We start from the raw sequence: 60948 nt of genomic DNA on the forward strand, positions 1-60948 counted from the left end.
GACCCTGGGGCGAGAGCGCCAGGGAGGCTGGGAGTGAAGCCGTCACTCTCTTGAACTTGGTGGCGGTGGACAGGGAAGCTTTCTGTTTGCACCACTTGCTTACCAACAGAGAGAAAACATTATTATTTTTTTTTTCCAGTTTGTGGTTTTTTTCCCTTCTGCTACGCCCAGTAGAAAGCGGAAACTCAGGAATCTAAGGGAATCCAGAGAAATCTGCTGTAGCTCCTTAGTCGCAGCAATGGCCTTGTGCAAATTCTGCCCAGACTTAGTTTAAAAGACAGACATAAGGCCACCGTGATCTAAACTTCTTAGCTCAAAGAGTTACCTGAGTGCCAAGGTCCATCTCAGCGTGGTAACTCCTTGGGCAGATTCCTCCTGATCCTCAAGATGGGTGATCTATTCCAGAGCTAAACAAAATGGCAGATTTCACTTAAATTCAGACCACTGCCAAGGTTTGCCTGGAACTTGCTAAGGTCAGAAAGATCCAGGGTGAGAGCCATCCAACTGAATGGAGACATCTACCGCTACATTTGCAGAAACTACCCCAGGCTAACTTTACAGAGAAAAGCACTTACAGGTTACATTTCATTTCATCCTGAAGTAAACACCTCATAGGACAAATTTGCCCCTGTTGCCCCATATTCACTCCTGCCACTCAAAGGGAAAGCTGCACTTCTCTGTTTAACAGGGAGTGGATTAACCGTACCACTGCAAATCCCAGCCATGAAACCAGTCCTGCTGGCTTGCCCAGCAAACCCAGTCCCAGGGTGCTGGCTTCAGAAAGGGCAGCAGTAAAATCACCCAGAGACTCAGCAGACATTTAACCGGGCACTTCTATCCCAGTGTCATTGAGGGAAGTAGCGCTGGAACTAAGGATTCTCCTCCTGTGCATGGAGAGATGTACTGATAGCCTAGGATTTATAAGAAACTAACAAAAAAGGGCATTTTTTACCTTAATATGCCAAGATTAGTTAACTCCAACTCTTCTGCTAGTGATAATCTTAAATCTTTTTCCCGTACCAAAGTCCTGTAGGCTGCTTTTGTCTAACCTTCTGTCCCTATTCCATTGTACCTATAGGGAAAAGGCAGATACTATCCCTCCGCTACGCGAAGTTCCCCCTTGGGTCTCCAACGTGCAAAATGGGTGCTGTGAAACTCACGCTCTCCAGTTGCTCCGAAGACACCGAGGGGTGCCATTCCCAACACGGCAGGTCCCCTCCACTGCCCACCCTACCTCCCCAGCAAGATCCGGGATTTCAGCACCCACACTGGCTGCCGCCGCCGCTGCCAATTTAAGCCGCTCTCAGACTAAAAGCATTTTTAGCACCAGCTTTATACTCATTGTTTATGGTGAGCATAAGGGGTAGACTCAGATTCTCCCAGGAAGCGACAGTCTCATCACCATTTAGCAGAAGGGGCTACTGACTTTTAATTTTTTTATATTTTAGCTAGGTAATTTGAAATAAGACTCCTAAATCCTCAAGTATGCAGGCTCTTACCCTTATTAATAGCTTTCATAGCCATCTTTACAGCCATCGCCTTCTCCCACCCAACCCGTTGACTCTCACTGGATTTTAAAAGCTCTACTGAATTAACACTTTAGGACAGGGATTACCCTTTTACAATATATACGTCCAAAATCTCCTTCCAAAGAGCCCTAATAGGCACTAATGAGTAATAAATAGTCAATATTAACGAGCGACTAATTACACTCTTCTGGAAGGCTGTTCCCAGATTTTCCCTCATTCAGACACTCTGATCCCACGAGCAGGAAATGTATGCAGTCGGGGCCGGCTCACAAACACTTCCAGATTAAAAAACTGCAACTCCTCATAGTCCAAGTGATTTCTATTCTCAATAAAACCGGGCTTAAAGGCAGAAAAATGTCATCCTGCCTTGTAAAGCAGCTTAGCACATTTACCAAACGCCTCTGGGAGAAGCATCCCGTTTTCACCAGAGCTTTACGTGGCCAATTCAGCTGTAACTGTTCTGGCTACTTTACTACCGACAATTTGACAAGTGGACTCAAACGGGAGATGTTTTGTGATCTCCTTTCACAAACCTGGATGGGGAAAACATTAACTAGAAATTGAAAACCAAGTTCCATTGGCATTTTTCTTTTGGACCTATTTTCCCAGGGAATTTAACTTCATTTTTAGAGGAGTGCTCCAACAGACCTCTGGAAAGATAACACTGGCTTCATTTCCCTTCCCTCCAACCTTAAACAACCAGGATTTATACAGTTATTTTTATTCTTTTCAGATACCACAGCCTTGTCTGTTTATAAAATGTGAGAGGTAGACAGATAATTGTACTATTTCACTAGTAAACAGGGAACTGAATATGAAACCGAGCTCAGAATTGGAAACCTTGTCAGAGTGTTGGTGAATCATTGTATGAAACAAATTGTTCACTTTCTGTTCAGTCCATTAGCTACAAGGATGGAAAGAATTGCTCTCACAACGCATAATGCTGCAATTTCCTATATTCACTTAGCACTTCCCCTTTCCCTTCTGCAAATCAGAGGCATTACCTTTAGGATTTAATTCGCTCCCTCTAACCACGTTTTTCATTCCCAACTCTGACTCTATCGCTCGGTGGAAACGCAACAACTTTTACACAGAATTCACGAATACGGCACTTTTCCTCTCCTTTGGAAATAAGGTAATGGCAGGAAAACACGGAGAATTATAAAGAGGGCCCTGTGCCTACCCAGCTGCAAGCAGCCCCCCTTTTGATTCTCGAGATTTTTGAGAGATCGCATATCAAAACTGAATTCACACGAACCCCATGTCGTTTGTACGCCAGATTTTGCGCTGACATTGGGATGAGAAAAATCAATACTTGCCTTCAGGTGCCACACAGTTGCCCATGCCCTTTCCTTGTGTTTGGGAGTCTGGGGGAGCTGTTAACATTTTTAACAGTCCCCAAGTGCTAGGCTTGCTAAGCAAGCTATTTAAAGGAATTCTGCCTCCGAAATGGGGCAAGGAAGATTGTATTGGTACAACTGGGGGCCACAACTATCCCGGAGGGCTTCACTCCAGCAGGGAGGCTGGGCTCACCGTCCCACGTGTGCTACCACACTGTGCTCATCCTCAAACCTGCACAAGGCCACACGCCTCTGCACGGCAACGTCCGTACAGAAAGAAAAGAAAAGAGTTGAAAGGAGAGCTACGAAATAAAATTCTGGGCACTTTGCAACCTCCCTTCGCTACCTTTCCTGCCTGTATGACAGCGTGTGTTAATTGATCCCGCTGCACAGACACCCACAAAGCCTGAGGAGTTGCTTTGGAAAAGCAAGTCACAGGAGACAAACAGTGGCCATCTGGGGCCACAGGAGCAGGTAGGAGTGGGAGCGCTTCTCTGGCACTCGGGTGGCTTCGTAACTCCTGCCCCCCTCAATTCGCGCGGGCCAAGAATCTTCCCTTGGATGCATGAGCTGTGCTGACCGACACTGGGAGGAAGCAATGACCCCTCTGAAAAGATCAGACCTCGTTGCCTCTGCATCTTCCGCACACTGCATTTTTATTCGGGAGATAACGTTGCAAAAAAGGCTTTTAAAAAACACCTATAAATGAGATAAGGAATGGGACTCGCGTGCCCGACTTATGGCTTTTGCTCTTGCTCCAGCAGACACAGATCTATCACAGAAAACAGTGGCTGGATTGAGACCCCAAGGCAAAATGTCGCCTTTCAGTTCAGCAACTATGACATCTCCTTTGAGCTACTTCTAATTGAACTGACGGGTAGTGGCATTAAAATACCTCTTGGAACATTTGCTGGTTTTGCAGGAGTTGAGATTTTGACTCCCCAGTTCCGATCTGACGTGAAACACCTGCTTTTTCATGACTTTACCTGCAAGTGAGCTATCAGAAACAATCATTAAAAGGGAATTCAACCAAACTGATCCTCCAGACAAATTCTGCTCGAGTGGCAAATCCGCTGTGTGCATAACCTTAAACTCATTTACCATTAACTGGCCTTATCCACATCTCCGAGGTCGGCAATCCACGCCAGGGAGGGATGGTGAGGGAGGGTAGCATTTCAGGTGTACCCACCAGTTGTCAAGCCCTGGGCAATGACAGCATCACATCTTCAGCATTACTCTACTTCCACGTAAAGCAGCAAGACTGGGCAGGGAGTTTGGTGGCAACAGGAAAAGCTTGAGGCAGAAAGGTGCTAAGAACGTCAACCATTCCATAATTAACACACCTCCTTATAATCCTTACAGAAAAATAAAATAGTAACACATTTCAAAAGGTTTTTTTGCAAAAGAAAGAGAAAACAAACCTGATTTAATAGGAAATAAGAGTTATTTTATTTGTGCAGTGCAAGCCTCAAATCACCCACTTTGTCTCCTGTGGGGAAGCTGTTTGGCTCTGGCGTGCTTTATTGCCGCCCTCTTATCAGAACTGTATCCACACTGGAGCTCACGCAGAAGCCAGTGATGTAGGCGTATTTGGGTCGTGTTTGAGGCCACATGCCAGTTTAACACGGACCAAAATCTACCTCCTGCTGCTTTGCAAAGTCAACTTTTTTCCTCCGAAGGTGGAGTGTGGCAACAGCAGTTGCTTCTCCATTATTTTTCCTGTACATTTGAAATTTCTGACTACATTAAAAAAATGTCCACCTGAATATCCATCACCCGCTTGCATTTAAAAATATGCAACTATGTAACCCATTTCACACTTATTCTACCTGAATAGTCCACTCCAGGCCAAGTCCCAAGAAGATGCCAGCACTTACTTTTAGTCTTAACGTCTTATCTGTTGGCAAAGAGATAAGAATTCTTCCTGTAAGCTGTTTTGGGCCTTTTTAAACTAAATATGGTTGCTGCAAAATGTTTTGTATAGGTATCACTGAATTCAGATTATTTTGTGTTTATTACTTTTTCTCTATGACCAGATATAAGATGAAACAGCAGAGGTTTCATGGAGTATTTCAACTGAGGAGGACATTATTTAGCCTCCAAGCTCAGTTAAGTTACAGAAAATTGCCAATAAAGATGCCAAGGACATCTCTACAGCCTTCAGTACGTCAACTAGAGGGACTCATTACGAATAAATATTTGGTTGTATAACCAGAATCTCTCTCTTACCTCCATGTGTCAAAGACACTTTGAAGCCCGGGAGAGGAACCTGTCCCTGTTGTCCTGTTCATCACTGAGAAGGCAAGAATTTGTCTGTGAAACATCTCCAGAGTTGGAGTGATTGATACCATGGAGCAGAGCCTTTATGTAACAGTACCAGAATTACTCCCTTTGCAAATTATTTGGAAATACAATAATGGTTCCTCCTGAGATAGAAGGGAAGCTGCCATGTTTCTAAAAAGGCATAGACTGCCCCGCTGAAACAAGAAGAGAAGTTTCCAGGTTGGGGTGGAAACTTGATTTCCAGAATGGAAGAGCATTGCACTGATCCTTACCTGGCCCTTAATGTGACACCGGGCTGAGCAGCAGGTGTGGTCCCCAAGTTCTGTGGCCAGCTACATCAGGGGCCTGAACCAAAGCTCCCTTCTGGACTACACCAGGGGGTTTCTTTCCCATGGAAACCAGGGGAGTTAGGGAGAATGGGCTGCTCCGTGCCCAGATTTCACTGAGACACAAGGCTGATGGAGCACTCGGGCTCAGGAGCTTGGAAGAGCTTCAGGTTCTCCAGATTGTTCAAGGGAGCAGAGCCTTCCTGACAGCCCAAATGCAGGCACAGATAGGATGAAATATGCATTTCTATTTTGTTTAGAAAGTTGAGCAGCTTTAAACCTTGTTTACAAAAAGGACAAACGCTGGTTGTTCACTATCAGTCTTCTGCCTCTGGGTAGCTGTAACTAGCAGGTAACTCGCAGGCAGAGCTCTCTCAAATGGCCTATGAACTTGAAATAGAGCACCACAGTCAGCATTTAAGGCTACACTCCAACTATGGATCCTATTCATTCCCTAAGGGAAGATGGAAAGATCTACCCTTTAGGGTTAGTCAAAGAGTGAAGGAGGGGGCAGAGGTGCAGGTGACACACGAACGCTCCGCAGTGGTGGCTGTTGACCATTACAGCTCTCGTGAGCCGGCTGGAGCTCTTTCATGGAGGGGCTGGAACTTTTTCCAGGCAGTCGCTGTAAGGGACTTCAAGACATCGTGCAGCCTCTCCCCTGGTCTCAAGAGGGGACGGACTGTGCTAACATCATTCCTGAGGGACAGCAGCCTAATCTGTTCTCTTAAAAAATGATGGAGGCTCTGCTGTCTGCCCAGGCAATCTGCCCCCAACATTTCCCTGTTACATAACTTAATGCTCCTTTCCTGCAATTTAAGTCCATTAGTTCTCGAGGCTGGAGAACAGTTTGTGCCTTCCATTTTGCAGCTATTTCTCTGTGTTTGAAAAAGGTTATCTCATCTCCCCTCGGTCTCCTCTGCTCCAAACGAAGCAATCCCAGCTTCCCAGTTCATCACACAGAAGCCAGGCTGCTGCTGGCTGGTGATAGCTTTCAGTAAGTGCTGACTGGGCTGGATTCCTACCAGCAGCCTGTAGGTGAAAGCCTTCAGCAGCTTTAGCTCTCTGAGCCAGGCTGTCCTTTCAAAGATGGGAAAACTTCATCTGTAATCCATTACGGCACATCGGTAAATATACATTACAGTACAGTACACTTCTGGAATTTTCCCCATCACATTAGGATATCATAACAAGAAGAAAGGAAAAGACATCTTATTTCGTGAAAGTGCACTGAAGGGCTAAACTTAAAACAGGCTCCTAAACAGGTCTCAAAGAGTAGAGAGGGAAAATGCAACATATTGTGTTAACACCTTCCCCACTCCATCCTCTCTACCGAACAAATGAAATGAAATGCATGAACCATGTCTTGGTTTGCAAATGAAACTTGGTATTTGTATTTGCTGCAATGTCTCAGAGTGTTGTTTTTCATTTGAGACTGTGCATGGTAGTAAACACTGCAATGCTTTACATTCATTAAGCTCGGGCCCATTTACTCTGTGCAGGCAAAGCAAGTGCATATATCTCAGACCCATAAAGCATCAGTTCAGAATTACACAGGAAATAAATGAGCCTAAGCCAGAAGTCCAATTTCCAGAGTCCAGCTCACTAAAGCTAAACAACCACCTTGGATAAATATGGCCTATTTTAAATGAAACGTTAGTGCAATTTCATAGCTGTCAATAATTCCCTCATTATGCCTAAATGAGCTTGTCATCCAAGGAGATTGCTGCACGGCTGATCTTAATTTGCTAATAAAAACCACTCAGAAGAATTTCAGCTAAACAGGGACTATTTGATTCATAAAAGTGCAATAGTGCACTTTTTAAAGCATGCCTTCCCAGTCCTGGCTCCTCACTGGCTGAAGCCGCGAGCCAGTTTGCTCTGCAGCCTGTAAAAAGGCAGCTTTGCTATATAAGAACAATGAGCAATTGTCTCTCTAAATCACTATTATTCCTTAGCCCATTATATTTAATTTATTTTTAATCATGTTGTATAATAGAAATAAAATCATTGGATTAAGCATATATCTAGCAGCAGGAGCCCATTATCCTTTGACAATGTTCTGTTTCATTGACATTATATCTTCATTGTAGACAGTTTCCGTGCCATCATTAGTCCTAAAATGATTATTGGATTTCAAGGGTTTCTCCCTAATCCATAATAAGATTTACTTGCTAACAGCACAAAACAAAACAAAGATATGCTTCTATTGTTTTACTACCGTGGAATTCTTATTTTAAGCTATTCAGAAATCGTCAAGAATAAATCCAGATATTATAAGTATTTAAAGTTTTCCTGCCTAATTCTGATTCAAGGGAAAGCCTCAGTAACTTTGTAAGCTTTGGATCTTTGTTACTCGTTGTGGCTTTATTTTACTTAAGCAAGCAGAAATACTTTGTCAGCTCTCGAATTCAGTAAGATCTCCTATTACGCACACAATGATTTTTTCAGACCAGTTAAAGCAAATCTCACTACAGTCCATTTTCACTGGGAAGGGCTACGAGAGGTTCCTCAGATTCCATGCCAAAGTTGCCAGCGATTCCTCTGTGACAAGTGCTAGCTCACAGACTCAGCACTAATACCAGGAAGCTAAAAAGCTCCTCCGGCATGCTGATCCCCATGGGATAATTCAGCAGCTCTTCATTTGTACCAACAGCAGTCACAGTTAAATCTAAAACTAGATTTTTTCCACACCCTATTAACAGCAGCATTAGAATGCAGCAGGGATCATCCAGAGAAAAGAGTGTTTTCTGTTATCTCATAGTTATCTTTGAGGAGGTGGCAGATTTCCCTGTGAAAATTATCCTTATAGATTGCCTCTTATTTAAGGATACGCTGGTACTATCAAGTGGTGCTCTTTTTATGCTGAAATTGCTAGCAATGCTTAAGAGTATCTGCATGACTCTTCCAGCTGGGAGAGCAGCTTCAATAGATACCTACTTTCCATATATGTAGACAAGCTATGACACTTCACCCATACTGACATGATCTGCATAAGCCACGTGGTGTCCATTAAGAAGGGTCCATACAATATAGTCAACTCTCCACTATCTTGGCTAATAGGAGAATAGAATAACCCAGATAAAGGAAAGACATGCATAATTATTGCTTCCAGATAAGAGCCGGCTCAAATATTTCTGCACTGTGCTCCCCAGACAGAGCTTGTACTTCTGTCAGAGCTTTCTAACTTAAGAGTTTATTAACTCAGGCATTACCTGCATCCATCTGGTACAAGCTACGCAGCTTGGGTGTCTCTATGATTTAATCACCCCACACGTAATTTACTAACTGATAATCGTCTTGGCTATAATTAAATAACAGTTTCCATATTCACCCTTTTCTACGCACTGATACTGATACAGTGCAGACCCAGTCGAGCATGGCCATGTCAAGGTTGAATGTGGCATAATAAGGAAAGGCAAATTATGCATGAAATGCAAGAGGAGAACGTTCAAAAGACAAGGTAACGCGGAAGGCACACGATGATGTAGAAGGGCTTTATATTCACATCTAACAACCTAGAATTAACACAAGCCCTTCCTCTCTTATTCCCAGATCGCCCTCGCAGAGGAAGTATCCTCAGGACTGTCAGAAGTAACACATGCATGAACTAGAACTACCTTTCTGCAAGAATTGTCAGAGGGTTTTTTTTATTATGGTGTTGCCATTACTCAGCCACGTTGAACATTTCTCAGTTGTGTGTTCTCATAATTTGTAATCTCCACAGACCCTTTAGTACCGATATACAGCCTTCCTGATCTCAGCATTAGTATATAAATTGTACTGTTCAGTCACAAGAGACACTCAGTTCCGTTACAGATATATGGGCAAAACATTGTCTTCACCACTATAGAAAGAAATACAGATTCTCTTACAAAGAAAATGAAAATGTTGCAAATAACTTTCTGGATTCTTATGGGAGGAAAGGGATTATAAAGAAATAGACTCAGACTTCACGAAATCAGCAACACCATTTCTTATACATGGAAGTGAATCATCTTGTGGAAACCAAACCATTGCTAGGCAAGTTTTTAATGGTGCGCTTGTATATGCCATTGTGTTGAGGAATTGATGATTATATTCTGCCACATTCCATGTTGCATTTACAAATCAGCATTGCCTTGTGTTTGTCAGCACATTACAATTAGACAGAGCTACACAATGATGCACGCCACGGGCCAAGCTGTAAAGGGAAAATGGATGGGTTTGAGAAGTTAGCCGTATCGTGGGATGTTACTAGACTGGCTACAGAAAAAGCAGCTGACAGCAAATCATAGTGCCACACATATCAAATCCCTAAATATCTGTTCATTTTGCTTAAAGCATCACATACAGTGTTTAGATCACTGCGGAGGTCTTGAACAACATTTTCTATGCTCCTGGTATCCTTCAGAATCTCAATGCTTTGCGTATATGGATTGAAATACACAGAGAAGGGACGATTGATTGATTTGGCGAAATCCCTGAAAGAAAAAAGAAAATTAACAACTCTTTTTTCAACCGCTAAAGATGAGAAAATTAGATTTTTGGGTCAAGGGATATAATTTACCTCATCTTTTCTTTAGCTTCTTCAAAACTTTCTGAAACAAAGTAAGCTTCCTGGAAAGTAGTGATAAGGCATTCTTGCAGACAGGTTGTCTTTGGATCGAATGTTTTCACATTGGCTTTGTCAGAGAGAGCATGCTGCAAAACACACCATGGAATCTGTTAAACCATACTTTGATACTGCTGTGTATCTATGCAACTGTTCATATATACAGCTTTTATATTGCTGTTCTCTATGTTTCCCATTAGTTGGTAGCCTCTCTTGTTTTACATACAGTGATTTTTCAGTGTGAATAGAATAAATCATTTATTACTTTAAAAAGCTCTTTTTATAAGAATAATTCTCTATAATAACTCAACATATAGGCATACAGACTTAAATCTTCAGCTGGAAACGGGAAAGTCATCAAATAAACATTCCTGAAAAATTATCTGTACAACTACAAATATGTATGTCCCCAAAATTTCACTTAACCGGCAGAATTGATCATCGTCTTGCTGGGTGCATTGAGTCTGACCAAATCATTCATATAATCTGTGCTTTACATTTTCAGGCCAAAATCATATGCTATTTTCCTGACAGTGAGTTTAAGAGTGAAACAGTATCTCTGAAAATCCATTAAATAATGTCTACTTATTGCGTGCTCATGAAATGCATTACCCTTCTGCCGTGTATACCTGAGCAATAACGCTCCTTATAGCACTGCAAGGAAAAAATAACTAAATAAACAGACACAGATAAGTACAGAGCAGACACCGTGCAAATGAGGCATCAAATGCTGCTACCCAGAGAAGAGATGCCTGATTAGCTTTCCTCTTTACATGACTGGCACAAGCCACCACAAAGGACACAGAAGTTTCAAAACTGAAAACCAGGTACTCAGACATTTTCCAACACAACCTTTTTCTAGCTCCTCTTTCCACTTGAATACTTGCGTTGTCTTTTGGACCTACCTTAACTTTTAGAGCACACATATTTTCAGTCTCTGTGCTCCGTTCAAAAGTACAAGGAAGGAGAGCATTTTTAGGTCAGCTTTCAACCTTTAGTTCCCCAATATCTATCCATAGTGAAGATGGGCATGTAAAGTATAGAGAAATGACAGGGAGGGAGCAGATCCCTGAGGTCCAAAGGTGCTTCTTACTTCTTTACTTTCTTTCTGCAGGGACATTCTTTATAGCAGAGTAAGGTATTAACCTTAAGGTATTCATCACACCTTTTATCTGAGCTTTTGCTTATGCTCATTCCTAAATCCCTGTGAAAGGCTCTGAAAATATCACACTAGCTCTCAACCTGCAGTCTCCAAATAACAGGACATAAAACTGGAACAAGAACCTCTTCCTCCCACCTTCTCTCTCTCCAAAAATAAATACATGAAAAATTAATGCATGGAATCTTAAAATGTCAGGGAATTAACTTTCCTTAGTACATGTATCTTTTCCTTTTCACATGGTTTGCTGTTTCTAGCCAGCCACCAGTTAAACAGCTCTGAAAACAAAAATAAAAAATGCTCTGTCTTAACCAGCATCCTCTTCTAAATGGACTGCAGGAACAGGCTCGCCTTATTTGGCCCCTGTCTATATCCCTGTTGTCACTTTCTCCTTGCAGAGCCATGATGTGGTTGAGTGCCTGTAAATTTAGCCATTTACCTCCTTCTATCAAAATTAATTTGTTTTTCTTGACTGGGAATTATAATAGGCTCCCTGGGAGGTTAACTATAGACAAAAACATCGCCTCTTAAGGTGCCTTTGTACTTCCAGGTGAGACTTGATGCCTCAAATGTCTAAAGCACAAAGATTTAAAACTCTGAGTGGATTGAGTGAAGCCCTGGGCAGGGAATCAAGAGAGCGACACGGGGCATATTTTCTTAGGATCTGAATCAGTAGGTGACCACTTCTGGCTCACAAATTCTTTCCTGTACTGTGACAGCTTCAACAGAAAGAGTGACAGTGTTGTCCCCTCCCCTTCTCTTCTCCTCCACTCACTAACGGCTTCTGCTGGGCCAGGCCTACTCCTTGGGATTAAAGCCATCAGAGGCAAGAAGGGATTCAGCCAGCAGCTCCTACATTGTGAACAGCTGCTCTAACTGCTGAGCCCTAATTTTATAAAAGGAGCGAGTTTAAAGAGAAGCAAAAGCTAATCTTTATCACAGTGGATGTCCTCTGAAAAAGCCTTTCTGGTTATTCTCCTCAGATTATCTATGTTTATCTATCATTTCAGATTCCTACTTTCTGGGATACCAGCTTAGTTTATCCACGATCAGAGCTGCTGCTGCTGCTTCTCAAAGCAACTCAGCAGAGACTGGGATGCGCAGACACCAGGAAACACGCAACCTGGAAGTAGAGGGTAAAGAATTCAGACATGCCTTCAAAGTTAAGTGACAGCTGATCAGTTATTCTTAGGATTGCAGTTTGAGAATTAAATGCCTAATTTCTGATGAATTCCCACAGACACCTATCTCCCTTCTAGGATATGGTCTTTTGTCTCTTGGATCAAGTAGGCATTGTCATGGCTACCAAAGCAATGGGAAACATCTTTGCAAATCTGGATGTTGTTTTCAAATTCTGCAGCCTGGCATCCATAACATCTACTATTGAGTTGATACGCTGACACCAGCAACGCCAGAGATCAGCAACTGAACTGAGCCTGCAGACAAACATTCAGACAGACCACAAACTGTCTCATGTGAACTAGGATGGCCAGGACACCGACTCAAAGCCAAACTAGAGTTTTTTTCAGAAACATTACAGTGCTCTAAAATGTTGGTCCTTGGCACTCTCAACACTATGAAGTACAGAATCTCAACAAAAAACTTTGTCTGGTAAGTCCAAAAGCTTTCAAACTCAAGCCTGTTTTGTTTTTTAGTTTTGTTGTGTTTTTTTTTAATTAATACTATTCACTTATGTTTTGGTTGGACATTCAGTTCTTCAGTAAACTCAAATGAGTAAGTATCCAATATGGATTTCTCCATTAGAAATCTCTTCAGTTACCCACCTCCAATGAGATGTCAAGGTTAACAGCCACAGGGAAAATTGCTCTTGGGCAAACAGAGTATCTTACCATCTTGTGGATTTGTGATAACTGTCTCTAATGGCCCATTCATACAAATTGTACAGCTATTGGTGATTCTCCTTCAGCTTAAGCAACAATAGCTTAGAGTGAAACTTCTCAATGAATCGTCGCTGATTCTCAGGAAAAGCAGCAGTATCAAACAGCTGGACTGCTTAAGAATTAGGCAACTACCCATACTGGAAATAAGCATAACACTAATGAAACGCCTCCACTCCCTGCTATATCAAAGGATAAGAGAGTGACAGAGGTACCTAACCACAGGTCTCTAGGTGCTAGGATGTCTGATGCATCTGTACAGGGATGGAAGATATAATGCAGGACCTAAAGAAGATTTACACGTTTCTGGAGTGGCAGTTGGAGAGCTGGTCAGATATAATGGGGCACAGAATCACAGAATCATAGAATAGTTTGGATTGGAAGGGACCTTTAAAGGTCATCTAGTCCAACCCCCCTGCAACGAGCAGGGACATCTTCAACTGGATCAGGTTGCTCAGAGCACCATCCAACAAGACCTTGAATGTTTCCAGGGATGAGGCATTTACCACCTCTCTGGACAACCTGTTCCAGTGTTTCACAACCCTCATTGTAAAAATTTCTTCATTTATCTAGTCTAAATCTTCCTTCTTTTAGTTTAAAACCATTACCCCTTGTCCTATTGCAACAGGCTCCACTAAAAAGTTTGTCCCCATCTGTCTGGTAAGCACCCTTTAAGTACTGAAAGGCCACAATAAGGTCTTCCTGGAGCCTTCTCTTCTCCAGACTGAATAATCCTAACTCTCTCAGCCTGTCTTCATAGGAGAGGTGCTCCATCCCTCTGATCATTTTTGTGGGCCTCCTCTAGAACCGCGCCAACAGTTCCATGTCTTTCCTGTGCTCAGGGCCTCAGAGCTGGACGCAGTTCTCCAGGTGGGGTCTCACCAGAGTGGAGTAGAGAGGCAGAATCACCTCCCTCAACCTGCTGGCCACGCTTCTCTTGATGCAGCCCAGGGTACGGTTGGCCTTCTGGGCTGCGAGCACACGTTGCCAGCTCATGTCCAGCTTTTCATCCACCAGTACCCCCAAGTCCTTCTCAGCAGAGCTGTTTTCAATCCCTTCATCCCCCAGCCTGTATTGATACTGGGGGTTGTCCCAACCCGGATGCAGGACCCTGTTTCTTGGCCTTATTGAACCTCATGAGGTTCACACAGGCCCACCTCTTGAGCTTGTCCAGGTCCCTCTGAATAGCATCCCGTCCCTCAGGTGTGTCAAGCATACCACTCAGCTTGGTGTCGTCCACAAACTTGCTGAGGATGCTTCTCAGATGGCACCAGGCATTTACACTGAGCAATCATTTCCTAAGTGACCACTATCACTGACACATGAAAAAAGGGCTTGGTCTTGTAATTTCTCCTTTGAGTATAAAAAATGGAGTGTAATAATACAACTTGGAGCTTTTCAGTTTCACAAAAAAAAAAAAAAACAACCCAAAAAGCAAAATCTTCAGCAAGCAAGGGGAAAACTTCAGATGAGCTATAAATACTGCATTGCACAGGAGGGCAGAATAAGAACACAGGTGAGAAGCTGCCGGCGTGCCAGTACTTATTTTATAGCTTTGCTATTCTGTGGGACGATAGAGTCTTGGAAAACCTGCTCTTAAATGTTTTTCTGCTAATCTTTAACATAGGACACTTTCAGATTTGCGACCCTATTTTACCAGAAATTTGTAATGTTATCAGTATAATTTTGTCTATGGGAAAAGAGTCTCTATTTAAAAAAAAGGACTAAAATGAGCATCTGGGATCCAGGAGTTGTTTTCCATCCTCTAAATAAAACAGAACCAAAACTTGTATTTGAATCTTTTTGGTTATAAAGGCTAATGTTGCCTCTACTTAACACAAACTATCATTACAACAAAACATGACTGAATATTGTATTTGACTTAAAAACTCTATACAGAAAGATTTGTAGTCTACCTCTGTTATACATAGAAGCCTATAACAGGGATATAAGACTTGATCTACAGCCAACTGAAGTTGATAGAAGACTCCTTTAATGAAAGAGTTCAAGAGAGCATCATAGAAAGTAAATGGATTAAAGTTTCTGAGGACATTTGGACTGCCTTTTAGAAATAGTTTTAATAATTGAAATGTACATTATTTCTGCCTTATCTCTAAGCCCCAAATATATACTGTGTAATAGCGTTAGCTAGAGTTAACCTGACTATATTAGGCAGAACATTTTATAACTACTTACTGTATTATTTGTTTCCCCCCAGGCTTCATTTTCAATCTTCTCTTTCTCCTTATTTTGTTGTGCTTTTAATTTTTTTTTGGCTTGATGCTTCCATAGCATGTACATCAGGAGTTTCATTTTTCAGAATCCAAAATTCAAAGTCTAAATACTGAGTGGGGAAAAAACACTTGAAGGGAATCCTATATCGATAGGCTGGTGCCCACATTTCTCTAGCTTTTAGAGCTCTTTTTCGCTAAAGCCATTGACCAGATTTGCAGAGTGGAGCACTGTAACACAGAAATAGGGATGACTGAACAAGCCATTCACTCATCTGAAAGGCCCAAATACTGCTGTCCACTTCCACTCTGCAAATAGTGCGACTCATTTATTCCCATAAATTTCTAGAAATTATACATTAAATTGGCCACCATTTTGTTTTCTGTGAACAATGTTGCGTTGGAAAGAGAGCTGATAGGGAAGGGCAGCTGGAGAAAGGGTTTTCTTCTTGCTGACAAAAGCACGTTAATATCAAATGCCTGTAAAGTCAAGGTAAAATAACCAACATTGAAACAAGATCTCCCTTTCTAGTGATAAGGGTAACTAAGCATTTGAACTTCTTCACAGCAGGGACTATAAGCCCACAATAGCTGCTGTCTTAAGAATAGCAGTAGTTATTTCTGAAAGGACTTCTTCACTCTGACTCCTATGAGAAGTATGGGGGTTGCACACACGAGGGTCAGACTTCATGGCCATGCAATCTGAGTCTCCTATTCATCCCCACTCACCACAGAAATAGCCGGAATTGTTCTCTTAATATTCAGAGCAATTGTTGCCATCCATTAGGATGTCAGTTACAATCAGGATATTGATATCATCAGGATCTCACTACAGTCTATTATAGTACCATTACCTTTCAGACACCTTCAGATCAAGGAAGAAATTTTCTCTCCCAATAGGTGCTAAGAGATAAAGGTGGAGGTAAGGGAGGTTGCTTTCCCAGGAAATGTCAGATACTGGCAATGGCTTGATGCAAGGCACCAATGTCATGGGTGCCCAGACATTCTCCATCCTAAGCACCTGCCTGATGTACCTTGTTGACAAGAAGCACAGCCACTGCCAGGTTTCTGGTCTAAAAAGAGCTTCTCCCATGGTCAAATTAGCAGAAAACTTAGGGTTTTTGCATTTTTTTTCCTTACTTTTACCTCTTTTCTACCCTGGAGCACAGTCCCACCAAGACTTTCTGGACATTTTTCACCTTATCTGTTCCTTCATGGATACTATCGCTATTTGTGGTACGGTGCTGTTCTGTGCCTGCAGCACACAAGTGCTTAGTCTCTCAATAACTGAAATGTCTAACTTAAGTCCCTATGCTTGGTATATGCAAGATCTGGTGAAATTTAATAGCTTATGATACACAAGAGGTCAAACCAGATGATCTAATAGTCTCTTCTGGCTTCACATCTATGAAATATATATGTAGTGTAATAGAAAAGTGTACAATATTATTGATTTATGGCAAAATTATTATGAAATATGGCCATACCTTTGAAGCAGATCAATATAGTTCATTAATGTGCACATTATTTAATTTTTACTGTTGCTTTTCAAAAGGATTATTCTTGGCATTTATACTCTGAGATTACTGCTGAGTGAAGAACACCGATTTGGCATCACAAACGTGTGGTAACAAAATATGCACCCTTGACAAGAATAATGTGTTTGTTTATGACAATGATGGCAGAAGATGTATTATGTTTTTGACTGTTCATTTCCTCACTTTTATGCCCTTAGGTTTTGTAAATGATGCGACAGGTATTTTCAGGGTCATCACCTAATGACCATAACTGTTAGTTCAAATAAAAGGCCTGATTCTCTGCAGAAACCTGCACAGAGTTTGGGGCTCAGCACTGAATGTCGTTGGACCAGAGGAAAACAAGTGGGACACGTCCATCCCTTTGCATTTAACCTCTTTTTGCACTGTGGGTACAAAATATTGCCAGTCTGATACAGAATGCTTCTGTGACTGAAGTACACACTGAACTTAGAGCAACTGTAATGCGATCAAAGAAAAAATACTGGAGAAATTAATTTTATTCAACCTTTTTTCTATTAATGAAAGAATAGCAATTTGACTAACGAGCTTCCCCATGAACACTCTCAGCTACAGGTGAAACAAACAGCAAAAAGACTGAGATGCTTCTTTTAAACTGCCAGGTAGCTCACAGAAAGCCAGCCCAGGAGGGTGGGAAGACATTTAAACACAAATAAACAGCAGATATATTGCAAAACAGTTTGTAAATACTATTCTATATATGCTTCCTAAAACCAAATGTTTACCTAAAAAGCTGCCAGGAGTTCATCTGGGTCCCAGAACATGGTACTCTTCCCTCTCCTTCCCCTTCCCTCCCATCTTACCAACAGAGACATGTATTATGTCCCAAAATACTACACTTGTGACAAAATACCTTTTGCTTGTTCCTATGTTTTCTAGGCATAAAAAGAGGCAATAAATGATCCACTACAACTACTCACATCACGCAAGGTTAAACACTTTCACCTTTGTAAGAATAGGGCTCTAGGTACTGTCACATAGGCATGTACTTCAAGTCCAGCATTCAAACAGAAATAAGTTTTGTAATTTATAGTTGCTTCATTACTTCAGTCCTTACAAATCCATTTCACGCTTCAAGTGCCAGCTGATATTTCAAACACAGATTTTAAGTCAATATCACATTTTTAAAGTAAGCTTTTTATCTTGAGAACTTTAACTGTTATTTGCAAGTTATTTGCATCCAACTATTACTTTGTTAAGATTAAAAGAAAGTTGATTCTGCTTTAAGGGCACATACCTTTAATTCGCCAATAGAAGACAGAAGTCCTGCCCCGTAAGCACGTAGCTGTCCTTCTTGCTTGCAAAGGCCAAATTCAATCGTAAAAAAATAGCACTGTAAAATACAGAGATATACAGATACATACAGTGTAGTTGCAAACAGGCACTTCAGCCATTACAGTTGGTACCATATTCACTTGATAGCCCCACTTCTTCAGAATTTCATGTCTTTAATATAAATTCAGATAAAGCATGTTATTACTGCTAAGTACTTTAAATGTCATGTTCTGTAGTAAGGGAGATTTGCACAAAAATGTCAGATTCTGCTTTTTTCTGGGTACCCAAGCAGTTCGCAGGAATGGCCAGTTAGGAACAGACAAGCAAGTTCATTTAGATATCAAAGGCACCAATAGTAATCTGCAGAGATTTTTTGAACTTTCTGAAATATATGAAGTGCCTTAAAATAAAATCCTACAAGGCAGTTGGTCTGCCTGTCTAGGAACCTCTGAAAATGCCTGAGATCTAGTTCAGAGCACTCAGCGGTAAGATCAAGCTGATGCCATTTTAAAGCCTGGCACGTATTTAAGTGCTGTCTTGAGTTAGAATGAACTTACTTATATGTACGTGCTTAAGAGCCTTCTTGAGCCAAGGCCTTAGTCTTCACTAGCTTTTACTCTGTCATAAATGAAGAACCAATACGCCACTTGGCTTCTTAAATTACAGAAAGAAAACTACAGTCAGTCAAATGCGTTCACTTGACCAGTCCATTACAGTTGTTCTTTAGATCTACATTCAATCAAGTAACACATCTGAGCTGTAAAACTGATGAGAAGCTGTGAAAGGGATGTGCTAAATCAGCGTAACAGTACTATATCTAACTTTGCCGCATCCACCCAACAAAGTGATATGTTCGGAAGACCGTAAGAAGTACAGATAGCCAGCCCACTGTACATGCAAAAGAAGACAGTCACTTCTGCTCCTACGGTACTGAGTTTTAGTCTGGTTTTGTTATGACACATCAAGATTGCTTTTTGATGTTCGTTCGAACACATGAGATTAAGTTAGTAACTATGTCCACATATGAAGGTTTTAAGAAGTTGATTTCTAACTTAAACACACACACGTATATAGGTATGTGTGTATGTATCTGTATGCAGTATTTTTGTATATTACATTATGTGCCAATTTCAGTTTTTGTTCAAAGAGACATAACTCCACTGAACCTAACAGATTTATAGGTCTTTGCAGAAAATATTAATTTAGCATAAGAAACAACCCAGTATTTGGTACTAAACCTTAAGTTTTTCTGAATAACTTGAGAAAGGATCCTAACACAACGGGGGGGGTTTTGCCCATTTCCTCCTTAAAACCCCTACTCTTCCAGGCTGAGTATCATACTAAATGCAAAAGAGCAAAAATTAACAGCTCTCTCAAGTTCAACAAATGTTTAGAAATTGAGAAATGATTCATTTCTCTGCCTCTCATAAAAGTTCCTGTAGAGCTAGTGATTTGTGCAGCATGGCACTATGTAGAAGGGTGTAATAAAAAAGAATAAAAACATGAGCCCTCTGTCTGATCCAAACCTGCTAAGTCAGCTGGGAAGAAGGAAAGGTTGTAGTGACTTCAAATGTCTTGAATCAGATTCCACCGCAGCAGTCAAAGGCACAGATAACCACAAGAGGAGGTGAAATCACAACATCGTCAAACAAAAAAAATCAAAGTTCCACCTCTGGCTTTGCCATTGAGTTGAATAAGCCAAGTTAGCATACATTTTTTCATTAGATGCAACGAGGTGATGTTACCACTTAAGAGGAAGGCTAAAACAACCAGTTTCCAAATGAGACATCTCAGGAACAGTCAGATGCACAAAATGACAAAGGCATCACTGCAGGAGCGATGAGTGAAGCTGAGAGACCTACCACCAAGAAGAGTACAAACTTAGCTTCCCTGCCTAAATATTTTGCCAGAAAAACCGTCAGGAGGCTACAGTCCTGGTTCTGTCCCTGCTGCCACTGCCAGCAATGAACCACTCAGCTTCACACTTAAATCCACTAACAGCTTTTAATTCCCCCCCTCCCCCTCAGCTCTCTTAAAAGAACCCATACTGTAGTGGTTCTTAACACCCTTGAACACAAACATCCCAACAGAGACACAGCAGGACTGGGCTCCTGAAAAAACACAGTGATCTCAGTCATTTTCATTCTTAAAACCAACGACGACTAAAAAGGGGGGGGTCTGGTGTTTGCCTGTTATAGATCTGTAAGAGCAGCTATGACTCTGCCCCCATATGTGGGACACCTTTACTGTAGACCTTCCTCAGGCTGAGGAGGACCAAACCGATGTCATGCTGCTTCCAGGAGAATGCCCACTCGGCAATCTATAAGGGCAGTGGAGGGAGGGAAAAGTAACGCTCTCCACTTCCCTGAGGACGTGCAGTCACAGGGAAGGAAGGGGCAGAAGGCTGAGAGCTGACACTGGCAGAGGAGAGAGCAATCCCTGCTGCCCAGAGGTAGGGTGTTCACAAGACAGAGGGAGACCTCGATTTCACTTCCTCCTTGATGGATAGACAGCACACACAGAGCAAGCTTTTTTTTCTTTTTACTTAAGTTGAAAATTTATTATTATTATTATTATTATAAAAGGAAGCCATATTTATAAGCCAACACTTGCTGATGAGAGCCTATCTTCAGTATTGATAAGACTTGCACTCTCAGTATAATGAACTCAAATAAAATGCATACAAAATGACCAGATGATAAAATATGTCTGCCTACTACTAACCAGTGGCATTAAGCTATAGCAATAATAAAAGCCCTTCAAATTAAAAGCTGATTGTTTGATAAATTCACCATATGCAACAACTACAATTTCTGTACTTAAGAGAGCTCTCCTTAGCAAAGAAAATGAGATAGTTCACCCAATGCTGCCATCTTCAGATCATTATTCAGCAACACACAATTCCCCCCCCCCCCCACTCACAGACAGACACGCAGAGGCAGCTCCATGCATTATGAGACTCTGCAGGCTTTGGCAACCCATGCTCTCAAGTCTACCAACATCGAGGCATACCGATAAGGAAGTTAAATATTAACTATATAGACACACTTTTTATAGACCAGACACATAAATACCTACTATATGTCTCTCTTTGTAGGGTAAACTACACTGACTGTGGTACTCTATATTATATACAGCATAACTGCACTGGAGTGGAAATGACTGAACAAAGAAATAGCTGTTGAGATAAATACATTTTTTAAATTCTCACCTGAAGGCTGATTATTTCGTTGTTGTTACACGTGGGCTGGTGAATGCAAGCGCAAATGGAGGCATGCAGGCTCTCGTGTTCTGATTTCAAATTTTGGACCCGCCTCTGGCATAGTCCCAGCCTGCGATTCCTCTACAAGCTACAGCAATATCCTGTCATCTCCCTTTAGTTCCAGTTCCACCTCATCTTTGGGGTGAAGCGTGGCTTTGCTACAACCTATTCTAGGAAGTTGCTTTGAAATAGGAAAGGTCTCTTTCCATGTTGCATAAATTCTCGAAGAGCCTTCCACTAAAATGCCGCTCTGCTAGCCAAATCAGCAAAATAAAATGAAGAGTCAAAGGGCCAAATGAAGGATTTAAAATAATTTTTAAGCCAAGAGACATCGATATAATGATCAAGACTGTGCCAGAAGCACAAAACAGTGTACAATATGATCTTAATTTATTTCACTTATTTAACCAAAATATGGTATATATGAAATACAGTCATGCTCACAAAACACTGTCTACATGGGCTCAAAAATTATTAAATAGATCCATGAAAGAAAATCCTATTAAGGGCTATTAAATACTAATATAGCTGATCTCTTCCTTCAGAGCCCCTGAATCAAAAATCATTAGCAACTAAAGCAGTATACTGGGAAAATATCACCACCGTACGGCTTTAGACCTACACTGTCCTCCAGATGTCTGCCATTTGCCAGTGTCAGAGACAAGACACTGGGGCAGCTACTCTGGCCCAGTATATGTGCGATTGTAAGAGTCAGATCAGTTGTCCTACTATTGACAGGAAAGATCACGCCCCGGCAAACTCCAAGACTGGTCTCCATGGTAAACACAATGTCTGTTCTTTATGTTCGGGTCTATTCTTCAATACAGGTACTGTCCTGCATTATAAACTGGACTACCAAAAAGAGAAAGAAATAAATCAGTGACACCTATGAAAGCTAATAATAAAAAAAAGTCACTCAAGGGTGTTCAGAAATTTTCAAAGGCAGGAAGAAAGGTCTGATACGCTCAACTCTCCTCATCTGACCGGTTTCTAAGGCATTGAAAATTACTCCTCACAGCACATTTTCCATTTGGGAATCTCCCTCCTGGGACCCGTGCAAAGAGCTTGTACAGCGTGTTGGGTGCTAATGTCACAGAGTCAGTACTTCAAAACCTGACTTGTTCATAAAAAGGCCTTTCAAGCCATTCCACTTCGCTTAGTTTTCTTATGGTATAGCTTAGAGACTGGTATTTGTGTTCACTTGGCAATTTTCAGCATGATGTATAACATGAGATTTTATCTGTTCTCTAGAAGCACCTTGTAAAGATGTTGTCAGGATGAGTCCTGAGAACACCAACCATGTCAAGAGCTCATTCACTTGCACTCCCTGTCGCAAGGGGGAAGAAGGAAGGACTGAGTAACTGCATGACTGCAATACTAGCACGTGAGCAGGAATATTCACCACTACAGGAGCTTCTAATGGGATGGAGCGACAGCCCCAAGCTGACACACAGTACCACAAACAATCACTTTATATTTATATATAAAATTAGTTGCAATGAAGACAATACAACTACTAATGTGTGTAAATACTTGCAAGACCAGTGCCAAATAAATAACCTTAAGAAAACATCTTGACCTCTTTTCTACTGCATTTATTATTTCAAAGGATATTTGAATGGACCACTCTTAAAATTCAGATGTGTGTGATATGTTCATAATCTGCAAAGATTAATTCCTTTTTCCTTAGTAGAGCAGGAAATCTTTGATATTTTAGCTCTAAAATTATTCACCTAGAGATTAGCGCTCTCATATAGTTGTAATTATCTTGTAAGAAGATAGTTATACACAACTGACTTTCAAAAATCCCGTTGTTAGAAATTAATCCTAAGAATTAATGAAGTAAAGGTGTGTTCTTTCCCCCTGTAAGAGCTGCTCAAGTTGCAAGCAAATATTGATTCAGAGGTGTCGTCAATTCCATTTGCGCTTTCTTTCTTCATTCAGAGCTGGCGCAAATAGATTTGTGAATAGTCGCTTATTTTTCAGTCTCAGAGATATCAATAGTCACCAAAAAAAAAACCAGCTGGCATCTCACATTTGACTGAATTATTCAAAATTCACAGTCTGTTGAGTAGTATCAAGAATGCTCCACTAAAAGAAAGACAGATGTAACACAGGTAACCCAGGCAACTAGCCAGTACAGCCCAATGTTGGAGTCCAAACATCAAGCAATCCCGGCTATTTGACAGCTATTCATGTGGGAACATTATTGAGTAGAAATGCAGGGAGACTTTTGAACAACAAATAAATCTCATGATGAGCTTGTGAATAGATCAAAAGCAGAAAAGAAGTAAAATTCAATGGCTAAGTCTTTCATTATAGATGATTTGCCTACCTCCAACAAAGGCAGTGACCCTATTCACAACCAACAGCATTTCTAAATAAGAAAACAAAGTTTAATTTTTCAGAGTTACCTCCTTGAAGTATTTTGTTTAGTCTGCCACTTTGAAATGTATTTAGGCTCACTGAAATGAGGCTTCCTTTGGGGATTTCAAAGCTTATATATTTAACAATATTCTCCTTTTCCCCCTCATCTGACTGCTTTGCATTCAGACCTTTCACTAAGGGTGAATGCCTGGAACAATCTCTTTATAAACAGAAGTTTGAGTAAATGTTGAGCCGCTCATTAGAGCACGCGGGGATAGACGCGCACCAGCCTTCCCATTTCTGTTGACACTCACAGTACACAGTATCACTATATGCAAATTCCTCTAAGGAAGAGGCTCGACATGCTCAGAGAAAGCATGCACTATAGTGAGCACAGTGGGGCTTAACCCCTTGTGAATACTTTGAAATTATATGTTTCTTTTTTCAGCAGTATCTGGAGAAAAACTCATAATGGCAATCAAAACTACCATCCTGAGTTTGTGAGGAAGCAGAAAACGTAGCTCAAGCAACACAACGCTACAGTGGTATCAGTAAGGATGTAACTCCGTAACTCCAACACTGGGGAGCACAGCCAAGACAACGCATATGGCAGTTGCCTACCTTGCAGATGCAATCCATAAGATCTAGAGGACATTCCTACTAACATCTTTGTGTCTCTTGAGAGAATGTGTCATTCTTCTGTCCATTCTCAGAGGAAGGAGGCCCTCTTGCTACTCTAAAGAGTGGGCAGAGAGAATGGAGGATGAAGCACCTCTGGGATCTTTCTGCTGCTGCCACTCCAAAAGAAGTTATTTCCCACAGAGCTGGAGCCACTGGATCTCCCACTGCACATTTGAATTACTCCTAAATAATCTGAATTCAGTCTTGCTCTGCACAAAGATGGTGTCTGTCCACCCCTCTCAGTTGAAAACCTTGGAGACCCCTGGAGCTGCAGGATCGGGAACCTCAACACTTAATCAGAAAGTGTTTCTGTGTAAAAGGCCAGTGTTTCCTGGCAAGGCAGCAATTCCCCTCCACCAAAGCTAGTGCTCACAGAGATGATGTGAAAAATCACTCCCACAGAAGCACACTTGCCTCAACCTGCTCAGCTCTCACAGAAAGAACTCCTATTTTCTTCAACATAATTAACTAACAGTGCTGCAGGTTAATATGCAGCTGAGGAGATGAAACTATGAACTGCTGCTTAGATCATTCGTTAAACATAAGGCATCGAAGCCCCAGTGCTTTACCCTTCCTATTTACCCTTCCCTATCATTTGACTCTTATCTTGAACAACTTCTAAAACCTGGGGGTTTAAGGTTTATTAATTTCATACAGAATTATTAGAACAAATGATGTGCAATAATGAGCCATTCCCTTTCCACTTTATTTTACAACATGTAATGTGAATTCATGTTCAGCGGTCCCTGTGGTAGCCAAAGTGAGTATTTGCTCGTTTCTTTTGCAAGCTGTTGCTTCAAATTTCAGACATCTAGAGATTTCACACAGTTAATGTAAGAGGCACAGTCAGGTCTTCCGACATGTTAGCTGGGACTGTTTAACCACAGTCTTCAATCTGTGCTGCCTCATGTGACACACCTGATCTACCATGATCCTTCACAATTCACTGGCTGCAAGCAAAGACTGTCTTTAGGGCTCTGCTGTTCCTGTTTGCCAGATCTTTGTCCTGCTACTCTTTCAAATGAGGAGTTTGTGTTAACAAAACCTATGAAAGCAAGAACAGTCCTGATTTTATACATTACACGGGCAAGGGCTGGCACCCCAGAAGCCCTCCCTTAGCACTGTGGCTTATGCTACAGCTTGGAGAGTATGACCCCTCTAGCAAACAGCCAGGGACTTGAACACTGACAGGTTGGCATGACCCAAGCAAGAGCAGAATCTGAAACAAATACACATACAAGAGATCATTTAGCTGTCCTTCACCTGACAGCATGCCCATTTTATGGGGAGCCATCAACTCTAGGACTGTTGTTCCAATTGTGAACTGCATTGCTTAGAAGAACACCCAGAGAACCGGCAAGAACAACTTCAGACACTTTTCCTCCTCTGGCATCCAGAGCCAGCATCTCTACAAAAGCCTAGCCCAGCCCTCAGGACCCATCTCCCACAGTTACCTGTAGACCTCAGCACTGGCCCAACATAGTTTTACCCTTCTCTAAAAAGACCAACTTCCATTTCTCAGCAAGCACGCTAAGAAGGAGACTCAGAAGAGAAGGCATGAAGTTGCAGCACTCCCTGAAATACCACGAAAATCTCTTCAGGCTGGGCAGGCAGAGTCTGTCCTTTTTAACGTGATGCCACGCTCTAAGGAAACCACATAAGGGGAAAACTGGCACTGGAGCCTCTTCCACTTATCTGGGAGAAGTTTTTGGTAGACTGGTAAGGTAAATCCACAGATTAACAAGAAGCAAAGGTGTAAGAACAAAACACAGTACAGGCAATCCTTATTTTATAAGCAGGGAGTTTAATGAATCACCGCCCTATGCCAGTCCACTGTCAGCATTAATTACCGCGGGTGGCAAGGCCTCTTTAATAACTATCCTTGGCCAGCCAAGAGACAGACCCCCAGCATCCTCCCTGACGGGCATTCCCCTGGGGAAGGCACCAGACGCATGTGGTGCTTCTCATGATGCCACTCCCTGGAGCAGGCTGCGTCCCACCTAACTGCCAGGTCAATTACTGCATATGGCAACTGCACTGCAGGGAGCGATGGAGAAGAGTCACTGAGCCTCCCATGACATTTTAGCTGAGAAGGGTGTAAGGTTCTTCTGTACACAATCAGCAGCAAAAGTCCTAATATATCTGCTAATGAGGGTAAGTCCTATCTTCAGGAAGGGAGGCAGCCTCCTGGAGCTGGAAGGATCTCAGAACTTATGCAAGCCCTGAAATTGTGAGGGCTGAAAGACACTGAAGAGACGGCAACAACTGGCCAGCTAAGTTTTTACATTCTTATTTCAAGGAACAAATGCACTATTTCTTTGCAGTCATATACACTTCAAATTTATTTTTCAGGAGCAAAAAAAGGGTAGAACTAACTTCCAAAAACAACAGCACCCACAGGAATTTTCTAAACATTTAAAAAAGAAAATTAACTTCTTGCATCTCTTTACTGAAAATGGATTTAATAGCTGAGACTTGTTTTCAAACATCACAGTTTCCAACAGCAACACCACATTTAAACTCAATGTTCTTTTAATCACATAAATGCAAAGGGACTCCCAAAAGCTTTTGTGGCTCTTAATGCATTTGCTTAACCTGCCTTGCAAAAAAACGATAGTAGGCATCAACCCAGATTGTAAGTTCTATTCATGTCAAGCTGACAGACAGATCAAAGAGAAGTAGCTCAGGGAATTTTAAATATCTATTAATTTTGCTACTATAAATATATCCAAATGGAAGATGTTTTTCACAGCCCCAAACAAAATCTTTTGCAAGTACAGTTGAGCATCTCCTTGTAGCTCCCTGCTTTTCAGCAGCAAAGGCACGTAAAATGAATCTATCATAACTACAGAGTAGTCAACTGAGTCACCATTGAGTTACCTGCCAGAAGTCTGTGAACACAAAGCAAATCCCATGAACACGTATCCAGTAAGGTGGGAAAAAGTTATACTGAGCAAAGTACCTGTGAGCAGAGAGATCACAGTTCTGCGCTGTACCGAAGTCCAAGGAATTCACAGTGGTTGTGGTCTAGGAGTGACTTACCAAACGTGAAGATCACTCTGAAATCATAACTAGTGATCAGGGTCCCTCTGATATGCAAGTTTTCTGGGCACGAATAGGTCCTAAATTCATTGCTGATGTATAATATGGATCTGCTCATAAGCTAGTATGTTTATTCAAAGTTGAAAAATTAATCCTATAAAGGTGTTTACATTCTAGAAACGTATGTCTGGTTAAACTATAATTTTAGCCACTTTTATATAGTCAAACTGTTGTAATGGTAACAATTACAGGAAAATCCTTTAGAAAAAGAACAGTATGTTTTATGGGGAAAAAAGAATAATCTGAGAGTACCCACTCTTTCCAGCACGTCTTGAAAAAGCTCAAATTGTTTTATCTAGCACTACTAGTAGTCACTATCTTTGTCAATGCCACAATGATGATCTATAGAATGTTCTCTATAAGGTACAGAAAATACAAAACTTACAGATGCTAACTGAAAAAAGGTTATCTTGTCAAAACTAATGCTTTGTCTGCTGCAAAAGCAAAATCCCAAACCTAACAAACAGCTTGAGGAAGTGGAGGGGTTGTTCAAAGCATGCCTGAAACAGCACCATCACACTGATGTTCTATTGACCTTGCACTGCGACAGCTTCAGCCACAGCTGGAATCAAACCAAAAGAACCAAAATTAACAGATACGAGGCCCTTCAACAGGGCTCTCAGGTTTCCAAAATTGTCAATAAAGAAAAAAAAACTTTATACAATAACCTAAGGCTGCCAGCCAGCTCTAAGAAGTAGCTAACAGCATTTGTTACATACTACACCACGTGAGTTTGGTTTGGACAGAGAAAGAGCCACAACTGCAAAATCACGTGTCTGGCAGAGTCAATTCTTTCCCTGCAGAAACCCATATTCCTAAACAACAGGTTTTGGCAAGTAAATGATTAACAATAATTTTACAGCAACAACTCCTACTTTCATTTACATGTGTACAACCCTATTGAGTTTTAGGAGACCGTATACATGGAAATTAAGGTAGTATTTAGCCCACAGGCCTAAACTCATTGAAAGCAATGGCAAGCCTCCCCTTGGCCTGCTGTGGTGTCAGACTTGGACCTATAAATATATAATTAAGCTATACTTACAAAATCATTATGGTAGATCACCCAAAAATATCTCAATTAAAAATTTATGGGACCATATTCCATCCAGCACTTTGATGCCATCTGATAGAAAGATGACAACAGGCACGAGAACCACTTCCAAAGCTGCAGCATTAAGCAATTAAGCCCTAGGCATAGTTAGCTCTTTATGGATACCAGCCATATTTCATCTTACTTCCATACTTTTATCTGTGCATACAAAGAAAATACCCAGGAACATGATGGATGAGAGAATTAGACTGAACACATGCTGTACATTCAGTTCTCGAGCCAGTATTTAAAACAATCCAGATTAGTGCATAGTTGTGAATATTAAGTTTGGGTCTTTTCAGCTCTGTACAATCAAGAATTTTAAGATTCTTTCCAGAAGATGGTATTTGGGTCATGCATAGTAGCTACATGTATGAATGTCCCTTCCGGAAGAAAAATTATTCACTAAAATACTCCAGACAATAAAAAGAGAAGTGCATGCTTTGAGGACTTACTTCAGTACACAGAACTGCTTTGGTTTCTGCCTGAAAGCCAAATCTCCTGGCTTTCTTCTCCAGATGGGCCCACCAACCCCCCAGAGGAGGGCCAGGTGTGCAGGGTCACGTCCGTGGTGGCACTGCGTGGCACAGGAGGGTGCATGGGTCCCTGAGGGAGGGGAACCTGTAGGTGGCCCACCCCGGCAGCACCGCAGGTCCCAGCCAGGCAACCGGGCAGCTGCGTTCAGGGAGCAGCTCCCAGGAGAACCCCACCTGCAGGCATGAAAACTTCTTTTGCACAGCACTCCTCAGCTGCTCTGACTCTGTAGAAAGCATGGATAAAGCCAACTCCTCCACCTGTGCACCCACAGCACGGACATCCCCTCGGCCCTAAGTGAGACCTAGGCATGGCTGAAATGAGTTGCCATGTGCTGAACTCCTTTACTTCCCCATACACCTGTGTGCAGCTGCCGGAGGATCTACACATCTCATACAAATGACTCAAATAATTAACACTCTGTGTTACAGAATCTTACAGATTTAAGTATGTAAACAAACACGACAGAAAAAACAAGGAGCATTATAAAATTTGCTTTGTTAGTTTGCTTCAACACCTATATTTTCCTCTGAGAATGCTTAACATAGTATGGGGCGTACTGTGGTACACAAATAAAGCTTTAGCAGCTTGAGACCCTTGCAGTTCTGGACTGTATATGAATGTATTTTACAAAGTGAGCTTCACATGTATGTGCTATAAGCAAAGAAAAGTAAGCATAGCAGTGTCAGTATGAATGATACCTACACAGAGCCTGGGATTATCTCTTTCCTTCAACATATCAGTGAAAGCACAGGGGCAGTCAGGAACAGCAGTAGCAATATATTCCAAACCTTTCCTCTACTGCTTTGTTCCACCTGTTTTCTTTATTTAAACCTTTATTCCTGTAACTTATGTGCTTTGTTTGTAGTTGCTACCCAAAATGCTTGTGCTGCTGTTGCTCACTGGAAGCTTATGCAGGGTCCTTTCTTTTGTCCCAGTTACATATGTTCTATAAATTACACTTTATGCCTTTTTGGTAATACATTTCCTACTCTAGGTCAAAAGAGAAAACAAATATGAAAAAAAAACCCTACCAAAATTCATAGACTCCTTCCATCTATTCCTCAACCCATCTCAACCGTATCCAACACCAAAATGGTAGATGCTTGCCATTTGCACACACTCCCAAACTCCACAAATTCTTCCTAAGCTCTTTTTTTGAGGCTCACTTTCATTGCTGTTGCGGCAGAGCACGCGTTTAGAGTGTGAGCTATTGAACTACCAGCAAAGATTACTATTGCAGAATCTGCAATTTCTTAATGAAAATGAAGTTTCTTCTGAAAATAAACAAACGTAATTAGCAAGCCAGTGCTGTGTGAAATTTGCACCATTCTCTTGTTAACCTACATGTCAAAATGTATTACTCGTGTGCATGTAAATTTGCATTTGCAGTTCAGTAACCTCACAGATTATGATCTAACCACTTTTGGAAACATAATGCTACAAGAAATAAAAACAAATCCAGTGTCTGGCTGTAATTTGTTATTTTATTAGAGGCTTTTGCTTTAGTGCTTCTAACTGCTTAGGGCTTGATCTTCATAAACAACATCCTGTCTAAAAGAAGCTATATTATTTCTACAGCAAAATTTCTAATTCATTCCCTGCTCCCAATTAAGTCAAATTAGTTCTCTCTTGCATTCAGCTCCCCCATTACAGGGCTGAGCGCAAGCATACAAACATACAAGTGCGTTATAGAACAACACTAGTTACTTGTGAGTGCCAAATTTTAACTGTTAGGGCAACTTGAGATCCTCCCAAGAAGCCGGTCACTGACCTGACCAACTGGGCACCCTCATAGTAACAGGTGAACCCTCCTTCACGTTCTTGAGTGACACAGTACAAAGCACAAAACGTTTCATTTCCTGATGTAACATGGCCTACGTTGACCTACTTGGCCCAAAAACTAGTTAAAGCAGGAGGTTTGTACTTTAAAAGGTTTTGCAAAGCATTATTTTATACCACTCTCTACAAACAAACAAAAAAAAACAAAACAAACAAACAAACAGGCAACCACACCAAAATTCCAACTTCAGTAGTCCAGCTCCCCACCTTCACTGCAGTGGCTGACACACAGTTTCTCCATCATCTAAATTACTTCTCCCACTCCCTCACAGAATTTGCAGCAGCAGAATCGCCCCTTTGTACTTCCTGCTGATCAGAAACTGCGGGGACTCGTATCCTTGAATAGCAATGCTGGTTGACAAAAACGGATCCGCTGAATCCTCCTTCCCTCCTGCATGCAGCCCATTGCTCCTGTCCCTAAGCAGCAAACCCTGTCAGCTCTACAACATCAGGTCCTCTCTTCCTGCCATACAAAAGGCCCCCACTTCTATAGCAAGCACATCCCAAACTGGCTTAACTCCACAGTGCTGCTCTTGACCAAAACTCAGACTAGGGCTCGAATTGCTCATTTATCCCACTCCCCAGCCTGGTGATTGAGGTATCTTCTCTCTTTCTTTTCCAGTTCTAGCTGGAAAGGTGGAAAGGGTTCGGGGAAGGAATAACACGCTCAAAGTTACAGAGCATCTTCCACACGATGAATAACTGAACAAATGATTGCTCTTCAATCCAGAAAAGGAGACAACGAAGGGAGACAATGGAACAATTCTGTAAAGTCATGATGGCATAGCGGCATGATTCGATCGTTCTCTCTTCAAATACAAAAAAGCTAGTAGGAATCAGGTTAAAAACAACAGAAGACAACAGCTCACCGACAGTGAATAGCTGAGCCATAGAGCTCTTTGCCGAAGTTACTGCTTGTACTAAAAATTTACACATCTTCTAAGATAAACAGCTGTCTCTGGACAGAAATCCATTCAGAATAATTAAATACATAAAAAAACACATTTGGCTCAAGAGTTCTCCAAGTTTCTGAATGGTCAGAAACTTGGAAAGCATTTGAAAAGAACCAGACGTGCTCATCCTGTTCTTACATGCCTCCTAAGCAGCTATTTATGACTGCACTTGGGCTCAAGGGACCAGCCATGTGGCCGGACCAGCACAGCAATTCTTCGAGGCCGAACATGGAAACAGACTCTCTCCAAACCCAGAACACAAAGGCCTCAACAAACCATCACAATTCCTGCAGAAGACACTGAGCGTTTGCTCTCATTTTAGCAACAGAACTCTTCAAATTCTCCCTGTAGTAACTTCTCTGGACTGGTAGCTTATTTACATGTAGTACAGAACCATTTGGTTTTGAGCTACAAAGCTAGTTAGGTACCGCTACTGAGATTTCATTCTTGTACCATGAATCTCTGACGTGATGACCGTGAAAATGCACTGCAGGGGAACACTGCAGTATTCTAAAATAATAAATATTGATCCCTGGAATCTAGAAGGTTTTTTCCTCTTTAGCCCTGTTCTGTGATATATGTACTATCTTTTCTGCTTACCTATTTGATTACGCATACTGTAGGAAGGACTTGACATCAGCGCTTCATCTAGTTTATCAAAAAGTATTGCTGAAAGAAACCCTTAAAAAATGGAGACCACTACCTGTTATTAATTCCTGTAGAACATTACGCAGAGCAAACCCACAAATTAGGGCATGCTTTTAGAGTAGCAGTCAGTGAGCCCAGGGACACCTCACCAATCAAAGGAAAGTAATCCATGAGTAAGTTGTCCTTCTCTCCTGATTCAAACAGACCTGTGTAACTTTGTAATAATTAAGAGAGGCACAAGGTTTCACCAGCTTTCTCATCTGCTACTTGTATAGGTTTCAAGTTTTGCACTTGGGCAATTTCCAAATACATCCACATATGGATTTTTTTGCCTGGTCAAAGTCAGGAACATAGCCCAGGCCATCTACTGATGAACAATACGGATCACAGTTATTTCCAGTGTCATGTTGTGTGGCAGGACAATGTCTGGCTATAGTGATCCATCATATCCGATTTCAGCTTTATAGCCCTAGCTTTTACCCTGGGAATCGGTTCATCTTCCCTAAGTGACACACATCCCAAACAAAAGTAATTTCATATGTCTCCTGTCAGTCCATCAGAATTTACCCAAGCAGTTTTTAAATCATATCCGTGCACAGCTCTCCATGCTGCAGCTCCTTTATTCATTAACTACAGGCGTAGCTGGAAGAGACTCCTTTGCAAGAAACTCCATTATGTCACCACTGGACTTAGGGTACTTGCAGTGCTCACTCTTGGCATTCGTCACACAATCATGGCACACAATTAGGATACAGGAAAAAAACCGAGCAGAGATTTGAATGTTAAACGTCAATACACTCAGTGAATGCCATAGCTCTTGGGCTAAAATACCAGGTTTCAGTTGGCCAATACTTAATTATTTTTATACGTCAGAATATCTTCAGCAGGGGAGCTGATCACACCCTTACCACAGTGCTTAGTTCACTGTCTGTCATTTTGTAAATATAAATGAAAAACATTCCAGCAGTCTTGATTTTCCAGATGCACAGTGGGAATGTTCAAAATCTCAAATATTTTCGTAGTTTTCTTCTCAGCAGCATTTCTTCATTCATGGAGGAAAACAGTAATCCAGTTCACAAGCTGTACTTACGGCCTAGCACTATCAATAGCCCCTCTGGGAAATCTAATCTGTTGTTTGTGAAGATGAGAGACTGCAACAGCCTGCTCTGTCTAGTGAGACCACGAAGGCTGTGTCTACCTGAAGTTACCAAATGCAACTCAAGTCTTTATCTGCAATGCTCCCGTTTCTTCCATCCTGGTTATCTCCTCAGCAAACATAAAGTGTAATTGTCCTGAATTATGTGGCAGTTGTTCAGCGTGGGGGAAGAACTAGAATGAAGCCAACAAGACCAGATAACGTAGATCCTGAAAGAACACAAGTAACTAAACTCACGTGAATTACCACTGACTTCTCCCAGAGAGGCTGTTCTGAATATTATTTTTTACGCCAGCCTATATATCTAAGCTATTTTGTTTGTCATACATATACAGATAAATGAAAGTCAGCTTTAGAAATAAACCAGTGGCTTCAGTCATCATCCAAGCACGGTACAATGTTTAGATTCATAACAAGCCTGAAATGCATTTACAAGACCTCATCACGCACAATTCCTTGAAATCCAGAAGCAGGTCCCTATTGTGTTTTTCTGCATAAAGGCTAGCAAAAACAAGATAAATTCCTTGATTTCTACTGTCCCACAGTGTTAAAATACAAGAACAAGTATCAAGAAAGATTAAAAGGTGACAATTTTACAGTTCTAGAGAATTGAAGCTTTAAACATAACTTCCAGTAAGAAACCACTGGGAGGGGAAAAAAAAAAACAAACCACAACTTAGTGTGACTAATTAGTCCCTAATGGTCAAATTCTTGAGCGGAAAGATTTGATGATAAACTGCATACAAACCATAAACACTCTGCTAAACTCCTCTTTTCTGAATCACCACCAGTTAATGTGTGCCCCTGAATTTTATATACACAAACACATCCTATACACGCTGCATCACAAAGTGGCAACTTGAGCTGCGCTGAAACAACTCAGCAGGAGCTGGGAGTCATTTCTGCCATTAGCAAGAGAGACAGGATCCTGCTTATCAACTTGCAGCTTTACAAGACAGCAGCTCTCTGGCTCCCAAGTCCACAAATTACAAGGTAACACTGAAATGTAAACTGACGTCTATTTTTTTACAATTTTCCTGACAAAACCTTACGTTATGTGCTGTTAAATGTGTTGTAAATGATATATTATACAAATTAGTTGAAAACACCTCATGTCAAATCCTCCCTACAGCTTATAGTTTGATAGGTAAGCAGAAAAGACAGTCTTTGTTTATTTTTGTGCTATGTGAAAGTAGAAAGACCAGGCATGCTTGAAAAATCAACTCAAATGCATTTTTAGAAAGTCACACAGACTAGCACAAGACATTAGGGATGATGATGATAATAATTAGCACCCAGACATGCATGGGCAATATTGTATTTCCTCAACTAGTAACCGCATTATACCACACTACAAGCAAAAAAGCAGATTGTGCAAATATTTTGTTTTGTTTCAGTAATGTATCTCTCAGTCAATTTTTTTTGTGTCTTCCCTCTTTCTTACTCCCTTTAAACACAGCAAAGGAAACTGCACCTCTCAAAAAAACACTGCAAAGACAGTTGCTTGGCTCTTTCACTATTCCACTTCTCAGGGTAAGAATGCTTAAGTTTAAAAAGGAGCAGAAGCCATTCCTTTCTCCAATCTGACTACCAGACTCAAAGAGGAGGATGACGGGAGCTCACATCCTTCCTCTTCAACCCTCTTACCCTGCAGCCATTCTTCCCCCTCCAGCTGGCTAGCACTAGGGCCTCTACAATGCTCTCTTATTTAATCCCTGCCCTCAGTGGGGCTGCACAGATGTGACTAAGTGCAATTTAGCAAACACTTCTAGTCTGTCCAGGGACCAGGCTACAGCTTGCTCTACAACCACGGTGTCAGCTCTGCAGGGACAAAAATACAAGGAGGTTTCCTTTGCAGCTCAGGACTGATGGGGCACAAAGAGCAGTTCTATCAAGGCTGATATGTGGTGGCTTTTGAAAGCAGAACACAGTGAAAGATGACAAAATCACCTGTAATAATTCTTCCAATTCTGATCTGAATTCCTAAGAGGTGTTTTCCTCTCTTCTGAAAGCCATTGTCCTCCTCGGAATGGCTCAGCTGTTAATGTCACTATCTTTTGAAACAGGTCATGCTAATGGCAAGCTTGCTTTGGGCATAGTGCTTCAAGCTCATTAATATGCATGTTCTCTCTCCATTCATTTGTTTCTCTCTTTCCTTTGAAGTTGCCTCACTGGAACCTGCACTGCTTTTCTGTGTTAAGGCTCTTGGCTGGCATTTTTCAGCTCGCTGCAGTCTCTGGTTGTTCTCTAGGATGGAAATGGGACCGAATGTTGCAAAAGGCAATTAATAGCACCTCAGGTGACATTTGGTGCTCAGCTGAATGAATTTCTTGGCCTCCTCACCCTCACTGCTGAGAGACGTTCTTTCTACTTGCTCTCAAGTCAACTGTTTACATTTCAAATTTTAGGGCAAGTAAAATCTCTGTATTTGTCAAGCACCTACCCCAGGGGAGTACAGCCCCTCATTGTGCTTCTACGAAAAATAACACCACCTGGGTTGCCTTCACTTTCTCTCTAAATGTCTCTTCCACCTGAAAGAGCTATTTCCAGCATGGGAGGAGAAATCAACTTTGACTCAGGTATCAACTCCTCAGTGTGATAAGGGAAAGCAATTCAGCTGTCTTCTTTTATTTTTGGCTTTGTGATTCAGGAGCAGCTCATTGTTCAGATGACGCAGTCAGCCATAACTGGGAACTAGTGTGAGGGGGAGGAGTAAAAGCATTTAAGTAATATTTAGAGGTCACTTTATATTAATCTCTCCCCAGACAGACCAGTCCCAGCATTGTCCTCTGCAACAAGCCCGTGTCATCCAAGTTTATTCTGGGTGAAAGACTTGGACATACTGTTTTCCTCAAAGTACCTACAGGGACAGCCACTTAGCTAGTTTCTCTTGATGCTGCAGGTTGTGGCAAGGTAGATCTGCTTCCTATTAAGTCCCTTTCTTGCAAATGTGCAGACACACAACTTTCGTGATTCTTCCATACAAACAACAGTTTCTTCTCAGTAGACACCCATTAGAAAACCCAGGAACACCCTGAAGCATGTGAGACGAACTGGCCATAAGCAAGACATCAAGCCTGTCTAACTAAGAAGTAAGGCCTATTTGATTAAATAAATTTGGTGGCCGCTTCCGGAGGAGTCTGGGAGAAAAAGCTAATAAATGGGTACAAACTCCTTTTTCAGCAGATGGGACTCTAAGCCACTGCATCAAAATTATTACAGTTAATTGAACCTGGTTTGAATCTGCCTTCAACACTGTGTCCAAATTATTTCCAACCCTTTATATCCCAACTGCACTTCTCATGTAGAGAAGCGGTAGTATGCTGCATAAGATTTAAAGTAACCAATTCTTTTGCTGGTTGTCATGGAGGTTTTAATGAGATAAAACATTTAAATATGGAGTTGGTTTTTTTAATACAATATAGTTCATTAAATTATTTGCAGCATTAGTTTTAACAGGATCCACAAAAGGAAGCATACAGTAAGTTAAAGCAACTGAACAGAGCCAGTGGCATAGACCGGGGTCACCAAAGGGCTGTATACGAGTTATTTGGAAACGGCAATATAGCAGGGCTGACAGGTGGGCAGGAACTCAGAGTCCTGGCAACCTGACAGGGCTCTTCAGTGCAACCTGAGGGTCCCTCACACGAGGGCCAAGAAGGCTCCAGCTGGGTGGTCAGTAGCATCTAACATCTCTAACATGTAGCCCCTTTCAGTTCACACTGTCTACTGGCACGTGCCTCATTTGATGCAGCATAAAATCCATCTCACAGCCACTGGCTGAGGGACTTGACCTAGGCCTAGATCTACTGCTGTGCAGCCTTGCCTTAGTAGCTACATATTCTCCAACAGCAGCAGTAGCAAGGATGCAACATCATCTCAAAATCCATCACACGCCACAACACAGTGAACAGCTGCAAAATAGAAGAGGGAGTACAGAAATAGCAGTGCTAAGAGCTGAAGTGGCCATCTGTGGAAAAGCTAACAGTGTAGAGCTGAGAGCACACACCAAAATGTTGGATTTTTGGGTTTTGGTTGGGTTTTTTTTCAAAATTACCTTGCTTACTTGTTTTCAGCACCTTAAAGTAGACAAAATCTATTTCAGCTAGCCCTGAAAATTGGTGGTTATTGCACATAAAAAGTAAAACTGAATCCCTGAAGACTAGTGTGTTCAGCTTTACTCTTATTAAAAACAACGGAAAAATACCTAAAGCTCTGTGATTGTCACATCATAGTCATCTGCAACCTGAAAATGCAGTCAGCTGTAATAAGACAATGCACATCACTTCGTCAGCCAAAGAGGAGGACAGATAATAGAACATGCCACAAAAAGATTTTGACTCACAGTGGCTAATTTCTGAACATCTTCATCAGATGCTCCCAGTGAAGCAAGTCCTATCTCTTGTGAAAACTGCGCAAACTTGGGATCAGCAAGTAGAGGCACGTGTCCCAAGAGTTCATGGCACGTATCCCTAAGGGAATGAAAATGAAAAGAGAGTCATTACAGAAATTAATTCCATAATCATTCCATAATTACTTTAATATAAGCCGTTTTACATGTGTCTGACCTCTGCCTTAAAAGTTTTACCATGAAATTTCAGGGTTTTTTTACAAAACAGTTTTTCTTCCCTATGTACGGTGCTGTAGAAATATCCAGGTTTGTTTCTATTAAATGGATTGTATCTCATTTAGCCCCACTTATTCCATGATTTCTCCAGCATTTCCAGATTGAGTGGGAGGGCCTGATCACTGCTGTCTTCCAGGCTTGGTGCCATGAAGACTGAACTGCCCAAAGAAAAAACACGTCTCACAAGTACAGTTTTCAGCATTTCTCTCCACATGAATCAAGTTCAAAATCCAACACGTTCCCTCTTCCTCCTCTCTATTCCCCTTTCTGCACCTGGGTGCAGCTCCACAACCAAACATTTTCCATTTGCCACTAGACATTCAGGGCAATATTTACAGAGGTTTCTGCGTGTTTAATTTCTCATTTAGTCCTGACTTCCTACTGCAATTACCGAGTACTTTTGTTACACGGTCCACTTTTCACCAAATACATTTCAGAAAAAAGCAGAGAACCCGAATCATTTTAGAAAGAACTACTGTCCACACCTGTAAGTGCATTAGTCGCAACAAAGTGCAGGTGTAAGTGTACAAAAAACCGCTAACCAACCTAATGAAAGTGCACATGCATCATCTACAAAAGCTCTCAAACAATTCTGAAAGTTTTGGTGCATTTGTTCACAGAAAATAATGGACTTGGTAGTAAAGCTCACTTTAAAAAATCGGATCTGACATTTCCTTTGCTTTTGTCTCTTCAAAGACATTTCTCTCTTTTTTTTTTTTCCTAAGCTGTAAACAAATGTTTTAAAGGCAGGGAAAAAACATCAAGTTTTCTGCCTTCTATCCAAAATCATCCAATTTGTCTTTTATAAACTATTTTTGTTCGAAAAGACACAGAACCTGACACTTCAGATAAATCATGAACAGAAAAACAACCCTCTATATAATTTAAAGTCTCCTTACTCAGTACTCTTCACCAAGAAGTCTGTGCCAAATGTGTCTAGGTAGATAGTGGTAGTTTCTGAATGCATGCAAATGAAGATTAGCATTTTTGGTATTCCTAGTTTGCCTCACCAAAAGCTTATCAAATATCATTCCAGTATTGGAGGGTTACATACAAGTCTCTCTTTTCAGCCCAGATGGACTCACTGATAGACGCTTACCAACATTTGCTCACTTTTTGGTGAGACAAGCACTGCTCTGAAGTTTTCTGTGGCAAGTTTGAGCCAACCTCATATATGAGTAATTGACCCAACAGTACAGAGAAATTACCAAATCTCATTTCTCTTCCTTCCTAGACATAGAGATTTCCCAAAGAAGCAAGGGAAGTAAACAGATACTCTTGTGCCTGATGTGATAAAACGAACATGGTCTATGGACACTGACTGGAGATTCAGTTGTAGTAATACAGGCTGAGTTCTCAAATTTACTGTGCACCAATATTTTTAGTCAAAACCCATAAAACATGTTTAATACGTACAGCTGGCTAGGAACAATATCAGACATCATACTTGCATAAGGAAAATGGTTTGCATTTGTTTTCCACTGCCTGGTAAAGCTTGTGCTTCCTCCTGAAAGTCAGATCTTTCCTCCCATGTTTCTACATCATTGCATATCCTTTCAGAGCCTGGGAAATTCCCAGTTTCTTCAAAAGCAGATGACTTTTTTCTTTTATGATCTCCGGACCCTTTTGTTGATGCTCCGAGTAAGTCTTGCAAGATGATCAAAGTTCCCTACCACAAGGCCCATAGCTTAGATATTACTTCATTCCTCACTGGAGCTCAGACTTGGCTGGCTCTGCATGGTATCCATCTCTTTGTTCAGGAGATGGCTTGAATCACTTGAGTGGGTAAACATCAAAGGTTAATGACCCTTCTTTTTTTATTCAGTTCCAGTCACAATTTCTTGTGTCATCTCCTGAAAGGTTCAGATGTATTGCTGACAACACAAGGGACATCAGGGAAATGGAGTTTGTAATCTGATAGATACACCCAGAGAATTCTCAGTACCAAACAACTCACTGGAGGAACCTGACTCCTCTAACCATCACCTTCCAACACAGAAATGAGCCACAAAGCCCATTCTCTGGAAGCCCAGACCTTTAACTCCACTTTCCATCCTCACTAGAGAAATCAACACTGCTTGCTGAGCACTTCACCTATGCTACACTGCATCAGTCCAGATATATTGAAGGTAACTTCGTATCAGTAGTTCAAATAATGAGAGCAAAGAAGATGTAGCGGGACTGGCTTTAAGTTCCTGGCTTCAGGTAAGCAATCTTGCCGGCAGGCGGACTTCTACAGCAGCACCACCACTATTAGTAGCTGAGCGAGTGTCTACACCTGTATTTTCTTGTGCTGAAGTAACAACTCTCAGAAACAAATAAGTGAAGACATGTTGTTTCTAGTTCTGCATTGGGACACAGGCACTTTGTGTCACTTCCATCCTTGCAAACAAAATGAGCACAGACAAAGCCTAGCCCCATTAACTTGTCTCTCCTTGCAAGGGGAGGAGGATGAGGAGGCAGAAGCTATTTCTGTCATGCCTTTAGCTTGTAGATTTTTCCATTAAAACTATGCAAAGTAGTATTTTGAACACAGAGTTACAAAGAGGGGAGCTTAAAACAAAAAAATTATGAACAAAAAAAAATATTTCAAATCTTCCAACCAGAACCATGATCCAGCATTTGGAATTGTCATTGGAGTCTCTTAGATTTCCCTGACAGTCTGGCCCTTTGTAGATAGTCTAAACAATATAATTCTTCGCTTAACTACCAAGGCTTGATTCTTTTGTTTTATTTTATTCAGAAAATAATTAAGTTCCTTTAATTTATTCACACATATAGCTCAGAGAAAATAAGATTTTTGTAATGCACTTTTCACAGCAAAAGATTTTTCTTGGAGTAAATTAGTTAGCAGAGTGGAGGAAATCTATATAGCTCTGCAAAAGTAGTACAAACATAATGAAACTCAGGAAGAAATGTTTTAAAATGCATATAGTAGTGATACGGATCAGACCAAATGAACTCTCTAATTTGTATCTAGCTCTATAGCCCGGGTGTTAAATCTGATGGAAAGCCCACTGAAGTCAAAGGGAGTCTTTTTACCAGGTTTATATCATTGAAATGCAACATTCAGCAAGCCAGGGACCCGCAGCAAACCTCATTATGGCCCCATATATCAACCAGCAGATCTCAGGGCATTGCAGCTGCTGGGGAAGATGAAGAGCTGTCCCCGCTCAACTCAGTTTAGTTATGCTGCCGATTACAAAAAAGCCAGGATTTGACTCTGCATTTCTGATAGCACTTACTATCTGCTCTATCTTATGAAAAAATTTAAACACATTTTTAAAGGTATTTTCAAAATTTTCCTTTGGAATACCTGATGGTACAGATTATTTACTTTATGTGGTTTCTGGACACGCAGGTCTGCAGGAAGAGAGTAACATTATTAGAAAATGACAACTTAAATTCCTCTGTTAGTCATATTTAGAGCTGTTAAGACTATAACCTGCATTTTTAAGTTCAGCCCAAATAAGGGATAAAAATCTTCCTTCTAATTGAACTAGTATTACTACATAGTGACTTTCCAGACACAATGACCAGAAAGGTTACAAAAAAGTAGCTGCCGTTACTACTAAGGATCAGCTATAATACACTGCATAATTCTGAATGTAAACAGCATCCTGAAAACTATAGGGGTCTCAAATACCCAAAACAACGAACCAGAGAACATCAGCAAAAACATACACTTGTTTCCTGGAAGATATTCCTTCCTTTGTTCCTGTTGGAGTTACATACCTAAATCCCCTATCAACAGATGAAAATGTTCTCTGAGTTTGTATTAAGGTAATAAATGCCATTATTCTTTTACGAAGCATTGGCAGGTGCTGCAATCTGAGACACTGGCTTCCCACAGGAGAGGAAATCATTGGTGCAAAACCTGGCACTTCTTAAGTATAATTTCTTTTTTTGAAATATCTACAGATATTTTTAGACAGACCAGAAGAGGTCCGGCATCATATATTCAAACCCTTCTTTCAGGACTTTACATTGTAGCAATTTGCCTACAAATTTAAGAGATTAAAGTTTTAATTACAGAGGTTACAGAAGTGAGTTAATTCCTTCAGGGATTACCTCTTCTTTCCCAATAAAAACCTGCACACAAAACTAGCCTGATAGCATTTTTAGCAAATACTTTGCCCGGTTCACGTGCTGAGGAAGTGTAAGTAGATATGTGTATAACAGCACCACCTGGTGACTCCTGCCAGAATAATGTTGGAGCATTTGTAGGGACAACTTACTATGCGGTTCCATTGATCCTTTTATATCCAAAAATATTATTCCACGGTTTCAGCAGTCTATTCATGAAATCAAAGGTAGGCACGGTTCCAAGTGTTTATAGGACTGGAGCTGAATATACATATGTGAAACCTTTGTGTAAATTTTGTCAAAAATAAAATACACCAAAATAGGACAAGCTGCATAAACAGTTACAATTTGATGCTAACCATCTGATGACTGATGCACTGCAACGTCATTCCTGTGGTTATGTGTGGATGCCTTTGGTGAAACTACCTCCATATTATCTGACCGACATGTATTGTTCTGTTATTACTGCACAGACCACACCATACGTAATACAAGACAACAACTGCAGTCACTTCCATCTTTTTTTTTTCCCCCACTTTTCATCAAGAGACCAAATGCCAAAATATTTCATCCAAACTTACAATATTCTGTTTTGGAAAAGCTGCAATGCTGTCCCATGAAAGTCATAATTAAAGTGTCTCATTTCTACCATGTTCCCTGTAACAGGCTTCGTATCTAGTATCTTCTCTGCGTGAGAGAACAGTAGCTCGTGACTTGCTTACATTGCGTTACAGGAGAGAAATTAAGTTCAGCTGTGGAGTGTGGCCCAAAAAACATAAATGAGGACACAAGACAACCCATTTATAATTCTGAAAACAATTTCTTTCAAGAAATTCAGGGCCTTTTTTTCCAACTTCTTTCTTTAGTTGTCCACAAGAAAATAAAATTTTAGATACTTTTTCAAACTGTTTAGTCAAAAACTCCATTTTCCACTGAAAAATAATCTAGATAGAATTTTTTGACCCACCATATAAATAACCTAGTTATTTAAGTAAAAGTCCAAAAGAAGCCTTTGAATTAAATTCTAGCTCACCAATGTGAAGGGGTTTGTCATCAATGGTGTAACTAGATTTCTACCTTTGTGAGAAGGTTCCTCTTTTCAATCTTGGCAAATTCAATTACGTCGTTTAAGAATCCAGTGATCATATTTTTTCAGCACTAAAGCAAATGTAGCAACTTACGGTTCTGGTGTGTAGAGAGGATCTGAACCATGTCGTATGTACTGAGTACAGTGAAAAACTCTATATGCTAAGCCAGCTAAAAAATCTCGGGGAGAGAGGTATCCAGCAACTGGTCTCACTGTGAAGCCAGACCTTTCTGAAAGTGAAGGAGATCATAAAAGACCATATTAGATATCCGTATATCCATTTCTGAGGACAGGTAATGATCTATAACTAATTATTCTACCAGAAGCATGACACAGAGAAGATCTTGGTTGAAGATAACCACACATCTTTTTCACCTAGTATGTACAAGAACTATTTTGTATTGCTAGCATATGTTTAATGAAAGCAGCCTGAGGTATTTCAAAGTTTAATACCTTTGTCTAGAAAAGATGGTAAGGGACCATAAGAGACGTTCTCAAATCACCACATACCTCATTTTCATGTCTAGTACCATACAGAGAGAAGTTTCCAAAACAGAAGATGACTTCTGTAAAATACGTGAAAATCTAACAGAACAGAACAGGATAAAATCAAATCTTCCCTTATTTTTACAGATAAAATACTGTTTGTGACAGTAAGATATCAACTTTCACAGCTGAGGTCCTCATTTATTTAACAAAGTGTTCTTTTGTCAGATTAGTCCCCCAGTGGGGAATTATTTCAGACTCGGTGACTTTGAAAAGGACATTTCTCTCCCAAATTCATTCGTTACTTTTTCCAAGTGTTTACAGGAGAACGTTCGATGTTTTTCCTCAACAGACACTACTATTGCTGTATTTAGTCTGAAAACATATTTCTGAAAGAAGTGTGAAGTTTTGAGTTTCTAGTTAGGGAGAAAGAACCTGTACACTTTGGCAGCATTCCTTAGAGACCATAACACAATAGATGAGAGACCATAAAGGACACAACCAAGTGCAGAGTGATGAGTCAGTTATTAGTAAATGCATGTGGTACACAAACAAGCATTACAGATGAAGCAGGGACCGGAGAAAGTAAGCCTTTCATTACAAATTTTGTATTTCTTAGTTAATTTTCCATGCACATTTGGGACAAAACACTTTGCTATTTTTTCTCATAACACTTAACAGCACAGAACACTTTTGTCCAAACAACTGCCTTCATAATATTTTAGTTTCTGAGCTCCAGAAGTTCCTGAGCAAGAGGATTAAGGAACAGTATGAAGGGACCCCTGAGGAGAAGAGAAAATCTTAACTGAACTCTTCGGCACCTTTTCCTCTAGAGTTAAAAACTGCAGGGTCACGTCTGCCACTTCTCCATCCATATGGGATACATTTCCATTACAGATGAAAAAGAAGGGTATTTTCAAACTTAAATATGTAATATCCTGACCCCTTAAAAAATAACACGAAAGAGAAGTACCAGATTACCTGTGGAGTCCCATTGAGTTTTTTCAACATACAAATATAATGACTAACTTCATGAGGTCTTGGGCACCCAGGAAAGCCTCATATTCACCCGGCTGTACAACAATGTGCCAAACCTGCAGTCCTCTTTAAATTCTGTTATCTTGGCATTTTATTCCCTCTTTTACCTGCCTGGATATTTGGGGGGATGCCCACTGCGGTTATCAGAACACCCACCCTGTGGCAATGAAAAGAGCAGAGATAACTCTGCTCTTTCTTTTCGTTGTACTGAAGGACTTTTCTCCCTGTGCAAGATAACATCATGTGATACGTGTTCAGCTGTTTAATTCCTCTCAGCTTCATACCTGCAGGTACATACATACAACTGTCTTGACTCAACAAACTCTCTGCCATGGACAATGTCAAAAATAGAATGATACTTCAAACTAAACCAAAATCCACTGACAAAGCTGGGAGTCTTTTCATTCAATGTGCTTTGTATTTCGTACTAACAGCAAAGAGTGTTTTCATGAAACCGTATCTATTGACAAACCAAATACAAATCTTACCTTTAAGAAAAATAGAAACATCTTCCAGCTGAGGCACATTATCCTCCCTGTATCCACAGTACTTGGTCAGCAGAGGAAAGTTTTTTAAATATTCACGACAAGCATGGGTGGGATAGAGTTTACTGAGTTCCCTAAATACCACCCCCCATGTTTTAATTTCTTCAGCTGTGTACTCCACTCTGGGAATGGGCTGACCACTGTAAAAAATAAAATAATGCAAAATACATTTGAATACAACCCGATGATAGACCAATTGTGGATGGCAAAATTTCAGTGAAAAGTGTTATTTAAATAAATAAAGGCAGACAGAGACTAACAAATCTATTAAAAACTATTTTTAAATGACAGGTAGATGCTTTTTTCTTAGAATGACTTCTTGATATTATGTTGTAAATATTACATTCATTTCTTAAGAACTGTATTTCTTATTAAGCAATGAGATTATTTCTTAATCTTTGTACATATCATAGTAAGAAAGAAGGATTTCTTATATGTCATGTTTTTATACCAGAGTAATATTTCTTTGTTTACTGACACTGATGCCTTTGCAAGTGGTTACCTGAAGATCTTATTCAGTCTAACTTGTATATTCAGTAAGACCATCAGCAGACTGCATGCTTTATGCCTTCTTAAATATACATAATGTTCACATAGTATCATTGCCTAGCATTTTACGAAATGAAGATTAGGCAATTACACAGATGTTTAGAAATGTGTAGATTCAATCAAAATACATATATATATTGTTTAGATTGTCGTTTACATGTGTAGGTGCATTTGGAAACCCAAATACATGCAGGACTACATCACGAGGAAGCTCACCTCAGAGCCAACAGCTTAGCCAAGGTGAAACTAAGCTTCTAAATACATCTCTCTCCTTTTTTTTTTTTTCCTTCTGTACCATTTTTCTGCCTCCTCCGCCTTATACAGATATACAGAAATTGCAAAGCAGGAGCCTCCCAGGGTACCTGCTAATCTGTCTCCAACTTCCAAGATTTGCCTTGAGTCATTACAGCTAATTCAAAACTGACTGACAGCATGAAGGGTATGAAGGGCTCCTTGCAATTTGCACTGCTTTGTATTTAGCTGTAAAGAATTTCACATACTATGGTCATGGGCCACCATTACACACTATGAATTCCCCCTAGAACCTTTATAATCTCTCCCTGGATTTAATGTTCACAATCTATAGTATGTAATCTGTGCAATCTGCCTTCTCCTCAGGTATCCTCTTTTCCTGCCCTGTAATGCAGTACAGATTAGCCCCGAGATTCACAGGATCCCCTTCCACCCCATCAGTCCCTATCTCCCACTCCCCTGCCACAGGGCTGGCAACTCCCAGCCCAGTGCTGCAGCTTCCCCAGTGTCCCAGACAGCAGCTGAACAGGCGGATCAGGCACGGGGGATCTTACTGCACCAGAACTGCAGCACTGGGGTTTTGCTGGGGGTTGGTTCTCTATCTCGACTGTCATTGGGTTCATAATCCTGCCTCTACCCTATGAGGTAAGGAATGAGCCCTCATGTCACGTGTGATTGCTATTATGCAGTTCCTGCACGCACAGGAGCATCCACCCTACACGCACTGTGGTCATCCCCTCATCTTTATTGAAAACTTACTATTTAAACCCCTTGCCTTCCACTGTATCAAAGTATTTTGACCCACGGCAGCTACCTATCAGTCAAAGGCCACTTTGTGTGAGGTACTCATACTTGTTAAGGACTCATCGGACATCCACTACATCCACTAGTTCCCCTTCAGCCATTCTCTTGCAGATATGACAAGAATTGCAACACATTTAGTGAAGCAATTCTCATCAATGGAAGCTACATTAGGTTCATGCCCATTCTGCTGCAGGATTCAGTCCTTCAGGCCAAGCATCTGTCTTCACCATTACACTTTTACCTGCCTTAAGCTGCCTGCCAGCTCATGGAAAGCACAACACGGCTATTCTAAATTGTACCGTACATGACAGATACAAGCAGGCTGCTACTCCATCCACCTGGGGCTGCCACAATACTGTGCAGCAGCCTCCTCCTTCTTCCTCAGACCTGACCTCTACTACGGGTACTGCCAGTACCGGGTCAGCACTGGCCCAGCAAAGCCAAAGAAATCTGTGCATCAGTGGAAAAACTCGGGTTTCTGTTTCACCCGACACTAGAGAGGTATAAACACAATCAAGGATGTGAAGCTTGTTCACTGCTCGCTAAAAGGTTTATAACTTAGTTATTGTTTCAATTAATTCATTAGCACCGAAGTAAGGTTCACCGAACATTAATTCCTTAATAGGATTTATGCCTAGGAGGGCTGATCTTATTTCCAGCTGATCATGATACTGCTTGCTTTATTGAAAGGATCAAGGCAGCCAGACTTGAGGGAGGACCTATGCCTTTCTCAGCTCTGCAAATCTCATTTTTCTCACCCTCTTACTTCAACAAGCAAGACTCACACCTTGTGCTAAAACTTTTCCATAAATCCTGGGAATGGCCAGCCTGCACAGCCAGTTTTCTTGTGGCTGAGTAAGATGATTCTACAAGTTAACCTATCCTGATTTTTTATTTTCCCTTATTAAAATAGGGTCTTTCCATTTTGCCATGGTCATGAGCTATCAACTCATATTATAAATTCCCTCTTAAACCTTGTATTTTTCCTCCAGATTTAATTTTCTCAACACTTTTGCAATCCCTTATCAGTCTCAAAGGACTAATTAGCAAGATTAACACATTTTCCCTATCGTTACGATAGAAGCTAAGTGAAGGAGGGAGGAATATTTTTCTTTGGTCAATTTATTTCACACAGCTGATTTTCACTGCTGTGCTCTATTAACATATCTTTCCCTTTAACATTCAGCACCAGCAAATATTTGCTCCTCCAAGTTCACTTCTTAGTCTTTTTTTTTCCCTCTCTCTCTCTCTCCACTGCAGAGGCCTCTTTTTGTTCAAGCAAAGCAGAACACCTACCACTACAGAACAGCAGTAATTTGTACAGGAAATGCTGATCCAGAGTTTTCAACTCAACAATTTTTTTTTTACAGAGCCAATTCCTCGCAGCCAATTCTTTGCAGACAAATTTCTTTGTTATTTTTTTAAGGAAACATGTATGGGTGGGTTTTGGTTGTGGGTTTGGTTTTGCGTTTTGTTTTTTTTTTTTTACACTGGAAAATGAAAAGTAGACATGCATCAAGCCTCAGGAAATGATTAGGAAGGTCACTTACCTGGAAGACACTGAGAGGTTCAAGGCAATGTTCTGAATTTATCCCTGAGGGAAGCAGTCCTTACAACAGACCTGCTCTTTTTGTGTAAATAAGCAAATAGTCACTAGACCACAGAAGAGGTTGTGATGAGGCATGTAGCGTTGAGACATCTATATTAATTCTGAGCTCCCCAGCATGGGTAGCAGAAGCAGCTTAGCTATAGCAGCACGGAGTTCTCCCTGAGCTGATTTGCCTTTCCTCAGCGTGGCATAGGCTGAGTTGCAGGATGATGAGGGTAAGTATCTGCCTGGGCTGTCTCTACAAGCGTGCCCGGAGACAGACTGACTGTACAGCCCAGTAGATATGGCACATCCCTGAGGTTAAGATAACCACTGCAGGAGACCTGAGAGTATGAACAAGATTTTGCCACACCTTAGGTAACTGCCCTAATCACTGGCCTCCCAGCCGTTTTGTGATCCCTAGCTACAAATACGCCAAGCATCTTGTTTTCGTTCCGCTGATAATAATAGGAAGACTTTGAAGCTTTTAAAAGGTTTGAAAAGATCAGTGGGATGAAGGAATACCTCTGAGCAGTTTTGCTGAAGATCTGAACCCCAAATAACCTCTAAGTTGTTTGATTTTTGTAATGTGCCTGCAGAAATGGTTCTTGAGCCTTCAAAATCAAAAGACGGAAAAGATCTTTGCTTTCCTTTATCTATTTTTCTGGGAATATGCAGGATTACTCTACGTGATTTTTGTGAAAAGACATTTCTCACTGCTTTCAGGGTGAAAGAAAAACCCTTTGTAGCAGAAGACCAACCACTGCTTAGTGAGCCAGCGGCATGATCTTTCCAGCACTTAGGCAGCTGAGAGGGAGAAGGGAGGAAGATATTTCCAGCAACTTAGCAGCTGTGAAATGCACGGCACTACTGCCACCATCATGGGTAAATGGACAACTATCTGACTTACTGAAAGAGTTCTAGGAGTACACACAGTCTGCCCTCATCCACAGGTACCTGCTTGACATTTCGCATTACAATAAATGCTAGGCAAGAAGCACTAACTCTAGTGCAAGCACTAGACTGAAAAGAAGATAATAAATCAATCACCTCTAAACAAACAAAAAAACCTGTCTCATTTTGCATTTGAAAGCTGGCTAAACTTAGGACTTACCTGGTCAGCCTAGGAAGCTTCTCTACCAACCAGTACCCTGCCCCCAGCAGGCAGCAGCTCAGTGTGCTGGATGAACATCATGACCACCCAGCTAAACAAATGTCACCGTGGGTAGAAAAAAGGGGAACCAACACTAGCACTTACACATTTACTAGGTTGGTAATAGCTTAACGAAAGGAATGGGACAAAAGTAAAGAAGAAATACGATCAGGATTATATGGTCACAAAGCAGAGTTAATCCTCCTGTCCCCCCAGCCTTCTGCAGCCTGTATACTAGCCTTATATTAAGAACAAAAAAAACAGAACTGAAAAGCCTTCAAAAATCTATTTTTGAATTGCTTCCTGACAGGATGTACCTTCTACAAAGGGAGAAAAAAAATTGTTGTGTTTTATATTCTTTAAACAATGTAAGTAGAAATCTCAAAGGAGAAAAATGAAAAACCTGAAAATGGAAAAGAACATGAAATTAGTATGTTCTTTCCCTTGAGAATGAGGGCTTAGGCCTGTTGCAAATAAAACCCAGAGTAGGATTAAAATTAGTTGAATGCTTCTGTGACAAGAAAATTGCAACACGGTAGGTATTTGTAGGTAGCACAGAAAGTTTTCTATCTTCCAGGGATGGTAGCAAATTGAAAATACTGTCTTGACATGGGTGGAAAAAAAAAAAATCAAAAATGAGAAACCACATGCAGTGTACTTGTGCACAGGCACCAGCTCCACCAACTACAGAGAAATCTACTGACTGAATTCGGAGATATTTAGAGCTGTGTTGGCAAAACTGATAAACGGCATTTTGCAGCGTCCAGTATAGTAAGCACAAAAAAAGAAAATAATTCCAGTTTTTAGTGAGCTCGTCCAGCTACGTAGGGATGCTAATTATGTGCGATTCAGTAGTACATCAGTTTGTCATTAAGACATGCAAGCATTTGTAAGAGTTTCTTAAGTTTAAGTAGCTATGAATGAAACGTTGAAGAGAGAGTACTTACCTTTCAATTGCTTTACTTGCCTGTACCGAAAATGTAACGGGATTTCAAGCATCAGGTTTGTCATTTATAGCCTACACTAAACTAGTCAAAGTTTAAAGGATGACTTTGTCTACTGTTAAACTTCATCCTACAGAATTAAGTAGAGCATGAATTCTAACTAGTCAGCAGCACGGGGAAGAATTATGCCAGTACTTACTATTTATAGCTCATAGCAACATCCACAAAGTACTTTCTTCTCTGTCGATAGACGTTGTCTTTAAATCCCTTAAGCAAGGAAGAAGAGTAGTTTACAATATGTACAGAAAATCAGCTTAAGAATTACAAAATAAATCATTAAAGTGTTTATTTAGTACCTAATTATATTGTATTTTGATTAACACTATCTACTGGACTGCAAGAGAAGATAGAGATTTCTTCTTTTTTTTTCCCCACCAAAGTCCCACAGGAGCTTTTTCAAGACAGGTTTGTGCCTAGGTACAGTCATTCATCCAAGATGTTGAAAAAGGGAAACTTTTTCCTTGTCATTTCATCTGAATGGAGATCTACACACAGGCACAAAGCAGAATAATTTACCTATCCTTAATACATCTTTCTTCACTAGAAGAATCAAGCGTCCAGAGATCATACAAAGCTCATTTTGAAGACGCTACTTCAGCATATCCCATCTTAACCAAAACATTAGGGACGGCGCCATCAGCCTCCACCAGCAAATATGCATATTGCTCCAATCTGAGTTACAGAGGATGAGCTCTACCTCGTGGGCTACAGCAGGCTCATACCTTTTCCATATTAAGCACACAAGAGCTGTGTAACACATACACACCAACCACTTACAGCCCTTTGAGTTACTCAAAACTAAAACAAGATCTCTTCTATACCTATAAAAGATGTAGAAACCTCAGGTTTTGGACTACGAAGAGAGTTATCTATTTTCAAAGCAGAACAGCTAGCCTCTTGAAGATGAAAAAGGGTGAAGAGTTATCTACGTTCCCCAGCTAGTAACCCAGAAAGTGCATTTAAGTTTCCCCTAGTCAGAGCTGAAAAGTAAAATGCATTTTTTCCTTACTGCTCACATACACAAACACAAATCACTGAAGGGAATGAAATGATAATGTTGTTTGATTTGAAATACTTGTATGAGCTTCCAGAAAACTCAGAAGGCATTTTACTGCCCCATAACCACAACTGCGCTGCTGGGGCAGAGTAAGGGAGGATGTCAGAGGACTGCAGAAGATCTTCAAGCCTCCACTCCTACACAGAAAAGCTTTTTTTGACTGCCAAAAGTTGCTGTAATTGGGGGAGCCTCCTTGTCTGCTTAATAACTTTTGATGTAAGCATTGAGTTACTCAGCTGCAGACCGTTCAAGAGCTGAAAAGCGATGGAAGACAGGACAGGGGATTTAAAAGCCTGTCACGTGTAGTGAAACTGAGACTGAAACCATTAGCCAATATGGAGTGGGTTAGAGCTATGCTGCTGAAGTGGTGCTATACTGGTTCCGTAATAGGGTAATTCTCTTTGGTCCTCTAACACCTACACGTCACCGCTAAGAAACTGGGCAGGCACCAGAAGTGGCCTTTGAAAGGCCAGTCACAGATTTTACTTTTTTTTTTTCCCCCATCTCTAATACCTAGCATGCTGCATAGGCTAACAAATGGTGTGTAAATTATGTTTATAAGAGTTCCCCCAAGTGTAAAATATATATTCATATAATGCAAATGTCTTTTTTCATTGTCTGTAAAACTGAAGACAGATTTTCAGCAGAGCACTCAAGTATTTAATGAAGGCACCAGATCAGAACATAAAACAGTATCAAATGGCCTGGCACAGTCATCAACTCAAGGCCAGAATGAGTTGCCACTACAGCCTCTGTTTGAACCAAATTACTGTTAGTGGTTGAAGGTAATCAACAGGCTTTTCCATTCTGAGAAAATGGGAGGTAAATCCTAGTTTGTCATCATGAAGTGCATGGCAGAAACCAGGATGCAAGAACATGCTCCCCAACTGCGGGTCCAGAGCATGGGAAGGGCTCACACGTGGTAGAGATGGCTGGGAACCAAGCGAGGCCACGATGATTATTGTGGGTGATGTGCGGCCAGGTGACACCAGAGACAGGGAAGTGGGGCTGCCAGGGGACATCGTGATGATGTGCGTTTGCTCGTGTGCACAGGCCTGAGGGTCTGTGCCTGAGCCCCCACCACGGCACGGCCACGGTAGGAGCTGTGGAGCAGACAGGACAGAAGGCAGCAGTCTCAGTGCCATTTCTGCACTGACATAGAGCCCCAAACCCATGGCCACCAGGAGTACATGCCCCTCCTCAGCCAAGGCAGTCACCAGGGAAGAGTCTGTACAAGCACCACAGTACCTGTGCAGATGCACGCTATACAGATGCGTCACTAGAAAGTCCCCTACACCAAACAGATCTTTTCGCAGTCGCTTACAAGCTCTTCAGGGCCATTTTTCACCATCTTGGACAATACCAACAAAAATGTGTGTGACAAAAAAAAAAAAAGGAGACTACTGCCTACAGCTAGAGTTTAATATGATTCTATTAGAAGACAGTCTCATGGTCAGGTATCTTAGCTCAATACCTGCTTCCTTTCAGCTAGAAGTTTCCTAAACACCTGTTTAATCCAGCCTATTTTACAAATGAATACAACAAGCTACCACCAGTATCTTTCAGCCAAGTGGTCCAAAGGTAGAATCTTGGATTTTTAACAAGTGGAAGTGTTGTAACACAAATGCTTGCGATCATCTGCCATCTAAAGATTCAGAGGGTAAGTATCTATGGACATCAGCCAAAACGAATAAAACAATAACAGATAAATTTTTCTGCCTTTTGCATTGAGCATTTGGCACTACTGCAGATACAGCTTGTGTGAAATGCAGACTTGTCTCCTGTCACCAAAGTCAGGAAACAATGTGAGACACCTTCCCATCTGCTGCATTCATGCAAAAACAGGAACATGTTGCTCTGTTTTATTTTGCAATTATCCCTTGAGTAGCCTTTCTTCTCTGACACCTAGGTTAATATCACTTCTTACCTAAGAGTTGTGACAGAACTGAAGGTCTCTTTGATCTAACCTCTGACAGCTTCTATCAACTAGTTAATTAAAAAAATAAATGAAAGCATTACAAAAGGGACATAGCTGTTCAAGAGTGAATAAGTTTTCTGGAGGACCTCCCTTTTGGGTGTCCTACTACAGAGAAGGAAAATTAATTCACTGAAAACATTGCAGAGAACTAAATCCCCTTCTGAAAACCATGTGCTCAAAAACGTACTCAGAATCGTCAGTCAACAAGCTTTTTATTTGACTGGCAAATAACCTGAACAAATTATCTACAATATGATTTTATGTTACACTTACAGGGTGATCTGCATCCAGCTCAGATCCATACATCAAAACTCTCTGTGAGCATTTGTCTAATTCAGATATCTTCCTGGGGAACCAAGGGACACAGTCAAGATCTGTAGAAGAGAGAATGTGAGTTGAGCATAGCGGAGTGTAAGACTATGGAGATACCTGTGCAAAACTTTTCTGTGTCTAAACCAAGCAATATAAAAGCAGCCTTGCCTTCTTCATCAGTCCAGATGTTTTCTGGTGGATTGAGAGATACAATATTAGTTTGAAACTTGAGCAACTGGATTAGTTCATTAAATTCTTTCTTACTGCAGTCACAGTCCACAAAAATTTCTACCTCCGAGCTCCTTCTCTTCGATTTTCGTGATTCAATATGAACCATACTGACATGTTTCTCCTGTGGAAAGATGAAATAGCGTATGAATGCAGACATACCAGCTAAAAGGGGAATATTGATGGCATGTTCCTCAGAAAAGTTTTTCCCAGTGATTAAAAGGTGTTTTTATTCAAAGTACTCACTTTGGACCTACATAACTGGTTAGTGATGCTTAAACAATAATAAAGACCAAAAAAAAATCTGTATACAGAATGTAAAAATAATGCTATTGTGTTTAATGAGGAAAGTTAACTAATGATTTAATTTTATCTAAAAAGCAATCTTTTATAAAGGACAATATTACTTTATAGCTTTTAAAAAGAAAAATAATTTAATGCAATTGTATATTTACCTTTATCAAACATTAAATGCAATTTTATTAGGCACTGTGCACAATAATACTGTTAATTTAACTGGATTTGAGTGTGTTTACTTAGGCGCTATTAAATGTGTACTACTTCAGCATCTCTCATGAACACAAGGGTGAAAATATTTTTAAGGATAACTGCGTATCCATCCTCATCCATCCTTCTTGCAATAATTATGAATTACCTGCAGTGGTGATAGTAATAAAATTAAAATCTAATTCAATTTATTCTCTATTATGATGTCCCCATCAAAACTAAACACGAGTGTGTGGACAGTTCTCGCATTAAAATTTTCCTATGGGGTGTCTCTCCCACCACAACTACTGGTCTGCCAAGGGTGTCGTACAATGACAGACAACCATAATGTGTTAGGGCTGACCTGATCTAGTGTTGTGATTAAGGAGGTTGAACTAGATGATTACTTTCAACCAATATTTCTATTGACCCTTTGATTTTTCCTTTTTTTTTTTGCCAGACACAAACTATCTGTTACTTTTCAGAACTATCCGTTCACTTACTCAGTGAAGCCAATAAAATATTTTTTGACTTCCAAATGGGGAGGACTCTGCACTGGTACTTCCGCCTGCCTGACGTATTTTGCAGAAATGTCCATTTCAGGCGAAGGTCTCCTCTGGTACAGGCGACCAGTAGTCTCTACTTTTACCCCTCTGGATATATGGACATAATTCTTTAACTAGCGTGCCCCATAAGGTACGTATACAGTATATCTCCTTAGCTAACCCATTCACATAACAAATTCACAGAAGGAAAACCCTCCATCTGCTGAGGGTTTTGAATCTGCTATTTGTAAATTGGCAGATTACAAAGCCAAGCAGGATCATCTTGATGATCTACAGCTGAAAAACACAGGCCACAGGACTCCCCTGCATGTTTCCAGCTGACACGGAGCTACAAGTTTTAGGCATTCTCTTGGGAAGTCAGACAAGCAGCTTTGACCTACCCTGGGTTGAGAAAAGAACAAAACCCTGCGCTCCCCCTCACAGTACTGAAATCGTTGAGTGACTCCATGAATGGGGATGATATCTCTGCAACATCTTCCAGCCATGTTTTAAGAGACCAGAGTGAGTTGTATGCCCGTACAACAAGGCAAGTTGATGTGTAAATCCAGGATTTCAGGTATGAACCCATTCATTTAAGCCAGAGCTGCAGTTAGACACTTAACGCCCAGGGAGAGAAGCTGTATTGAAAACATGATTCCTGCAATTCCTATCAGCTTTCTGTCAAACACCCTGGTTCCTGGCAGCCTCCCTCCTGGGGGTCTAACTCACCCAAATCCCTTTTCCTTGGATGGGGAATCCAGGTATCTACGTCAGCTTTGGGAATCTGCTCCCAGAGCCAGCCCCTGTGAGTTAGGGCTGGTAATGCCCAGTGCTGTCACACTTACACCCCTCTGATGGTTTGGCCTTAGAAGTAGATCCCAAGCAACTCCTAACTTTCTCTTCACTGCACTGCATAGACTGTACGACTTTTACCATGCTGCTCCTTAACCATCCTCAGACATGCCTCCAAGCCCTCTTCAATTTACTAATAAGGCAAGCAGACTATGTGCAGTACCAGTCGTCTGACCAAAAACCACTGACTGCATGGGAATCTACAGGGAACTGATACTTCACAATTCACGTTCTAGTTAGAAACATAAAGCCCTGACCCTGCGCACTTAAAGGTGCATTTAACTTCATGACCAAGCATTGTCCTGCAGCAAGGCTGCTGCCGCCACCACCACCTCATTGTATGTAATTTAGATTCTCAACTGCTCTCTGGAAGTGCCTCCTTTCACTGTGGCCTGTGCAGACAACTTCAAATCTAATTTACGGTGTTGAGAATCACATGTCGGTAATCTAAAGCAAATGGTGTGAACATCAGCATCACTGTCAAACTTTATTCCAGAAAACCCTTCACAAGCCCAAAATGCTTTGTTGAATGGTCCATAAAATTTTAAGTTACTTTTATTCAATTCTGCAGAGTGTAACTGCACTTTATTCCTTCTGCCACGGTCCATTAGATTTATACCAACAAACAGCCCGACCTCAGTAGCCTTTCTCAGCCCAGTCAGCGTAATGATTTGTAAGCTTTACCTGGAAGAGTCGGAGAGCTTTCACCAATCCACCAACTTCATTCTTCAAGGAAAACACCACAGCTGTCTTTCCACCTTCAGAAACAGATTCGCCTTTCCCATTTCCCTTATTCCCTTTCTTTTCCTCATTTTTCCCAGAACTTGATCTGTTTAGCTACAAATGGACAAAGAACAGCATCATCTCAGATGCAAACAGGCATCTCCCAAAATTAAGTCCTTTTACGCAAAGAAAAATTTTTGTTAGAAAATAGCTGAATGGAACTCATCCAGACTTAAGTTAAAGGGTAAACGTATTTACTTGAAACCAGAATCACAGATCAAAGGCAGCTGTTAGAGATGACTATGTAAGAGGCCAGTCCATAAAAAAAAAGGCTTAAGGAAAAGCATATGAATGTCTGGAATACAAATACGACACTATTATTAGGGCAATGCCGTCATTAGTAACAAATACGGAGCAAACGGAGATAATCTGAATTACTGCAAAGCTCGCAGTGATGCTGTTCTAACCTGAACGTTGCTGCAACGTTGCACCGCAAAATCGTAGTGATGCTGTTCTAACCTGTAACAGCCAATTTACGACGATTTACAGTGGTCTATATTTTGTATTAACTATTAAACTTAAAACATAAACTTTTAAGTTCTCTGTTATAGTACAATTAATGTTGTTGTGTAACATCATTTTTCCTGAGAAAACAAAACCTCTGTTGCTTACAAAAACAAGCACAGAAATACAAGGTTAGACTGTACCTCCAATAGAAGACAATCTGTCTGAGGAACTCAAGAAAATACAGAAAAATCACACCATCCTTAGCCACTCCTACATTCTTCTCTCAACTTGGGGGTCAAAGACTGCTTTACAGCTAGCAATTTTCCACAAACTACAATTTTATCAGTTTAAATCTTGTTGAGATGCCAACAGTACAGCCTTTATAGACAATTTTTCTAAGATTGACCATGATTTAAAAAAAAAAAAAAAAAAAGAAAAAAACCACCTGCATTTTTCAATACCCAAGTTGTGACCCCTGGAAAAATTAAATCTCCAGTGAAATGCTAACTGCTTTTTTACCATCTATAATGTAGTCACTAAAAAAATGTGAAACAGAAATTAAGAATCATATACAACTATTCCATGTGGATTAAATTCTCCCTTGGTTAATTGTAAAGCAGCTTATGGACAGTCACTCAAAAATTAATGCAGTTTTTAAACAGGTCTCAACACTTGATGAAAGCCAAGTTAGATCTCTATTCTTATTTTTTCCTTACAGGTGAGTTATTCCACTCATATGTCCGTGGACCTGCAATGATGGACTTTAGCAAAGAGTCTCCCTGTGCTTCTAGAAGATTTTACAAGATTTTATCAAGTTCTTCGTGATGCAGGAAAAAATTACTAAGCGTCAGCCTGATTCCTTTTCCAACCAGATTATATAAAATGGTTTTCTTAAAAATTGATATCACTAATAGTGATAAAGTATTTGCATCACATCCATCTTAATATATCCACATGGTTCACGTCAAATTGGTTTACTTTTTTACCCAAACCTAGTCCACTCTGAAATATCTCCCTCTACTTAATAGGGAGCCCAAAGCTCTCAAGCCAGCTGTCCCTGGATCTTCTGAGATATTAAGGTACAGGAATGCACTAAATTAAAAAGAGGGCTATTTACAATGCATAATCTTGCCAAAAACCACACTTTAAACGGCACAGGTTAAACCAGCCACCCTTAAACTAGTTACTGGACATGCTAAAAAGTCTCTGTGGTCTTTTCTCATAATTTATTAGACTACACAGAAACAATCTGGAAAAGCAATTACATTTGTAGAATGATATATGAAGGGTTTCAAACATGTTTATTTTTTAGTAATTGAGCTTATATGATTCTGCTCAAGAAGAAGGTCTCTTTTGTTTTAACTTCAATAATATTTGGGATTTGGCTGAGTCCTTTACACATACATCAAGCACACAACCTCGGCATGAAGTGACAAAGATGCTATTTTTATAGCATACATGATTTTTCACTGTATGCTGCTTTCTGGAAGCTAAGTACCAAGGATCGTGTAGTCAACTGAGTGTCTGAGAATCTCAGTACCATCAATCCCTCTGGGAAACGAAAGCACTTGCCACCTTCCAAGACTGTCACAGATCCCCTAATACTCTCAAGCGAGCATTACCTGAAGTGATGACTGAAAGCCTCTCTCAAGCATCTGAAAACTGGATTAGCTAATTGTTATGAGCCCAGCAAAAGAGGCTGTGATACTGCAAGAACTCAAATCTTATCAGCCATCCTCATTAGTACACCTCATAATTAAATAGTGACTAAGTAGATCAACTTTTCTAATGAAAATTAATTATCTGGAGCAAACACAAGTACTCAGGAATAGAAGTGATCTATAGCAGAACTCAGTGAAGAAAGTAACTCAAATATAAAGACAGTAAAACAAGTTTATCCTATTTAATTCAATATTTCCAATAGAAATAAAGCACATACAAATAGAGATACTGCACATTTTACTATAAAGACAATAGGCCAGTTCGCAACTGGAACAAACTGGTGGAGTCTGTTAGTTCTACTCAAGTGATCTGAATCCTCATGCTCTCCAGAGCTGGCACAGAATTTTACAGGAGGTAAAGTCTTTATAATCCTAAATATTTCACATATTCAGAGCAGATTATATTATTAGTACCTATTAACATTCTTTATTCTTATTAAAGTAAACCTATCCAAATATATTTCCCCATAAGCATGTAGAATTTTATCCCGTGCCTGAAATCACCTGTTGCACCTGTATCGTCCCCTTACAGGGAACCATTCCTGCCTCCTGGCAGGGTTTCCAAGAGGGAAACTGCACATCCCCTACATGATGCTCCCGGAGGCTCTCGCACCCCTGCAAGGCGGCAGAAGCCGGGAGACCTCAAATCCAGCAGCTCCCCGATGGAAGTGCCATAGGCACCAAGGCGACAGGAGGAAGTTGCGCATCGCCAAAAACGTTTTACACACCGTGCCGAGAGGTTTGGAAGTGCCTTGGAAAGCAGCAGGTTCTGCTGACAGCAGCCCGGGAGCGGGCAGCCGGCAGGGCTCACCGCAGGCTTCCAAAACTCAAGCAGTTAAAACAACCTGCACTGGACCCTAATACTTTTATATTATTCCAATAGCAACATGGTTAATCTCTGTAGTAAGGCTCGTACTGCGAACGAAAACTTTTACTATTGTTTGAAGACAGACTTTTTTGAACGAGGACTAGTCAGAATGACCCTCGAACTGCCAAAAAAAAAAAACCCACCCACCCGGCCTTAAAACTGGGAGGAAGGGGGACGGCTGCTCGGCACCGGGACCCCCGGAGGGGGCCGGCGGAATCCGACCCCCCCCGGCAGCTCCCCCGGCGGAGAAGCCCTTCTCCCAGCCCCGCCACTTACGGTGAGGCTGCCGACGGCGGGGCGCTCCTCCGGCAGGGCCGAGTCCAGCGAGAAGCCCCTCCGCGCCCAGTACTTACTGGAGAACATCATCATGGCGGGCTGCATGGGGCCGGCCGGGCGGGGGGCAGCGCCGCGCTCTGCCCGCCTCGCCCCGCCGCGGCTCCTTTTATACGCCCCCGCGGAGACTGATGGAAACACGATTAGGAGAGACCCGTCTCCGGGTGACGAGAGCCGCCGGCAGATAGACGCCCACGGTCCCCGCTTACCTCAGCCGCCGGGGCGGGACGGGGAGCGGTGTCGCCGCGGGGGGCTGCCCAGACTCGCCGCCCCGGCCCCGGCGGGAGCAC

General features: G+C 41.1%; 1 protein-coding gene across 1 annotated transcript; it reads right to left on the bottom strand.

The window, feature by feature from the left end:
* Positions 1-9766: 9766 nt before the first annotated feature.
* Positions 9767-60706, bottom strand: TPH2 (tryptophan hydroxylase 2). Its single transcript, XM_054216926.1, has 11 exons — positions 60602-60706; positions 57191-57343; positions 54564-54747; positions 54357-54457; positions 51188-51255; positions 45642-45838; positions 43724-43859; positions 38175-38301; positions 18154-18249; positions 10028-10161; positions 9767-9941 (listed from the first exon to the last, which is right to left on the bottom strand). Exons 1-11 carry the CDS (start codon positions 60704-60706, stop codon positions 9767-9769), a joined length of 1476 nt encoding a protein of 491 aa, XP_054072901.1.
* Between the last annotated feature and the right edge of the window lie 242 nt (positions 60707-60948).

This window comes from Rissa tridactyla, chromosome 1, assembly GCF_028500815.1.
Source record: "Rissa tridactyla isolate bRisTri1 chromosome 1, bRisTri1.patW.cur.20221130, whole genome shotgun sequence".
In the NCBI taxonomy this organism is placed as follows: Eukaryota; Metazoa; Chordata; class Aves; order Charadriiformes; family Laridae; genus Rissa; species Rissa tridactyla.

What these genes read in the sequence shown, in the direction of transcription:
- TPH2 (XM_054216926.1), bottom strand. Translation starts at nt 60,706, where the DNA reads ATGCAGCCCGCCATGATGATGTTCTCCAGTAAGTACTGGGCGCGGAGG. An exon ending in AGCTGGATGCAGATCACCCT is followed by an intron (nt 51,256 to 54,356) that starts GTAAGTGTAACA and finishes TCCTTGCTTAAG; the next exon opens with GGATTTAAAGACAACGTCTA. An exon ending in CCTCTCTACACACCAGAACC is followed by an intron (nt 38,302 to 43,723) that starts GTAAGTTGCTAC and finishes TCATTCCCTTAG; the next exon opens with GGATACGTGCCATGAACTCT.